The sequence below is a fragment of the Bidens hawaiensis genome, unplaced genomic scaffold (genome assembly GCF_021521415.1).
Source record: "Bidens hawaiensis isolate Kalapana, Puna unplaced genomic scaffold, B.hawaiensis_p1.1 tig00017154_1, whole genome shotgun sequence".
Taxonomy (NCBI): Eukaryota; Viridiplantae; Streptophyta; class Magnoliopsida; order Asterales; family Asteraceae; genus Bidens; species Bidens hawaiensis.
In genome coordinates, this window is record NW_027492593.1 from 224,782 (window position 1) to 296,870 (window position 72,089).

Genomic DNA, 72,089 nt, shown 5'->3' on the forward strand with positions numbered 1-72,089 from the left:
ACTTACTGTTCGAGGTCAATCATGGCTTCAAGTTCTTCAAGCCCCAGGTCCCAAGACGTAAACGTACTGATGAGATTGATCCAAGGACCGGCTGGAAGAAACTTGTTTTGAAAGTGAAGCCACCAAAGACAATGAAAAGAGTTCCTGTGAAGACAATGCCGCAAGATATTTATCTGTCTTTCAACCGTTGGTACTATGACAATCGTACTGGCGAGGCCGTTATTGTTCGTGGTCGAGGACTACAGACTGAGCTCATCAAGATAATCGATCCAATGTGGTTGGTTAATTTATCAGAGACAGACAATGACATGCTACACAGGAAGCATATTTTGTTTGAACGCCAAGAAGATTACGACCTGGCTATGCAATTCCAACGTGTCGTTCGTGTATGCCATGAACATGGGATTCATAGTTGCAGAGATTGGCAGACAAAGCGTTTCAAATAAGTTAAAGACAAAGAGCTTAAGACGAGGGGGTGTCTGTTAGTGCACGGTTTTGCGTCTAGAGTCTTTGTAATTATCATTAATGTTTATTTGATTATTTTAATGTAATATTTAATGTTTATTTATCTAATTCGTTATGTTTAGTCTAGTTCGCTAGGAATGTTAGCGAACTAAGACTAGTTCGTTAAGGTTAAGTCTAGTTCGCTAGGGATGTTAGCGAACTAGGACTTTATAATGTATTCCCTCCTGATTCGTTAGGGGATGTTAACGAATCAGTGGGTGGTTCGTTAAGTTAATTTACTTGACGAAGGGGATGCTGGTTCGCTAGGGGATGTTAGTGAACCAGATCGTCTTCTATAAATAGTGAGCCACTGTTCACTTGTAAAATGTTGAAGTTTTGAGAGAATTAATATTATTCAGAAAGTTTTAAAGTATTCTCTCTCTCTCTCAAGCTTCACATTAATCTTATTGATAATAAATACTATATATTACATAACAATCGAGCTAAAGTATTAAAGAGTTAGATCCGTATAATTAATTTTAACATATAGATCTAGATCAGATCTAAGGTATTGATTAGAACGAGTGATAACACAAGGGATCAAACAAAAATAGTGTGGAGTGGAAAAATTGGTCAAACTGACCGTTGGTGAACGGTTATTATATTAATAAATAAAATTAAAAAGTTTTCCCTGTGTAATCCATTTAATCCCAATCAAAACTCATAAAAGATTTTATCTCAAATTTTACAAACACTATATGGATTCTCCCTATTCTTCATATATATACAACCGGTTTTTCGTGAATAAAAACCACAAAGCCGATGACAATATAGAGGAAGAGGCAGTTATGAGTGTGTGTACATTTGCAGCAAAGTATTTATGTATTATTAGATTTATTTTCATTTTTTTTAAAATAATTTTAATATGGTTTATTAGTTGTAATGTAATTTTTTATTATTTTATAAATTACTATTTCTTTTATTTTTATTAAAATATTAGAAAATAAAACAGAAATATAATAATTGAGTAATGATTAAGTAATGATTGAGCAATGATTGGAGGAGCATTTTACCGATACATCACTTTTGCAAAGTGTGTCATCGCTGATTAAGACGCCACATTTTGTGAAATGCCTCTAGATGAAGTGTTATGACTACACCTGGTCTTAACAAGTCCTATTTGTGTCCTTAAGTGTCACACCCCAAAATCCTTAATCTAAGAGCTAAAGACTTAATCAAACTAATTTGGGCGGTGACGGACACCGTTTATCTATCAGTATTAAAACACAACATATTCATATACAAGTTGGACTTTTATTCTTCATAAAAGGTTACAAATTACATGTGTCAGACTACACATTTTATTTATAAAACAAGTCCAACAATCGGGTATTGTTACAACCCCCGACCTTATACCTCACAAGGGGAGCCGTGAACACGAGCAGTTGTATCGGTGTTTATTATTAAGATATTAGACATCGGAATAATTCATCAGGATCATAGTTAGCAAAAACTACCAGTGTAAAAACAGGGGATAAACCATGATTTATACAAACAAAAGTTTTATAGGGATAAACCCTAATTTACAAAACATATTTCTTTATTCATTGTCTTTAACAAGTCACCTGAAACATGTTTAAAATATGGTCAACAGGAAATACTGAAATACTGGTAAGTACACTCATTTTTAAATGACACATTTTTACAATTACAACATTAAGATATTTCTACACTTTCCTACTTACAAATTACCGAAATGTACTTGTCACTCGATCGTATCTATGATTGTGATCATATTACATATTACTTATGGCTAACACTTGTCCAATAAGTAATGTGTAATAACCAATTAAGGTAAGCCTTGTATACAAAACTCAACAATATCAGTAGTAAACATCATGTAACTATAAAAAGACTTAATCAGTGTAATGTAATGAAAACCTTTTAAAAATCTCAATGATAAGTTTGGAAAACCAATTGTCTCACACAAATTGAGTTGTATTAAAATTGAATGTCTCATCTCATAGGTTTATTGTTTACAATCTTCCTGGTAATTAAGCACCTACATTAATACAATGTAGTATGTCTAGTATAAACCGATAATCATAATGATAATCACAAGATTAGAAACTTTACACGATGGCAAAAATTCTCACCTTGTTCGGGCATAGATTGGTTCATCTACTAAAGCTTCTTTCGATCTAACTAGGGTATTGTTACGGTTATTCGAGGTAATATACCAATACTCTTATATATCAGAAAGTGAGAGAGTGAGGGAATGTGAACAAAGAATGAAGGTTGGATAACTCCTATTTTATAGCAATTAATCTTCGTTTCACATTCTACCGAAATTTAATGCGATTTAATCGAGCCATGCGCTCGATTAGACGTGATCGTTTAAATTAACACACATACGCAAACAATTTTAATTTAATTGACAAGATGTTCATTTATGATAAAATCAAAACAATGTAAACCGGTGTTTTTGACTTAATGAATCGTTGTAAATGTTAGATAATAAACAACAGTTTTTTAAAGCCGGTATAATTATTCAGAAAATATAACGAAAATTTATAATAACCGTTGTGTTTTAGTTAAAATGTTGTTTTTAATATATTTTGTAAAATTGATATTATTCAACTGTGTTGTCAAAATCGGTGTAAATTATTTAATAATAATCGTTGGTTTTAATAATTGTTTTATGTTTTTTTTTTCATTTGTAAAAAAATTGTTACATATAATAATCAATATATAACATAACTTATCAAAAATTAAACCAAACAGTATACAAAATATTACACAAAATTGTATCACAAAAAATCAATCAAGTATTTATTTATTCAATAAAAAATTATGCAAATATTTTTTTTACATTACAAAGATGACATATCAAACTACACAAATTTTATCGATGTGAATCACATGGCTTGTCCTTCTGATACTGCTTAGCATGTCCAAATGCAAACCACACTGAGCAACCTAAGAACAAGATACGGTGGTCACAAAATACAAAGACCTCAATATATGTTCCGAAACAACCAATTCCATCGTGGTAGTACGCTACCACTGCAGCACCGCCTGCTCTTGTGTCGCCGTCTGTGGTTTAAATTTTTTGAGATCACCAATCCCAACATATTTAACTTGTCTTAGACAAGAATATGGTGATTTCGAAATAGTAAGTAGTAACATGTATATCATCATTTCATATAGTATGGAATAATGCAAATGTGTGTTATTTGTTGCGCAAAGTTTCAACTAACTAATTTTATAATTAATTAAATGTAGGGGAGTTGGTATGTGACATAGTTGAGAAAACTCTAAAACTCATTCTCAACCACTTTTTTAATTAAAGATTGAAAATTTGTGATCCACAATTAAAGTTAATATTAAATGCAAAAGTAAATTATGTATGTATGTATGTATGTATGTATTCATGTATGCATGTATGTATGTACGTATGCATGCATGCATGCATGTGTGTGTGTATGTATGTATGTATGTATGTATGCATGTATCTCTTTGTTGTAAGACCCCGGTCCTGGTGCCTTAGATTGGGCGTTGGATTTACTCATAAACACAGTTCTGAATATCAGAGTAAAGTAAAACTTTTAAGGAATATAAAAGCATCATCCATTCATTACAAGACGTTCAAATCTTGCCTTAAACATAACATAAAACATCAAAACTTTCTTCTCGAGATGCCAACCTCTTCAATCTAGTGTCATGCATCTCCCTCAAGCTAGTTGCTTTAACCTATTGGTCTGCGTGCATCCTAAAAGTCAGCTACACTGAGTGAGTCTAAGTTAATCAGGCAACATACATTACATTCTCATACTTTCAAATATGTATTCGAAGATACATAAGACATACTAAACCTGTTTACCTTTCTTTCATACATACATACATATATACATACATACATACATACATACTCTCACAATTTCTTGTTTTAACATACTTAGTACATACATAACTATCTCTACATTTTAAAGAGCATTTCGCCATATAACCTCACATATATTATTAGGGTCTGGTCCATACATTAGCAGATATTATTAGGGTCTGTTCCCTACATTCGAAAATATTATTAGGGTCTGTTCCCTACATTCACATATATTATTAGAGCATGTTCCCTACATTCACATATATTATTAGGGTATGTTCTCTTTTTAACCTTACAACCATACATACACTTCCTTCATATTTAGATATACCAATGTACATACTCATAACTCTTATATATTCACAACAATCCTATAGCATTCATATATCATTCTTATAACATTTATGTAGCACATAGTTACTAATTAAAGTAAGTGTATTAACTTGTCACATAGAAGTATGCACACAGCCACGAAAAACATAACAGAGAAAGGGGCTAGAAACTCACATGGGTGCTTTTCTTTCAGAATTGATGTATGTAAGGCCCCGTTACCGGTGCCTCACTTTGGACGTTGGATTTTCTCATAAACACAGTTCTACAAATCAGAGTTAATTAAAACTTTACACGTAACATAAAACTTTCATTAAACATTCATAACAATTCATAAACTTGTCTTAACCAATCATCCTTTCTTTCAATTATAAACATTAATCATAAAACACATCTTGGGTCTTCAGATGCTAGTATCTTATTCTTCCGCCATGTGTACCGCTCAAGCTAGCTGCCTTATTCTACTCTCCTGCGTGCATACTAAAAGTCAGCTATGGTGAGTGAGTTCTAGTTAATCATATAACATATAATACATCCATACGCATTCTTATATACGCACCCGAAGGTACATATACAAACATAGTTACTTACCTTTCTTCATACATTCATACAATCATACTTTCGTTCTTTCCTTTTATACATACATATATACATATACATTGCCCTATAACATTCGCAGATATTATTAGGGTTTGTTCCCTACATTCGCGGATATTATTAGGGTCTGTTCCCTACATTCACGGATATTATTAGGGTCCGTTCCCTACATTCGCGTATATTATTAGGGTTCGTTCCCTTTCTAACCATACCTTCAATACCTTTCTATACATTCATAATTATAACTTCCATATGTACATACATCATTCATATATCATATATATATCATATCTTTAAACTATCCCTTGACGGTACATGCAATATCCGAAGATCGTTCATGCATCGTCAAGCATTCATTCATACACATAAGACATACACTTACCACTTAAGGTAAGTGTATTAACTAATCACATCGAGTATTCACACAGCCCCGAAAACATAACAAGGAATGGGGAAAGAAAATCACCTGAATTCTGTTACGTTCACCGTTACCTTTCTTTAACTGGGTGCGGCTAATTGTATAACAATTACGTGTATCAATTAACTATTACTACTCATATCGTGTTTCTATCTTATTATAACCCACAACGAACGGGGTCTGGGGGCAGTGCCCCTGGCAGCGGGGTCCAAGGGGCAGAGCCCCTGCCTGGGGTTAAGCTGGCAGGTCAGGTTGGAAAAATTTTATTTTTATTAACTGTCTTAACACATTTTCCATTAGGATTTTGAATTATTATTTTATTCTCTAACTCATTCGTTATAGCGAATTGCCTCATATTCGTTATGTAATATTCCTTAATTCGTTATCTGGTTCGTCATCTTATCATAACCTGATTCGTCATCTGAACACAGCCTAATTCGTTATCTGATCATAACGAATGGGTGAGTAACGAATCGCTTGATTCGTTATCTGAGTATAACGAATGGGTGAGTAACGAATCACTTGGTTCGTTATCTGAACATAAAGAACGGGTGAGTAACGGATCACTTGATTCATTATCTGAGCATAACGAATGGGCGAGTAACGAATCACTTGATTCGTTACCTGAACATAACGAATGGGCATAAGCATCAGTCTTATCCAGATCTTTGACTCAAGGGGTCAAAGTCAAAATCATCAAGAACACAAAGTGGTCAACATATACCAGATCTGCAATAAACCTTCGATTCTTAACGAAACAACACGATTTAGGTATCAATGAACTCGGAATAAGGCATCTACAAACCCTAATCATCAAACCTTCCAAATATTAGGCTTTAAGGGGTGCGATGGTTACATATAAACATACGGTTTCTTCATACACGAATTAACCCATCAAATGTTAATCAATTTCAGTAAGTTTTGTTTCGTTAGATTCGTTTTCACCATACTCAAACATATCTATGATTTCTAAATGATTCCGACCCTAAATGAAGGATTTCTAATTATAAATGTACCTTAAACGAGTCGGTGTACAAATACGGTCTAGTCTTGATGTTGCTTTGATTTGTTACGACATTCTAGCACCAACGGGTTCGGGTTTTCACCTTCCCATATTGGCTCGGGTTATAGGATAGTGCTTGTGTGTTTTATATGGTGTAGGCTATGGTGTAGAAATGGATAAAAATGGAAAGGATTAGGGTTTAAGAGGTATTTATACTCCCTTAAGCCCATGGACCTAAGGCCCATTCCATCTCTTATTCCATATATTAAAGTCAAAGCCCATCTTCTATTAGTTTATTTATTTAAACGGATAAACGACACACTATAAAATAAACGAAATTTATTTTATTAATTCGTAACGAAAGCAGGATGTTACAATGTAACACATTTCTTCAACTGAGCACGGATAGCTGTTTAACAGATATATGTGTTAATCAACTGCTTTCTATCTAAGTCTTATTACTCAGGTCATCAAGCTACTCTGACCTAAGGCCAAACAAATCGAATCGAATAAGCCAAACGAATCGAATCGATTTTAGCAAGCGAATCGAATCGAATCGAACCCGGGTTTGAACCCGGGTCCTTGCGGCCACACACATGTGAGTTAACCACAGACCAGAATGATATTTAATTATTATATGAAAACAGTTATTTATAAACAATATATTAAAGTTCATCATCTTCCTCATAAACCCTAGAAATTCAAGAATATTAATCCGTTCCATGTTTGAACAATTTATGTTAGGGGTTTTAATTAGCGGTTTATGAATTACAATCATATATCAATTACTTGGAAACGTGCTGGAATAATGGTAAACGGAGAGTGGCCGGAATCGGGTTTTTGAAGATCAAAACGGAATTATAGAGTGAATATTTGGCTAATTTGATGATTGGGACGAGTTTAGATGAAGGTTAGTGTCTTGTTTATAGGTTTAATTGGAGCGTATATGATTAATGATCATAATTGCGTTTCGATTTAAATCTGGCGGTTTACCCGGTTAATTCGCGGCTTGATAGGTGTTATTACGAGTTATTAATTGAATATTATCATTTTTCGTTACATTCTAGGGTCGTTACAAACTATTAATTGGGTCAAATCGCGTATTGGAGTGGGTTTTGGAGTTGGTCGGAGCCGAACTCCGGTGGCCGGAAAAACGTGGAAGGGAAGGGAGGGGACAGGTAGGGTTTGTGTAATATTATATTTTAAATAGATTTTTCACTTTTGGCCCCTCATGTTTCAAATAACTTTAAAACATGATCTTAACTATAATTACACTTTAATCCTTACTTTGAAATGTGTTAATAGTTGTAATAAAAGTTAATATACTTGGATTATTTTCGAATCATACCTGTATAGTTTGAAACTTGATTAAATAAAGATTTTAAATAAAAGTAAATCGTCGATGATAATATATTATGTATAAACAGAGAATAAGAATACATTGAAACGACAAAACGCGTCGGTTTAACGAATATAAATACCAAAAGCCTAAAATACATGAAACGAAACTTGATAATTATATAAAAAAATTATATAAAAATAAAAACAAAACTGAAAATTGAAAATTGGTCGGATTTCCGGGATTGAAAATTAACTAATGTTACAGGATTCACAACTTTTAGAAAATTTGTCTTGAAATTAAATAAAAATAAAATTTTAAAAGAAAACAATTAGTACCTGGAGTTGTTAAAAGTTTTAACAATTTTATATATACATAATCAAATAAAAGGGATAACACCGATCTTTGAATGGCCCGAAAGACGCCACAAATGGGAAATATGACTAGGACACTTATATATAGGATGTACCAGCAGCATATCCACCATGCCCTTATCATATTGCATTTGCCCATTTTTTCTAAAATCATTTAAAGTTATGGGTTATTGCACATAACCGTACTTATTATGTTTTCCATGTGAGGACTTTGATAATCACGCGTCGACCCATAATTACATTTATCTTCGGATGGTCCACATAATCTGTCCCATTGTGTGGGTTTTAATAAATAAAATAAAATCTTATATGAAAGGTTGGAAATCGAGTACAATGAACTATAAGGATCAAAACTATCACTAGTATATAAGAGAACCCTTAAGGTCAAGAATAATGCGAAAATATCATGTCAAAATAATAAAATGAAACCATTGAAATTTAAACAAAATAAACGATGTTTACTGAAATTTTAAACGGAAATAACCGAGATTCTATAGTATCTTAAAATAATAATTCATGAACATCGCAATAATAATTGAAATAATGGGGTCGAGAATAAATAAATGTAGCATTGAGCTAACAAAATATAAACACGTAAATCGATAACGCATTGGATTCGAGAAAAATAGGTTAACGAAGCTTTAATATCAAAATATTATAATAGGTTAAGTTCTTGGAGTCAATAATAACACTTTTAACAAATGAAAATTCCAATAAAATGTGAATAAAGACAATCATTGTGATTAAAAATGTAAATAACTGAAACTTCCATATCAAAGTAATACATTGGTCTCAAATAATAACAAAATTATTCGAATAAAACATTGAGCGGAAAGAGAACCAAACAAATATTCAAAACAATTCGTGTAAAAATAATTATCAACTCAACATGTACATATACTTTTTCATAGTCCTAATTTCCACTAAACGAATACATTTATGGAAAGTCGGTCATAGACCGCGAGATTCAAATAACAAAAGTAAACCGATTCAATAATGTAAATTTGAATAACAAACAAAAAACGTTCAACACTCAACAAATAGCCAAAATCATCTATAAACTTTATAAATAACCATCGAAAGAGTTTGGTGCATGAAATTATTTTAATTATGTCCAAATAGAATAATATATATAAAAGTGTATACATGAAGGAAAAAGAAGACGAAACTTGTGATGGCTGTTTTCTCGAAGCTGGGCTTGTGGTATGAAGGCTATGGTGAGGGCGGTGTCATGATTTCTTAACTGAAACTCATTGGCCTTGAAAGAAGGGAAAAAGAATGATTTTTGAGATTCATTTAATTTTGTAAAAATTGATTGCAAAATGTGATGCTTATACAATTAAAATTCTTAGCTAGCGCTAAAGTTTGTGAAACTTTATACAGAAATAGCCTCAAGGGCCAAAGTAAAATGTTTTATTTTATTTTAAATATTTTTTTATTGGAATAATAATAATAATACTGACAGTAATAATAATAATAATAATAATAATAATAATAATATAAACCATATGATTTGACTTAAAATCTTTTTTTTTTTGAAGATAAATTTCTTGATTAAATGCTTGTTAATTAGCTATTTTAAATAATTAAGGATTTAAAATTATAGGTGTAAGGTATTCATAAAAAAATGAATGTGGAAAAACATGCATGGGTTAAAAAATATATGTATGTTTGACTAGTATGAAGGGACTAAGCATTGGTGCAAGGCTATGAGTGGACTTCAAGTGGTTAGAGAATGCGGTTTAAGGTCTTGCATTGCGGAAACAAGTTAGGCCATCCGAAGCATAGTGGGCGTGTTTGGGTCACTATAATGGTAATAGGCTTGAAGTACGGGCATATGGTTGGGTTAGATGGTTGGGTATTGTCAGAATAAATGGATGGGGTTGAGTATGTATAGGTTCTTGACAAGAGGTGGTGGATGAAACAATCACAATTTGGTGCATTTCGACATTGTAGAGTGATTGATTGGTTACGTATACACAAGCTATACATAGGTGAAGTTCATGTGTAGGGATTTTTGGTTGGGTTGGCTTTGGGTATCTTGGGTATGTGTTGGGTTCTGGAGTGGTTAGGGCATAGATTTGGTGTTTGCGCTTGTTGTTGTGGTTGGTGTTGATGAGTTTTGGTGCTTGAATTTACTGTTGATGGATTTTGGGTTGTCATAGTTGGGATCACGGCGGTCAATAGCGTGAAATCATTTTGCGGGTTGAGTTTTGAGGGCGACGTCGAGGAAACAAGAATACATGCTATGAAACTTAAGTGATTCGCGTGACATGGGACGTAAATATGAAATTCGTATTAACAACCAAAAGAAATATCATAATCAATTTTAAAAAAATGAGTAAAGAAATAAATCGCATGAAATAAAATTTGGAATCGAAATTGGAATGCTCATTTCCATAATAATCTCACAAATTTTTGAATAACCATATGGAAAATATATCAAACTTAATATAAGTAGTGAAATCGTACTGAAAATAGAGTGTTCATGTACCACCATGACTCTTCGTATTCCAAATTTAAACCATAAGAATAAATTAATATATACAAATAAAGAAAACACATTGAAAATCGACTATTCATGCATCATCATGACCTTTCGAATTTTCATTTTTAAACCATAAAAATAAATGAATAGTTGAATAAAAAAACGAGTTGAAACTCAACTATTCTCGTATAACAACACAAAAATGAAAATGAGTAATCAAATCGAACTGAAAGCTGGCTATTCGTGTATCACCACGACTTGACAGATTTTCAGTTAAAACACATTGTAAAACATTGAGAGTCGGAATCACACGTTTCATGAACCACCATGATTTGTGTGACATCCTTAGGAGTGTAACCATATTTTTTTCACAAAGAGGACATGGTCACATTGAAAGCTTCAAAGTTGTGATTCCTATGGTGATGGATGTGGTATGTTTTAGCCTAATAAGTTTCATGCCATTTCCGAATTCTCCAATTAAGTAATCGGGTCCCGCATTTAATTGGGATTTATGCGTATCGCTTATCCTTAGGTTTAAATAACCTTTGTGTCAAGAGTTCAGAAAACAAGCACGATCCCCTTCCAGTTACGACATACCCGCCACGTAGAACCATCTTTAAGAAGAAGAAATATTGGAATTCGTAAAGAAATTGATTGTTAAAAATGTTTGAAAATCTTTGTTTTAGGCATAAGCCTTGGACTTTGTGTGTGTGCTTGTGTATATGAGGCGTAAATGAATCGACAATAATAAAATAATATGCATGTGCATTGCCCAATCAAATAGGGCCCACATAATTTCTAATCATGCAACCCTACACAAATAACTAAAATAAGCTATAACCAACTAGAACACTACGTCTATTGTCCTACCTTATAGTCACGACTCTAAAACCAATCTGTAACACCCCGGCTAAAGCGGAAACGCTCGAGTGTAACGTATAGATTGCTCAAAACACATGTGACACTATTATGTGACAATATTATCCTTAATTCATTCAAATCTCAAGTACACAAGTTGTTCAAATAAACAATGACAAAGGAAGGAATACAACGAACATCAACTTTGTTTATTATTTAAATAATCTAATTTCTAGTGTCTTCGTCATTTCATCCTCTAATGAATGTACATGTAGCATACATATAAAATAAAGTCAACTAATTGAATGGTTGGTGAGTTCACACAAGTTTGATATAAATGCATAAAAAAATACAATTTCATGAAACTTAGTGTAGTAATAAAGCAAGTAATTTCTTTTCCAATTGGTAAAAACCAATGTACTCCGACCGGGGGTCCCTTTTCCACTCATAACAACAAGGTCCTGAGTGCAAGGGGGGGGGGGGGCTATTGTAACATCCCCAAAATTTTGGTCCAAATTTGACAACTTAGTAAAGTTGAAGAATCAAAATTATTCTTTAAAATAAGTAATAAGAAAATTTAAATAAAGAAAATAAAATCATTTTTTTAAAATAATAATAATAATAAAATCAATATAAGAAACAGTCGATCTCTATATATAGATAAAATATTTGGTTTATATTACACGAACGTTTAAAAGATAACAAAAAGAAAAGGAACAATCGTTTGAATTGTGGAGTAAATAAATGAGTACTATATTATATGCAAAAGTTGTATAAAATAAAGAATATGAAACTTTTACCAATAAAAATACATATTATTAATATATATGTATGTAAAGTATAAATATATACATATAGGATGATAACAATTATAACATGAGTGTTTGTACATTTAAATTGGGATGCTCAAATCAACATTCACCTAAAAAGTTAAATTATCCATTTCACATTATTTGTTATACATAAACAAACTATTGAGAAAAGAAAAATAAATTTGTAATTAGATAAACAAAGTTTAAATTGAAAGCCCATGTGATCGAGAAGATGGGAATGCCACGAGTTCAATGTTGCCACTCATTTCTTTCATATATCTTGCACCTGTCAATCCATCATTATTATACTAATATATATATATATCTTCAAATGAAAGAAATCTACATTCCATGGTTACCCACAAAATAAGCATGTCACAATTATTATTATATTAAAAACAATTTCAAGTTCAGGTATAAATATGAACCACATCTTCTAGTTCTTATATTAAAACATGACAAATACATGAGTGCACCTTGAGGTAAATTAAGAGAATAGTACGAGCAATACAAGGATATATTGTAAGAGTGGCGAAGGTCTTCTAAGATAGTAATGGTCAGTGGCGGTTACAAAGATGAGAAGTGTAAGTAAAAAAATTGAGTCCAGCATGCCATCACGCTACGCGATGAGCCCAGAACAAAGGTCATCGCGTATCGCGATGGACCTGGATGACTCAGCAGGACACGTGGCAGCTTCCAGTATGGCGGCATATATTTTGCGGCGCCGCGATACGCGACGGGATCACCAAGACCCATCGCGGTACGCGATGGGTTGCAAAATCAGCTATAAACGGGGGGGTTCACGGCACACTTCTCATTCACACCAAAATCCTTCTCTCTCTAAAAACTACTCTCTCACTACCTCGGTTTTCGTGCCGACCCGACAATCGTCACCTCGTAATTCGTGCCACATACCGATGATACCTCGAAGTACGTGCCACCCGAAGATAACCCGACAATCTATCTCGAAGTACGTGCACGACACGACAACCACCGTATGTCACCTCGTTTTGTGTGCCAAGCATCGTAGTGCGTGCCAAGCTATGAGGTTCTGACAGTTTAAGCACTAGAATGCGATAGAGAGTGGAAGTGCTGCTCAATCAATCCTAGTTAGCAAAACTCCGAATAGCCGTGTGAGGTAGGGGTTCTACCTAAGTCGTTATTTTATTATTATATTATATGGCTTAGACCACAGTCAGGGGTATAGCCCAAACCTTGATCATAAATATGTTTACATAAACTTCAAACATACAAGGATTTTGGTAATGTTTCTTTACAATTAAGAAACACCTGTTTTTCATTCATAAGGATATAGTCGAGATATAGTTTCTTAACGATTAAGAAACATAGCATTTTATATACAAGGAATATAGTAAAAATATTGTTTCTTTATGATTAAGAAACATAAGATTTTTCATTCAATATTAGCAGTCAATGAATGTTTCTTCTTGAAGAAGAAACAGATTACAGATGTTTTTTCATGAAGAAGAAACTCAGCATATGATTTGGTAAATAAATACAAAGACTATATGTCTCAATATTTTATTCAAACAAATGATCAGTCAAGGTTTAAAGCTATCAAAACCAGACTAAGGGTCTGTAGCCGGATCAGATGACGATCCGAATATTTATATAAACCTATTTTATAAAGGTCAATCAATCATTCACAATCAAGGTTTCAAACAAGATCACCATATCATTAAGATCAGTCAATCACAGGTGAATACGTTAACCTTTTCAATCAGTCAAAACATACTTATACTCAATGAGACGAACGGGTGTTTGTCTTAACGAGTCAATCAATGTTTATATGAGATAATGAAATCTCTAAAACGTTATAATACAAAGTAGAGAATACTATCAAATCAATACGCATGTGTATGGATCCAAACATAACTGTTAAAGCTCAATCAATCAATCAAAGGCAATGAAGCCGCGAGCTTAAACGGTCATGACCAGTTCTCAGTTTAGGGCCGTTTGGCTCGGGAATACCGTTGTGTGTGTAGGGCAGTGGTAGATATACCGGAAGTAGGAATACTTCCGCTGAGATTGTCAAGAAAACTACATTTGTATTATAATCGTCATTTAAAATGTTTTATTGAGTCATACGTGTTCGCCAGCATATAGCTGACGCATTTTTCCCCACATTTCAGGAAAACATTTTAGTACAGGTAGCAAGGAATATAGTCATTCATGAAGATAGACGCTCACAAGGTGTAGATGGCTCAATTTTAAATTATTAAAAATATTATAAACAAACTTTACAACATGATTTGTAAATCAAACACTTGGGTGTTTATTATCTGAGAAGTTTTCAAATAAATTAATATTATATTCAAACCAAAGTCTTCCTCTAAAATAAACTGCAACTCTGATGTATTTACAAAACATGTACCAACTATTGTTCATACGCTTAGGCCCTAAGCCGGAGTGTGACAGCTATGATCATACTTATTGAGGAAACCATGAGCACGTAATCTTTGAGCAAGTAAACACACAAGTACGAGACAAAGTAAAAGTAAGTATTTTTTAGGATATGTATTCTACCCCATATGTAAAAGCATAAAAAGGGGTGTGAGAAACTCACCTTGAAATTGAAGCTAAACTTGAAATAAAATCGAAAGCGAGTTAACGAAACCGAAGCGATCGAATCTCACGAACTATAATTGAAATTATAAAAATTAAAGACTAACTATCGGGATTATAAAAGTTAGAATAATTTAGTTTTAGGGATTAAGCATCTATTTTATTGTATCTTTTATGCCAATTGGTATTATAATATTATTTAAAGTTGTAACGGTAATTTAACGATTTTATTATTTTAATACAGTTTAGTTAACATGAGAATTATAATATTTGTTTAACACAAATTTTAACGGTTTATTAATATTTTAATGTTTATTAGTAATTTTTTGTTAATATGAGAATTTTAATATCCAAGGATCATGACTTTATCGGTCAAAGTTTATTTTGAAAACAATTATATTAACGTGTTATAAAGTTAACGAAAAAATTATTTTAATAACACAATATTAATCAAGTTCTACGAACTTAATGGAAACAAAAGTTGGTTTTTTGATGAGAAAATAATAAATATAATTTATAAATAATTTTGTGTAACTTAATGTAATTTGTTAAATTTATAATGATTTTTAATATATTTATTGATTTATAAAAGACAAAAAGAAAGGTTTTTCTAAATATAAAAACTAAAGAACAGCCTTACCTAGGTTTGAACCCAGGTCCTTCCGGCCACACATATGTGAGTTAAACACTGGACCAGAATGATATTTGTTTATTGTATGAAAACAATTATTTATAAACATTATGTTAAAATTTTTGAATACTAACGGATGTTACAATTCGTTTATTAAATAAACGAAGATAAACGAACTTCTTCGTTCACCAAATGTTCGATTTGTTTACAGGTCTAGAAACCGGTATGTAACATGTTGTGAGCAATTCAAAATTGGGTTCACCGTGGCAACATCTAATTGGTGCATATAGACACCCTCCCTCTCGGCACCCAATAACACACCGTATTCTTTGTTTAATCAACACAGTGTGTACCACCGCCACCTAACACCTGGACTTATTGGGTATAGGAACAAATTTGAGGAGTTAAACGGTACAACCTAGGGTCTCATGCTCTAGTTCACTAGTTGTAAGTCGGAATACAAAGCTATGGCAAACACTGCAGCAGTGCAGCTGAACGTGCTACCCTACTTTGTTGTGTGACAACGTAAACGTAAGTGCTATTTTCCTTGGTCAAAATATTAATTATCATTTTGGTCATGAACTAGTTACTTCGAGGAAAGTGCACACCAAGTTTGTTCCACCAAGCTTAGGTGGCTGACATTGTCACCAAACAACTACCAAAACAACTTTTTGAAGATTTTCTAGACAAGCTTTAGGTAACATCGCCACCATATGAGTGGGCTGTATATATATACACATCAGTACAACAATAATATTCATTGAGGCAAATTATGTTTCTTTTAGTATCATTCTCATGTTGATCATTTCTGGCGTATCATGACAAAGATCATTACAAACACTAATACGTGCACGATCTTTTTCATATGTATCATTGCAAAGATCAATATGAACCTGATCATTTTTATTATTTCCATCATTTTCTCTTTTAACATTTCATCAAAAACCTTGGGCATAGTTAAATTATGTAAATATTGTTCTCCGATACTCAATCCAATGCATTTCTTCCTTTGTATCACTATGTGTAATAGAACGTATTTACAATCAGGGAAAAAGAAACTGTGCGATACTTTCTATTTAGTTATTCCTTACATAACAGAACAGGCTGACCCTTTTGTTTTTTGTGGTCCTTCATCTTCTTTTCCGTGTTTAACTTCTGTTTCATCTTGTTCTGCTAGACTTTCTGAAGCAGGTTCAACACTTAAGATCTTTGTGTCCACAATCTTATTCGCGTATTTAACCACAGTCTGAGGATTAACATCCCCGATGACAAATAATTTCCCTTCATTTTTGTCAACATCAACAGATTTGACACCTTGAAGCGTCCTTAATGCCTTCATCATCTTGCGCCTTTCAGTATCACTGCTTAACTTCACTGCTAGAACAATTTTCTGAAATGTACAATGTTATTATAATGCATGGAGATGATAAGTTTTCTTATTCTATACGCCTTACGAAAATATCATATTTGATCATTGAAAACTCCTAAGCAAAAGGGGAAGGTCAACTTGTAAACTTTGTTTAAGCAAAAGGAGAGGAAGCATGTGGGGACTGTTTAAGCTCCTTCCTATTACGGTGTATGTTAGATTTTAATCCTAAATCGGTCATAAGAAAGTTAATGGGTCGGTTATTAGTTTGATATTTTAGTATGAGTTTCTTGTTGTTTTTTAATTTATGGCATGGGTGAAAACTGATAAGTTCAATTCCAATAATTATGCAGTCAAAGTTAATTAAAATAGTCAACGTCTAAGCGTAAATCAGCAATGAGCATATGGGTTATGGTTTTTCCTATATAATTAGGAGTTGTTTTTAATATAAATAGATGGCTAGGGTTATTTTATTGAATGCATTGATTCTTTGCAAATTTATTACTCTAACTGAGTAGTGTTGTGGTGTTCTATAAATTCTGTGATTTCTTCTCTGTTTTCTGTTCATAGTTTGTGTATTGAATTGGGGCCAACAATCCAAAATGTTTTTATTAATGTCATTGTGTTGCAGCCTTCGGATGTCTATCTACCAGATTTCTAGAGGATCAGGTCACGTTGGATCACCGAAATTAAAAGGGCATATTGCATCAACAGTAGAAATATTGTTCAGTACTCTTTTTACGAAACACATGCGACAGCCGCTAACAAAACAAATAATTTGGAGGGTCGCAGTCAAACATTTTTTAGCAAAAAAGAAACAAGATTAAACAATAATGATCTTGCAAAACAAATTAAAAATCAGATTCAGCAAAATAAACTAAATTACACAGTAACAATTTTGCAGCTAGCTACTATTAGACAACTAAACAAGTAGGTAAGCAAATACCTGAAGTCCACCACTCTGACATGGGGAATACGGGCGGGAGCTGGATTTAGGGGCGCAGTCGATGCTGCTAATGGAGTAATTATGAAGGCGTCCTTCGTTCAAAACCTGTTGGCAGACTCTTTAGCATATTTTTCATTTTCCTATTATTATATTTCTACTACTATTTCAGTTTGAGTTCAAGTTTATCTATGTTTCGATTTGGCTGTATTTCAGTCGGCATACTTCATCTATTTCAATCTGTTGGTTGTGGAGTGTACATATGGGAAAAGATCAAATAAATCTGTTTCTAATCAGCCAAACAATGAAAATCACAGATTTGTCAGCAAAGTTCCATGGTTTTCTGGTCTATTGTTTTAGAAAGAATAGTAAGATTTGAAGCCTTCTTAGGCCCTTTGACATGAAAAAAAAAGTGGTACTTACAAGTGAGTAACAATCAGATTCCTCCTTCATGATTTGGTTAAAAGTTGATATGAAATTGCCAAGTGTCACATCGCCGGACATGTACTGCTCATCATGAAGTTCTTAAGTTGACATGAGAGACTAAATTACCTACACGCCAAAATATTAAGCTCTTTCATTTATTCACGAATCTTAATGTTAAATTACCTCTATCGCTTCCTCAATTATTTCAGATTTAGTGCCAGGTTTCATTTCCCCCTCAAGCAAGTTTAATGTGAGCCCCGCAGTTTTATCACCAAAAGATGCTTTGGACATCTCTGTGATCTTGTAGATGTCCTCCTATTTGTTAAAATAAATACCCAAGCACGAATCGAAAACATCATGTACCAAAAGGTCCAAGTAGATTGTAATAGTCTAGTTAATGTAAGAAAGAAAGGATCAAAATCCAAGGCTATCAAACGTAGAGAAAATTTGCACACATGGTACGGTACTATGTGTTAATAGAATTATGAAAACCCGTTAAAGTGTAATGTATTATTAATTAACTATATATATATATATAAGAGTAAGATGAGATAAATATAAGAAAATATAATCAAATACAATCTTCTAATTATGGTAACATTATAATACTAAACTCTAATAATGTATTCTATAATATTCTCTAATACTATGACCTATATTCCTCTAATGCAAACTGCATATGCAGGCTAAAATACAGCTATATGGGCTCTTTATCTTATTCATGTAACAAGTTGATGCAAAAAAAAAAAAAGAAAAACAACTATTGCAGAGAAATCTTACCAAATCAGGACCATCGATAATACATCTAACAGTTTTCAACTCTGTATATGATTCATTCACCTGTTTCGGACGACCCGTCTTTCTCCATCCTCTTACCTCTATGGCATAGAAAATAACAGATACAAGAAACTCTCAGTTAACAGCTTATCTTCTAACAGAAACAAAAAAAAAAATAGTTTCATATGATCAAAGGACATACCCGTGCAGTCGATTACACCATCAAATATCCTACTAAAGCAAGCACGAGTCAATCTACCAACCTCTATTAACTCATAAAAATCATGCCTACAAAGATAGTATGCTCCTGTGCTTAGTTGAAATCCAGACAAATCACATCCCAAAATTTCCCCCCGTCCCGTGTTATTTTCCAAGGTTTCCTTATCTGAATACACAAGGCTTACACCACATTCATGTACAAACAATCCGCTCATCACAATAATAGATACATTAACCGTGTCCCCAATGTTCAAGGTGTTTCCAATTGGCCAGTAACTTAACCATAGACCGAATTCACCATACTTAGGTTTGCCAAAAACTTTAGGTCTGTACATCAAATCAACACCATTGTTGGTCGAACTGATTTTACAAAACCATGCCCAATCATAACCTGATACTGCATACCTGAAAGTTACAATAATTCCTTCAAGCCTCTTATTTTTGGGACACAAAGGCACATCAAAGGACAAAGAAGGGAGAACTGATGTATAGTTAGGTGTCATGTTTGGATCCTTTATATCTGGCAGAGATGTGCTCATTATGTTGAATTCGTACAACATCTGGACAACATAAACAAAAGGTTTCAAATTTCAATCAATCTATAATTTTAGTTTGCATACGGAAATTGATGATATATTTCATCGATAAACAACAAACCTGGATATGCCAACTTCTGCCAACTGTGAGCTCATCATCACCAACAAGGCACACCTCGTGATTTTGATATTCTTTTATCCACTTCATGTGTCCCAACTCAGTTTCATCTAGTTTAGTTATTGGTATCAGTTTGATATAGTCTTCAATTTCACACAACTTAACACAGCCTTCATAGCCAAACTCTTGCAAAGGGAATCGATGTGAATGGAAAGTTATTATCTCTAGTGACTCACAGTAATATATATACAATTCTGCCAGCGTACTTGGGAGAGATAGAAGGTGTTTGAGTTTAGAGCAAAAACTCAGGTCAAGAACCCGTAGATTTTCAAGATGGTTATAGCAAGGCAAGGACTCGAATAGACTGTTGCATAAATTCAAGTATTGCAAATATGATTGAACACTGAAACTCAGGGGAAAAGAGTTGGTACATTCAAGATTGCAGTCTTTGAGGAATAACTGATGCAATGAAAATGGAAAGGTAAAAATAGGCTGCTCTGTAACAACTCCACCAGAAGTAGAAGCTCCTAACATATTCATTTTCTCCCTATTGCATAGACTTTTGCAACCCGTCATGTTCAATAACGTAAGACTTGTCAGATCACCAATGGTTCTGCAAACATTAACCAAACTGTAACAGTTCCAAAGAATTAATGTCTCAAGACAAGGGATATTGAAGATGTTCCGAATTTCAGATAGGTTGTGTGAGTCTTTTAGGTTTAAAATTTGCAATGACTGAAGAACCTGTGGCATAAGTTAGAATTTTTATATAAGTACCTATGGTTTTTAGAATACCATTAAATATCTAGAAGCAAAAAGAAAAAGAAAAAAAAAAGAGAAGATTTTGAATTCACTACCATAGGGGGTTCAAAAACTTCCAAGTTGCTGTAGCTCATATCTATTGCCACCAAGTTTCCCATGCACAAGTCGGAGGGTATGGTTTTTAAACGGAATCCATGCTAGCATAGCCATCTTAAATTTTCAGAAACACACTCATAGGAACCCTTTTGCTCCACAAAATTTTGTCGGAGCAGTTTTAGGATTTCCATATTTTTAAGTGTTTTTGTTTTAAGTTCTGATGACTGCAGATTTAGCATGATGGGAGTTAGTAATGGCATGACTGCAAATTTAGCGTGATGGGAGTTAGTAATGGCATGTAACTACACTAGATTTTTCTACTTAGTGGCTCACGCGCATCGGCGCATGCCGTGTGCCACTTATTTAACATATTATAACCAATTCGTAACTTAGGTTAAGAACTTACCAAAAAAAAAGTATATCTTTTTAACATTGGAGTTTTACTTATACTAAAGTACCTTGAATGCAAAATCCTCTTGTTTCAAGATTTTCATGTCAAGTGTTAAACCCTCTATCGTTTTTGAACCCTAAAAGAAACATATATGAAATTGTAGAAAATTAGAGGAAATAGGAGAAAGTAAAAGTGAAAGTATACAATTATGAAGCATCTGACCTTTCCTTTGCTCAATATCTTATAAGAGTCACTACTAAGCCAGACTCTACTGCGCTCTGCAGGGAAATTTCTCGATTCTTGACGGATAATGTTTTTCGCCATCTCTTGAAGCAATCTATGCATCATGAGTTTTTTGTTTGGTGAAACAGAAAGAAGACATCTGTCAATTAGGATTTCGATCCCAGATCGTGCTGCGTAATCAGGCTCCAATATTTTTGACACATAATCCATGTCTATGCCAATAAAGAAACAAGCAATATGCAAAAACAACTCTTTCACATTATGACTGGGCAATAACACGTAGCTTCTTATGAGCACACTTTGAATTCGAAGATCCATCTCTCTTTCCGATAACTTCAACTGACTTCGCATAATCATATTGGCATGGTACTTGGCTGTAGATGAGCTCAACACTTCAAGAGCCAATGGATTTCCTTGACAATATTTTACAACCCAGTCACAATGCCTCATATAGAGATCAGAATCAGATTGGAGTGCATTGCGACAAAGAAGCTCATATGATTCATCATCATTCAACAATCTCATTTCATACTGTTGAGAGCTCCAATATGGTAAGTTAAACCAGTTATGTGTATTTTTTTCCCTGGTTGTAACTATAATCTTGCTTTGTGCATTAATCATTCCTGTTCCAAGTAAAGCAAGTAACTGACTCCGTTCAACAATGTCATCAAGAACAATGAGTGTCCTATTCATTTGCAATACTTTCCCAATCATACACGTGCCTCGAGAAATACCGGGTATTTTTCTCTTTTCCCCCCCTGAAATATCTTTAAGAAGTTTCTTCTGTAATTCAAGTAAATCATTGTATGTTTTACTTCTACTACCGATGTCTTCAAGAAAACTCACATATTCAAAAGTTCTCAGATTTAAATTGTATATATATTTGGCCATAGTTGTCTTTCCACTTCCACCCATACCGTAAATTGCTAAAAACACAAGATTTGGTTGTTCTAACCAGGAACTGATCTCCTTATAGCGAGCCGTCATCCCTGTTAAATGCAGTGGAAGATGGAATTCTTTCTGATCTACAACTTATTGTAAACTGTATCAACTATTTTCTTCAAAAATATTGTTTCAGGCCTGCAAGAACACAAAAAATGAACTAGTTCATGGGATAACATTTAAAATTTTGTAGTGTTTTGAATTTTTAATCATATACTTTTTTACAGTCACATATTTATTGTTGGTTAATCATCGATCTCGTTAAAGTTTCGTTAAATATTTCGTTAGTTTATTATAGAATAGATAAACTCCGTTAGAATGTTCTGTTAGTGTAGTTAGGGTACAAAGTGTAACTAGTAATAGTTAGTGTATTAATTTGTAAATATTGTAACTTATATCGGAACATCGCGTCGTTTATGAAACGTCGCACCGGTGATGTAACCGCCCGCGAGGGTATAAATACCTCCGGCCACCATCATTTGTAATCATCCGTTTTCAATACAAAAGTTCGATACACAAATTCGTTCTTGTTAATTATTGTTATTTACGCATTATCGTGTTTGTTAATAGATCTTGAGGCCTTCATTTATTCTCTTGTAATATATGTGCATGTCAATCACATGATTTTCATTAGTTATTAATCAAACTAGCTTTCTACCATGCCTGTTGTTCTAAAGAGTTATGACTTTTGCATTAGAGACCAAAATGAGTAGAAGAGACAAAGAACCATGCCCAGAAAGAGTGAAACCGGACAAATTTGCAACCTCTGTGAGAGCCTTCTTCCATCTGTCATTTTCTACAGGGAAATTCCCTTTGTGTTTCCTAACATCTGTCGGCTCAACGTGATAGAAAACAGGTAGAACAAAATGACTGCACTCCCTCCTTTGCTGTAGGATGAGCACAAGCTCCTCAAGACACCAATTTGAAGTTGCGTAATTTTCTGATAATAAAACTACTGAAGCCTTAGATGCTTTGATTGCACTCTCAATTTCAGGTTTTAGTTCCTCACCTCTCTTGATATCTTCTCCATCTTTAAAAGCATTAATTCCTACTAGAATTAATTTATGGTATAGATGATCAGTGAAAGAATATCGAGTGTCTTTGCCACAGAAGCTTAGAAAGACGTCATAGCTGCAAGCTTTAGCACCAGAAGAAGCCATAACAGTAGAGGAGGAGCTGGAAGCCATTGAAATTAGTTATTCAGAGAACTGAAGTTAGGAGGTATAGGGACGAATGGACCTTTTGTTCTTATATTGCCAAAAACGGCAAAAACGATAAGCAACCATTAACTTTGTATCTAATGTAAATTTTCAAATACTAAAATAATATCCCAGGTTACCAACCATTAACTTTGTATCTGTCATTCTGTCCTATGGCCGGCATTTTGTAAGTATCATCGACATTTAATTATTTACTTTATGTTTTTTAATTTCTATGTCTTTTAGTTATAACTAGCAAGATAAAACCGTGCATTACGGCTGGTGTAAAAATTTCCCGTTTTATATTAGATCACCAAGGAGAAAACTTAAAAATACAGTCGCAATATAAACCTTTTCGGTTTTAATGAACTCGTTATATACATTAACGAAAGAGAAAACTTAAAAATATAGTATGTAACGTCCAGCAAACTTGTGCTAACAAACCCGCCCATAATTACGAGTTACATCGAGTACTAAACTAAAGATAAAACCCAAAAAATATATAGCATTTGGTTAAGAGGTTAGGTTAATTTGTTAATTAAGAATTGAAAGCATTTATTATTTTTTTTTATATTCAGTAAAAAATAAAAATGATCTAAAAGAAGAAATAATAAAATAATAAAAAGAAATAAACAAATAAATCTAAAAGAAAGAAAAATAATAAAAATACAAAAAGAAAATAAAATGACAATTTTGTATTCACCAACAAAGGAACAGACAATATGAAGAAGAAACTCGGTTACGAGCGTCATTAAATGGTATATGGGAGACTTTAACGAGGTCCGGAGCTCTATGGAAAGAAGAAACTCGGAATTCTCACAGCCTAATGCTAATGTGTTTAATGAGTTCATTGAAAGAGCAGGATTGACAGAGTATCAAATGGGAGGGGGCTTATTCACCTATATTTCCGATAATGGGGTAAAGATGAGTAAGTTGGATCGACTGTTGGTGTGTTCGGAGTTTCATAATCAGTGGCCGTTAGCCTCGGTAACAGTTTTGGCAAAAGGGGACTCGGATCATAGGCCGATTCCATTATCTACGGTAAATAATAATTTCGGACATATACCATTCCGCTTTTATAATTCGTGGCTTGAACTTGAAGGGTTTGAAGAGTTCGTTTCATTCAAATGTAGAGCCTTTAGATTTGATGGGCCGGCGGACTTGGGTTTTACCACAAAGTTGAGATGGTTGAAAGGTCATATAAAAAGGTGGTTGTTGGTAGAAAATAAGAAGAAGGAAGGTCTATACACGGTAAAAAAAAGGAGATTGAAAGGCTAGAGGGAGAGGCGGAGCATAGAAATTTGTCGGATTACGAGTTGGGGCTTAGGTCGGAGTGTGTGGCTTTCGTGAAAGAGTTTGAGAAATTAAAGTGTGCGGACTTAAGACAAAAGGCTCGGGTACGGTGGGCGGTTGAAGGTGATGAGAATTCTAAGTTGTTCCATTGTATTCTCAATGCCAATCTTAGCAGTAATAGATTACATGGCCTGTCAATTAATGGAGCTTGGGAGCTTAATCTAGTACTACTTAAAGAAGCAGCTTTTGGGTTTTTTGAAGAACGGTTTCGGGAACCAGAAACGGATCGGCCTGTGGCAGTTTTGGATGGAATCAAAAAACAAGAGGAAGGCGATGTTAGCATTTTGGACACCCCATTTTCGGTAGTAGAAATCAAAGACGCGGTTTGGGAGTGTGATGGGGAGCAGGCACCGGGCCCGGACGGTTTCAATTTCAAGTTTCTAAAGAGATTTTGGAGTTGTTTTGAAGGTGATTTTATTAAGATATTTGCTGATTTATATGCAAATAAACAGTTTAGCTTTGGATGTTTGTCCTCTTTTATTGCCTTAATTCCTAAGTCGAAAGATCCGGGTGGTTTAAATGATTATAGGCCGATCAGTTTAATTGGTTGTATGAATAAAGTTATCTCTAAAGTGCTAGTCCGAAGGTTAAAATTAGTGATCAGTGGTTTAATATCGGAAGAGCAATAGGCGTTTATCATGAATCGGAGTATTATTGAGGGACCGTTGATTCTCAACGAGACGTTCGCATGGTTAAAAAAGTCGCATGGGAAAGGTATGTTTTATAAAATTGATATCGAAGAGGCCTATGATTCGTTGAGTTGGTTCTACTTGGATTCGGTTATGGGTCAAATGAACTTTCCATCAAAATGGAGAAGATGGGTGGCGGGGATATTGATGGCTAGTTGGGCCTCGGTACTTGTTAACGGGTCTCCGACTCTGGAGTTTTTATGTACCCGGGGGTTAAGACAAGGGGATCCAGTATCCCCGTTCCTTTTTGTCATTGCAATGGAAGGGCTTTCATACTTAATTAAAAAAGTGGTTAGGAGTGGGGCTTTCAAAGGGTTACAGTGTGGGGTAGGAGGACCACTTCTTTCTCATCTTTTATATGCAGACGATGCGATCATTATTGGAGAATGGAACCATGCCAACGCGCAAAACCTCAAGAGAATTTAAGGTTTTTTTCCTTAGTTTCGGGCTTAAAGGTAAATCAAACCAAGTGTCAAATCTTTGGGACTGAGGTGGGCGAGGTTGAATTGGGGGAAGTGACTTCGGATTTGGGTTGCAAAGTTGGGAAGATGCCTTTTATTTACCTCGGTTTGCATGTCGGGGTGAATATGAATAGAATTAATGCATGGGAGCCGATTATTGAGGTGTTTAAAAAAAGGCTATCGTTGTGGAAAGCTAAACAATTATCATATGGTGGTCGGATTACGGTGATCAAATCGGTCTTGAATTCTCTTCCCACTTACTGTTTCTCATTATTCAAAGCCCCAGAAGGGGTTTTGGAGAAACTCGAAAGACTTCGTAGAATTCTCTTTTGGGGAGGGTCGGAGGAGAAGACAAAGATGAATTAGGTTGCTTGGGATGTGGTTGTGGCTCCGGGTGAAGAGGGAGGTCTCGGGTTACGAAGACTTAGAGATGTTAATGTCTCACTCCTTGCTAAGTGGTGGTGGCGGTTAAAAACGAGAAAGGTAGTTTGTGGTGGAAGGTGGTTTGGGCTAATCATAGTTCATCAAGATCATGGTCTGCTATACCGGCAAAGATGTCTGCACCGTGTCCGTGGAACCAAATAGTAAGCCTAAATTCTAATTTACTCTCGTTGATATTGACTTAAATAAGAGTTTTCGGAACATAGTTAAGGACGGGAGAAGTACATGGTTTTGGCTTGATTGGTGGTTGGAGTCGGGTCCGTTATGTGTTCGTTTTTCGAGACTTTTCGCCTTGGAGAAGAACAAAACTTGTGTTGTGGCCAATAGGTTGTTCATGGCTGATGGTTTCATTTGTGGGAATTGGAATTGGTCTAGGTCGCCGACCCGCGAATCAGATGTGTTGGAGCTGAGGTAGTTGCTCCAAATCTGCCTCCAAGTTCATTTGGTTAATGGTGTAGATAGGGTGGTGTGGGTCGGGGGAGATAGTGAGGATTTTTCAGCCCGGTCCATTAAAAATCTAATTTCGGCCCGTTCTACTAATGACCCGGGATTCGTGTTTGAATGGAGTAAATATTTACCAAATAAGGTGGGCATTGTGGCATGGAGAGCGGCTTTAGGTCGTTTACCAACTTTTGATGCTCTAGAAAGAAGGGGAATTTCGGTGAGCACCCGGTTACAATTTGTAATGAGTTGGAGGAGTCCGTGGAACACTTATTTGTTTCCTGTAGTATGGCTCAAGCGATGTGGAGTGAGGTTGCTCAATGGTGTAAGGTTCCTCCTCCACTTTTGTTTTCCTTTCGGGATGTTTTGGATCTACACAAATTTGCACCCATGTCCTCGGAGAAAGCGAAGGCCGTATATGCGGTGTGCTTAGTTGTAACTTGGTGCTTGTGGAAAAGGAGAAATTTATTGGTTCATGATGGGGGTCGGATGGACATAGCCGGACTTGTGAAAGAAATAAAAATAATGTGTTTCTTGTGGGTGAAGAATAAAGGGAGACGAAACAATCTTACGTGGGATAAATGGCGTTGTTTTAGTTTTTAGCGGTGTCGTTTGGCAATTCATTGTTGGTGTGGGTGTTGGATTGTTTCTAGCATGTTGTATGTTTGTAAAATTTTCTAGCTTCTTGCTAGAGTTTTGGAATGAATTTGTTGGTCTTTAAAAAAAAATATGAAGAAGCAACTCTTTGTGACTGTGAAGTGGCAAGGAGTCGAAGCTTTTCTGTAGTACACCTTGGATGTTACTATCAAGATCTTCAATGAATTAAGTGATTTCATTATGTTTCTCCAAATATCTATCATGGTATTTCATCACTAACAAATACTAAAGAACCTAATACCTTAACAGCGACTGGAGATTCCTCCACAATATTATGTTAGTTGTATTGCTAGCTCCTTAAAACCCTCCAGAGTAGTTTTATATAGAAAGGCATGCCAACTTAAAAGTTCTAATGTCTAATGGTCCAAACTTTGGAATTCGCCACAATACTCATTAATCGTACCTTTGTTGCCATATTGAAATTATTTTTCCAAAGCGATTTCCATGATTAAGTGTTGATGATGTCGTGAATCTTGATTGTTGTTGACACAATTCTTGAATTTGACACCCAGGTAGCCTTGAGAAAATAAAATGAAATCAGACAGAAAATTGAATTTGAAACAGCTATTTATTTATTTATTTATTTATTTGTGTGTGTGGGTGGGTGAGGGGGGTGGCTAACAACTAAATTTAATGCATAATTAATTAAAGAGTGATTAATAAAACTAAACACGACTTAGCATAGGACTCGGATTTTAATTCAAATAATGATGAGTAACCACCTAGGCTAGAATCCCTAATGTTTTAGTTATCACTTAGTAAAGTATTTACTTAATGGAAGACCGAACAGGACTCTCGACCTTTCTCAATGAGACATCTATGGAACCCTAATATGTTACTAAAGTTATCAGTTTAGTTAGACTCCCTCACAGTCACTAATTTATTTTTATAACAAATACCTCTATACAAAATCCTACCTCAAATGGCGGAAATCGAAGGTGGTTTAATGCATTACTCAACAAGATAGACAAAGTTGATAAATCAAACCTATACGAACTCCTCACGAACAACTAAATCTAGAAATTTAATTAACCAAGACATATCATACAATCTATCACCTCACAGATATTTAAATTAACAACACAATTAGATCTATGATGTGCTAAAAGAAGTCAAATAAAAACATGTTAATTTAGACACTAAGTAATACTCTAGACTCTTAAACTTAACTTAAACTACTAACTGGCAAGTGTACCGGTCGACTCTAGTACAGCTAAGTAAGTCCGGATATCGAACCCACAAGATTATTTAAATTAGGTAACTAGCTAATTAAACTCACCTAAATGACATAACTATTTAAATATTATTATTAAAGGGGTTTTTTTAACTAGTTATACATATATTAATTAAGGAGGTCGGTGTCACTCACATTTTGTTATTGTTATAGTGCTCCAACATTTTAAACACAAATTACAAGTACTTAAAGCATTATTACTTTACACATGTGCTATCTTATGCTAACTACTGATATTGTTTTTTTATTTTGATAAAACAAAGATTGGTAGTGCACAATTCCTCACTCAAAAACCCTTTGTTTATGTCCATCTTCATCTCTCTTTCTCTCACCACCATAACTTATATCTAAGCTCTCTCTCTAAACATCAAATTAAGTTCTATGTCTTACATTTGAATCTACAGAGGGAAAAGTGTAACATCCCGAATTTTATATTAGTAAATAAAAGAAGTCCATGATTTAAAAACGAGTGTTAATATTTAATTAATATTAAATATAGAAAGAATCATGGAATTGGGTAATTACATGGATTAAGATGGTGGGATGAGCCTTAGGTCCATGGGCTTTAAGGGACATAAATACCCTTAAACCATCCTAAAACCCTAACTTCCCATTCCATCTTTCCATAATCCCTACACACACCCAAAACACACACAGAACCCGAACCAAGATCCAAAGGCGAGGACCCGAGCTTGTTGGTGCTAGATCATCATGATGAACCAAAGTAACATCAAAGACCAGCTCGTCTTCGTAGTTCGACTCGTTTATGGTACGTTTATATCGAGAACTTGTTCGTTTAGGTTTGGATTAGTATAGAAATGATATATCTGTGTTTGTATGGTAAAAACGAATCCTACAAAACTAAACTTACTGAAAATGGTTAAGATTTGATGGGTTAATCGATTGATAAAAGAACCCGTAACCTATATGCCTAAATCGCACCCCTTAAACATCGATGTTAGGCCGATTTGATGGTTGGGGTTTGTAGGCGCTGGTCAGACAATTCCGTTGATACCTAAATCGAGTTATTTAGTTAAGAAACGAAGATGGATTTAAGAACGAACAGTAGCTGCAGCTGGACAACTTCACTACAGCTAAGTTCGCCTGATGACAACTTCGCCATATGCTAAGTTCGCCTGATGACAACTTCGCCATATGCTAAGTTCGCCTGATGACAATTTCGCCTATGCTTAAGTTCGCTTAATGTTAAGTTCGCTTATTGTTAAGTTCGCTTAATGATAAGTTCGTTGGAATTAGCAAATTAGAAAATAAATTAAAAACCTAATGAAAAATGTGTTAAGACAGTTATTGGAAATAAAATTTTTCCAAGCTGACCTGGCAGCTCGACCCCAGCCAGGGGCTCTGCCCCTTGGACCCTGCTAGGGGCTGCCGCCGGACCCCGTTCGTTGTGGGTTATATAAAGATAGAAATACAACATGAGTAGTAGTAGTTAATTGATACATGTAAATATTATACAGTTAGCCGTGCACAGCTCAAGAAGGGAATAACGATTAACGGAGAGCGTAACAAGATTCAAGTGAGTTTCTAGCCCCATTCCTTGTTATGTTTTTCGGGGCTGTGTGCATACTCGATGTGATTAGTTAATACACTTACCTTAAGTGGTAAGTGTATGCCATATATGATATATGTGATAGATATGAATGATTGATTGTCGATACGCAAACGATCTTCGAATATTGCACGTACTGCCAAGTTGTAAATAAAGATATGAATGTTATAAATGGATGATGTATGATCGTTATGAATGAATGCTTGTTGGGGCGTGAACGATCTTCGGATATTGCACGGACCGACAAGAAGTACGATAAATGAATGAGGTGAAGAACGCCTAGAGTATTCTTATGCTAATGTAATTATGGTATATATGAAGTATGTGTATACAGGTACACGAATGGTATGTGAGTTCTACGTTCGACATAGTAAGTTAGGATGGCAAATCCCTCTAGCTTCTGTTGGACATAAACTTGGTAAGTGAGGGCGTAGTTAAGGACTGCGGGCCTTATACGTGATATAGGTGATAAATGTAAACGTAGATAGGGACGGTGGGCCTTATACGTGTTACAGATAATAGACGACAACGTAGTTAAGGATTGCGGACCTTATACGTGCTGTAATTGTAATGTGGTGGCATAGGGGAGGACTGTGGACCTCGTACGTGCTATGAATTAGGTTGCAACATAGGGAAGGAATGTGGACCTTGTACGTGTTGTAGATGTAGGATGGTATAGGGAAGGACTGCGGACCTTGCACGTACCATAAATGGTGAACATAGGTAAGGACTGCGGACCTTTTACGTGTTCACAACCTTGAGTACAGGTATAGACGGCGGACTATGAACGTACTCTCAGTAGACTGAGGTTAGTGATTGTAGATATGTATGTATGTATGGTAGTAAGTATGTATGTAGAACAGAAGGGTAACTAGTTAAGTATGAGTATGTATCTTCGGATACGTAAGTATGTATGATATGTGTATGTAATGTATGATTACCTGATTAACTTAGTATGCACGCAGGTGATCAGACTGAAGAGTTAGCATGAGGATGGCACGTGGCATGGACTGAACGACTAGCATCTGAAGATGAAAGAAATGATGTTTTAAAAGTAATGTTTTAAGTTGTTTTTAAGGAAAAGATTAAATGTTTTGTAATAAACGGTTAAGTTTTATATTCCGCGAAAGTTTTTAATTAACTCTGGTTTGTAAGAACTGTGTTTATGAGTAAATCCGATGCTAAAGTAGGGCTACCGGGTTCGGGGCCTTACAAAAAGATTACTTGGACGGTAATTGTAAAGAAAGAAACAAAGATATGGACAAACGCCTACGGTTGCCGACGGTTCCAGCCGTCTATGCGGTGATGCGTGATGTTGTCTTTTTGTTTCTAGCTTTGGATTACTCATATGGTGATTTTAGAAAGTTTCTAGCTTTGGATTACTCGGATGGCGATTTTAGAAAGAAAAACGAAGAGTTAGGGGTGGGTGGCCTGCTGTTGCTAGCGGTTCCGATCATCTATGGCGGCGGCGGTTATCTGTTGTGGCTCTTAACCTTTTGGTTTGAGTTGATGAAATGAATGTCACTGGGCGTTGTTCTACAGTTGCCAACCGTTTGTGGCGGCAACGGAATTAAAATGTGCGACGCGCTTTGCCAAACCAACAATGGTCAATTTCACGCCTCCCGCCGCGAAGCGCGGGTAAGCCAACTAGTTAATATTAAACTAAAATTTAACTCTAGTTAATTATGTAATAATAAACTATAATGATTACTTATGTAAGGACCCGTTACCGGTGCCCTACATTGGACGTTGGATTTACTCATAAACACAGTTATAAATATCAGAGTTAATTAAATCTTTTGCGGAATAATATAAAAATCAACCATTCGTTACAAACATCCATAACTTGTCTTTTAAAACATAACGTAAATTTATAACATTTAAAACATCATGACAAATCGTCAGATGCCAGCCTCTTCAATCCTGCCATGTGTCCATCTCAAACCAGCTGTCTCAGTCTGTTAACCTGCGTGCATACTAAAAGTCAGCCACGCTGAGTGAGTTCTAGTTAATCACATAACTTACTTTACATACACATACACGTGCCCGAAGGTACGCATTACATACATAACCTGTTCATCATTTATCCATACACATTCATGACTATCCTTACATTATAAAGGGCATTTCACCCTACATACCTCGGATATTATTAGGGTCCGGTACTCTCCATCCTCGGATATTATAAGGGTCCAGTCTCCCTTCATCCTCGGATATTATTAGGGTCTGGTACCCTCCAACCTCGGATATTATTAGGGTCCGGTCACCCTTTCTTCCGTAACTCCATACCATACCTTTCTATATACATAATTGTAAGATTCATACGTACATACATCATTCATTCTTCATATACGACAAATATATCATCAAACCAATACCTGGCAGTACATGCAATATCCGAAGATCGTTCACGTACCGACAAGCAATCATTCATACCTTTCACATAACACATATATGGCATACACTTATCATTTAGGATAAGTGTATTAACTAATCACATCGATCGAGTATACACACAGCCCTGAAAACATAACAAGGAATGGGGCTAGAAACTCACCTGAACTCGGTTACATTCACCGTTTATGGTTATTCCCTTCTAGAGCTGTGCACGACTAACTGTATAACAATTACACGTATCAATTAACTATCACTACCCATGTCGTCTTTCTAGTTTAATTATTACCCTCAAAGAACGGAGGTCCGGGGGCAGCCCCTAGCAGGGTCCAAGGGGCAGAGCCCCTGGCTAGGGTCGAGCTGCCAGGTCAGCTTGGAAAATTTTTATTTTTATTAACTGTCTTAACACATTTTTCATTAGGATTTTAATTATTATTTTATTTTATAACTCTTTCGCTATAACTAATTAAGCCTAGTTCGTTAACTAATTCGTTAACTTACATACATGCCTGATTTGTTATTCTTGTTCGTTATCTTAACGTAGCGAATGGTGAGTAACGAATCACCTAGTTCGTTATCATAACGAATTGGCAAGTAACGAATCACCGGGTTCGTTACGTGGTTCGTTATCCTAGTTCGCTAGCCTAATTCGTTATCTTAACGAATTGGGTGAATAACGAATCACTTGATTCGTTAACTGATCATAACGAACTGGGGAAACTGATTCGTTATCTTGTCATGACGAATTGGTTGACTAATTCGTGATCTCAAAATGGGTGAACTAATTCGTTATCTGGAATAACGAATGGCATCAGTCTTATCCAACTTTGACTCACAGGTCAAAGTCAAAATCGCCAAGAACACCCACAGCTAACCTACTTCAAATCTGCGATTAAACCTCCGATTCTTAACGAAATAACACGATTTAGGTACCATTGAACTCGTAATACCAGCGCCAACAAACCCTAACCCTTCATTCACCCAAACATTCGCATTTATGGGGTGCGATTTATACATGTACACCTACGTCTCTTTTATCAATCAATTAACCCACCAAATATTAATCAATTTCAGTAAGGTTTGTTGTGCTAGGTTCGTTTTTATCATCCTCATACAAATCTAAGATTTCCCAAACAAATCCGAACCTTAACGAGCGATTTACCGTTATAAACGTACCTTAAACAAGTCGAACTACGAACACGGTCAAGTCTTGATGTTGGTTTGGCTTGTCACGACGTTCCAGCACCAACAAGCTCGGGTTTTCGCCTCCGGATCTTGCTTCAGGTTGTGTGTGTTTTCCAAGGTGTAGGCTATGGTGTAGAGATGGATAAAAATGGAGAGGTTTAGGGTTTAAGGGGTATTTATACTGCCTTAAGCCCATGGACCTAAGGCCCATTCCAACTCTCATTCCATTTTCTAAAGTCCAAGCCCGCCCTCTATTAGTTTATTTATATAAACCGATAAACGACACACTATAAAATAAAAGAAACTTATTTTATTAATTCTTTTCAAAAGTAGGATGTCACATCTTAAACCCTAAACAATTATTTAATTAATAAACTAATAAAAACCTAATTAATTAAAAGATTAATAAACTAGTAAATTACTTAGATTAATTCAGATTATGAAAGTAACTACCTAGGCTAGAATCCCCTAAGTTATGGCTATTAATTGACTAGGGAAATTAAGTTATGGAACTGGGATCGTAAGATAAACCCTGAAAGAAAACCTGAACATGACCCTTGACCCTTCAAGAAGAAACCTATGAGTTTCTAACAAGTGTTAAGACACACCAGTTTTATGTATTAAACTTCCTTACAGTTATTTAATTGTTTTATGTTTAAGTATCTTTATAGTGAAATCTTACCTTACAACGCGTAAATCAGAGATAGCTAAGCAAACTCAGTTTACTTAATAGATTAAATTGACAATCAAACCTAGACGGACTCCTTACGAAGAACTAAATCTATTAATCCTGATCAACAAAGAACTATCAATAACCTATCACCTTACAGCTTTCTAGGCTAGCAGTTCACTTTTATTTATTTGATTAGTTTTATTGTTTCTGTGATTTTAATGCATATCAATCACAAACTAGTCAAGAACAAACAATAAATGAACTAACAAAACCATATCATATGAAACAATCAACAAGGGTAATGTGAAATAATAAACCTAAGCAAATAAAATCAAGTAATCATACGCGTCAATTAAATCAAACTCAGCAATTTACTTAAAACATAAAATCCATAACTAGCATAATCCCAATCAAAATCCAACCAAAAAAAGGTTCATCACGACCTATGTAGTTTAATAAGTTTAGCCTAACATCATGTATTCAAAATCAAACAAAGTAATAAAGTAAGAAAACATGGTGAAATAATAAAGAACGAAAAATCAGAGGTGATAAAACCCGTAATCTTCACTCTCGAATGTCTAACTCTTCACCGGATGCTCTCTTGCCTTCAAAACAGCCAAGAATCTTGAATTATAGCTCAAGTAATCTTCAAATTCGGACTGGTGGCTTTAGGGTATTGTTCAGGTTAAGGTTAAGGATGTCTATATACTGATAGTAGCCCCAACACTAACAAAAAACGAAAACTCGCTTGAATTTCTGAGTGTAGGCGCCACGCGGCGCATAATATAGGGGGCGGTCTGACCAGCCTGGTCTGACCGGTTCCTTCCTGACGCGTTCCGGCTTCTCGTATTTCACCCATTTCGATCACGATCAACTCCCGGAACCTACAAAACACAATAACGTTAGTAGTATACAAATCTTGACTAAAAACGAACGAAAACTAATTTAATATTGAATAAAATATACAATGGAAACATATATATTTAGCATTATATCAATCTACTTGATTAATTATTATTGTTTCTCTGGCTTTATTACAAATCAACCACAAACTAGTCAGCAACACAGAGTAAATAACTTAACAAAATCCTATTATATAAAAGACATTCACCAAATACTAAGTGAAACAATAAAACTCATCAAACAACTATAAGTACATACACATATCAAATGAATAAAATTAAACATTTTACTTAGTCATCACGCCATAATCAAAAGCATAATCCAAAATAAAATCAAACTTCAACAATAATTTATCATAAGCCTAGGCGGTTTATAAAGTTTAGCCTAGCATTATTGAATCAAATAAAGCAAAACAAGAATTCATGGTGAACATCTAGATAAAAAAATAAAACGAAAGAGTTAGGGTGATAAAACCTGTGAGTCTTCGATCCCGATTGATTAGCACTTCACCGGATGATTTCTAGCATTCAAAGCCCTCAAAATCTTCAATCCTAAGCTCCAAAACTTCTCCATAACAGTCAGAGTTCGTGTGTTATCATTAGGGTTAAGTATGGTCTTATAGTTGTTTTGGCTCAAAACCCCTAGTAGAACACGAAAGTTTCTTGAAAAAAGATCTCCTCGCGTCACGCGGAGAGCAAAGGATGAGAGGCCACGTGACATGGCGTACTAGATCACAAAACCAAGCCCCACTACACACGCCACGTCGTGCGGTGTGGTCTTTACCATGGCCGCGTGACGTGCCTAGCCATATCAGGGCCGGCTCCGAGAAGACGAAATTTTTTTTGGGCTAAAGGCGAAATATTTTTTGGGCCTTAAGTAAAAGGAACATTTTGTTGGGATTAAAATTTTTTTTTACATGGACTTACTTGGTTATGATTTGAGTTGTGTGAAAAAATTTTGTATAAAAATAAACTTAAAAATGTCTCAAATAAGACTACAACCCACAACCTCTTGGTTATATGTCATACCTCTTTGTCACTAGACTAAGCTAGTGTTTATGTAAATGTGTTGAAACATTGATTATACATATTTTTTTCATAAAAATACATATAATTTTTTAAAAAAAAAAAATTCAGGCATAGCGGGAGGTCGGGGCTGTGGCCGTCGACTACCCTGTCACACCCTTGGGCCGGGCCTGAGCCATATGGTCTCATTTCGCGTGCCAATTCAATTGATTCCTCTTCTGGTTTGTCCCGGTGGTGTTAGCTCGTTTAGCCTTGTTTCTTGCTCTTTTAAACACCTTTTATGACTCAAGACCTACAAAACACAACTATGTTAGTAGTATACAAATTCTAAGTAAAACTTAACAAAACTAATACAAATCTACAGGAGAAAAACATGTGTATTTAGCAATATATCAATGTACTTTTGCAATGTTTTTAAAATTATTTTGATTTTATTTTGTAACACAAACTGACCCGAACCGAAAAACTATATATGCATATAGTAATATTTTCGACCTCCGAAAATTTCCGACCCCATAGAATAAATTCTTGGGGTCCACCACTAATTGCAATAAAAAACAACTCAGTTTCAATTAATGTGGCCTCGCAATTCCATGTAGTGAACACGTACTCACAGATCTTGCTTCTCGATTGGGACGAGCCTTTTGACTTCTGCACTTTTGTGTATCACAGTTTGTAAAAAAACTAACCAACAAGAACTTTTATTGGTGTAGCTAGAGTTGTTCCGGTTAAATGAGATGTAATTTGGATGTTATTTTGAGTTCAAAGTTGGCATGTTAGGGATTGCTTCTTTAAAATGCATTTTTGCTTTTTTGAAAGGCAAAATGTCCAAAATGCCCCTCTAAAAGCATCTAAAAGCATCAATTGGATGCTTTTAGGTGCTTTTGAAGGGACATTTTGGACATTATGCTTTTAGGTGCTTTTGAAGGGACATTTTGGACATTTTCTCTCTTCAAAAAGCATTTTAAAGAAGCAATCCCAAACACATAGCTGACTTTATTTTAAAACAAAGCTTATGAGGCTATGTGTAGTGGAGAGGCTACAAAATAAGGAGATTTTTAACATGTGGCAAAAAGGGACGATATGTAGCCCAAGGGGGTGGTGTTGTAGCCCACAAATCATCTCACCCTCCAATCATTGATCGCCACATCATCATCATAATTACACAACCTGGCGACAAATTCTCGACCCCCACCCACCCACAAACTTATCACCCCTTTGTCGCCAAGGGGGCGGTGTTCTCGCCCTCATCGCCACTTGTCGCCTACATTTATAGCACCACTACGCATGGCCTGAGTAGCTAGTTACAAAATGATATGGATGAGCAAATGATACTGGGTAATTTACCAATACCACCTATTATGTGTCATCATTAAAATATTAGGCACAAATGTTTCAGAACTTTTTGCAGTTTCCAATTTAAATTGATTGTATATTGAACACACTCATATATAGAGGCCATGCATGATCAAACTCAAGTAGATAACGTCAAAATAATACATTACGAGTTACTGAAGGATTAATCTTGAATTATTAGTAAAGTTAAAGGTTTATTTTGTTAAGTTATAATTTAGTTATTTGAATTGTAGTAGGTTTAGGAAATGTATGTCTTTGAGAGCAAGTTTAGTGAGTCTATAAATAGGGTTTAGTTTATTAGTTTTATTGGTGAGAGTCAAGAGAGAAGTTTAGAGAGAGTTAAGAGAGAGTCAAGGAGTCTCATCTCCACGTACGTTTGATAAGTTCGTGAAGTTCGTTTGGTATGTTTGTTTGATATATGAAAAGAGTCGAGGGTTGTCACCTCAATATCTCGTGTTCGTTTGTTTGATAAGTTCGTTTGATCTGATTGTTTGATCCGCCTGGCCAACAATTGGTATCAGAGCTACGGCTCATTACACACGTGAAACTTCCACCGCCGTCTAGTAGATCGCTCGGAGAAAAGGTTTGTGTCGTAGACCTTTAGTTTGATCGGAAATTCGTTAGCTAGGGTATTATTATTTTTCCCTCTATCGAGTGTGATAAAGAATTGGAAAGAAAAAGTTTTTTTTGTCTTTAGCAAACATATACGACGTCACTGTTCTTCACCATTAGTTTTTTTGCAATTGATATTGTGTGAATTAAAACAATTGTGTTCTTGTCTTATTCGACACCTAAATAACTTTATTAGCCCCCTCGAGAAGATAAATAAGTAGAAGTGAATTATATGAAAGTGGAATTAATTTCAAACTAAAAATTGGTGAATGAGTTTGGCAAGGAATAAGCCAATAAAAGAAAATTGAAATCCAGATTGTTTGGAAGGAAAAAGGGACGTGAAGTTGTAGTAGTCCACTTTGTGATTGCAATGTGCATTAAGAAAAGATAAGTTTGAACTGTTTGGTTATTTACTGAAGATTGATTTTGGATCGAGAATCAATTCTAATTGAAAGAGCGTTCTATTAATAAAGTAAAGATAGGAAAGACGCGATGACGATTGGGGGACTTCCAATATTGACAAAATCGAACTACGAAGTATGGTCGATCAAGATGGAGGGATTTTTGAAAAACTATGGCTTTTGGGAAGTTATTGAACCTACAGTCGGTGTAGTTGTAGATGAAAGGAAGATGTACACAGGGTTGGGGTTCATATGTCAAACCCTACCGGAAGACATCTTAGTACAAGTCGGCATGCTCATGAATGCTAAGGAAGCATGGCGTGTTTTGAAGATTCAATTTCTTGGAATTAATTATGTACAAAAAGTAGATGAAAAAGCAGATCAAGAAGCCGCTGAGAAAGAAAGATTGGATAAGATCGTTGAGAAGGAAAGACTGGATGCTATTGTTCAAGAAGAACAAGCATGTAAGAAAGATGCTCTGGAAGCTGCAGAGATAGAAGAAGCTTTGCAAGTTGTTTTGAGAAGTGAAGGTAAAGAAAGGTTGAATGAAAAAAAAGAAAGAATTTCTTCAGAAGAAGAAGAAGAGAAGACGGAGAATCTTAAGGTATGTTTTTATGACTCAAACAGCCTTGAAGATGAGAAAATTGATAAGATAAGTGAGCAGAAAGGAAGCAAAAAATCTGCTACTGATGATGATAAGAGGAAGGATATTGTAATGAATGAAAGGAATGGTGCAGCTAACAGGTCTGTAGATTTAGAAGCGTGTGTGAAAGTCAACAATCGAGCATTTGTTGATGAAAATTCAGAACCGAATGAAAGGTTGAGAAGAATTGCCAGAATGGAAGGTCCAACAGGGTCTCATAAAGAAGGAATGAATAGCCCATCTGCAAGTTTTGATGAGCAAAGAAAGAAAAGAAAAGTGAGAAAGAAGAACGTGGAGAATGAAGTGGTATGTGAGATCAATGTGGATGGTATGAATGATGAATGTGAAGAACTTGTTAAATAGGTTTGTTACAAACAACTGAAAAGAAAGGGTAAAGATGAACCAATGATTAAAATTGAAGAGCTGAGAGTGATACGGGGAATTCAAGACCTTGGTGGTACAAATTCAAGATTAAGGGGGTGAATGAAGGATTAATCTTGAATTATTAGTAAAGTTAAAGGTTTATTTTGTTAAGTTATAATTTAGTTATTTGAATTGTAGTAGGTTTAGGAAAGGTATGTGTTGGAGAGCAAGTTTAGTGAGTCTATAAATAGGGTTTAGTTTATTAGTTTTATTGGTGAGAGTCAAGAGAGAAGTTGAGAGAGAGTTAAGAGAGAGTCAAGGAGTCTCATCTCCATGTACGTTTGTGAAGTTCGTTTGGTAAGTTCGTTTGATATATGAAAAGAGTCGAGGGTTGTCACCTCAATATCTCGTGTTCGTTTGTTTGATAAGTTCGTTTGATCTGATTGTTTGATCTACGGTATATATAAGGCATGCGTGTACGTTAACAAACCTCAATGAATGATATTATTTGTATTAGTTTTTGCTATTTTAATTTTATAAAAAATATTTATTCATGTTTCCAAACAAACAAAATTTGGGTGGTAAAATCCACTAACCATCATATTTCATTTACAATCTTACATGTATCCTTGCCGTATCACCATCTCTAAGGCACGTGTAACTAAACTAACATGTTTTCATATGGGAACATGGCTAAGTGGCTAACCACATTTAGCCATGTGAAAGATATTGGATAGACTCATAGAAGACAATACATGTTGTACAATATTAGCAAGACGTGTGGTCAGGACTGGATAACATGTTCGACTTAAATTGGGAAAGCGGGTTTTAAACAAAATGGTTACATAAAAATGGGCTATTTTTGAAGATGAAATGGAATACATTGTGACCGAAATGAGTTTGGGTTAAATTAATCATTAAAAAACACATCAAAATGCATTAAAAAGTAATGTTTACATTAATATAAGGTAAATAAATATAACTATATGTTTATGGGCCGGTCTGGGCCAACCAATAAACGCCTTTTATACATCGTTTTTGTTTTTCAAAATGTTAACTATATTGTTAGTAATAATATTCTTGTATGTATCTAAATATACTTAGCCAACTATGGGTCCCATTTATACTAGAAGAAAAAAGTTAGGTCGGTTCGGTAACATGTAAAAACGGGTCCGCGCAAAATTTGCATGTGTTAGAACGGGGCATTTTAGAATGTATCAATTTGGTTCAGGTTAAAACTAAGGGCGAAGTTTGTATTGTGGCCAGAAAATTTATGCTCAGTATTGTAAATTTATATATTTTTTGTCCGAAAAATTTTATACGTAGTGTAAATTTACCAGTTTTAGTTCAAAAAAATTGAGACCGGCCACCCCAACGTTTCCGTCCAAGCTTCGCCACTGGAGTCAAGACGGGTTGACAATGTGCTCCGATCGACTGAGTTGTTTTAGGAAAGAAATTAATATATATCATGTGGACATAATATGTGGTGGAAACAAACAATGATCGATGTTAACTCATTTGGACCTGCTTTTTGTTAATAAGATAGTAGATTCAAATTGATCTGTTGTTTGACTTGAGATGATCCATTGACCGTTAATAGTTACTCGAAACGACTCATTCATAGGCAAATTGGTCAAAATGGTAACCTCTACAACAACATTAACCAGCAAAGAATGTTATGTACCACTCTCGTACAACTCCCATGTCACAAAACGTGGGTTCTAGTGTATCAAATTATATGCACTTTTAGTTAATTAAATTAGTTGTTAGTTTATTAAGTAGTGGGTCGGTTATGTATCTTGGCTATATAAGCCACTAGTTCTTATGTGTTAGGGATATGAATGAAAATGTTAAATTGATCTATGTTCTCTCTATTTTCTAATCTGGATTCTCTCTAATTTTCTTTGGTCAATCGATTATCGGTAGGAACCACATCAAAGAACTTCATGTATAGGTGTAATAAGTTACTAACTAACCATTCTTTCCTTCAAACTCTATAAATTTAACAATTTTCTATCAAATAACATTATAAACAAAATATGTCCTTCAAATAACTTCTTGTTTCTCATGATCCTATGATATAATCTTCTTCCAAAACCAATGCCTTTGCCACATCAGCATCATCTCTTCAATAGGAACTCCTTTCGTTTCGGGTAGGAACACGTAAACAAAAACAGTCATTATGGTAATCCAACCCGCAAAGAACAAAAACAGCCCGAATTTCAACCCGCAAAGGAGAGAAAGGAAAGACTGTGCTATGATGAATGTGAAGAATAAGTTGACCGCAACTGTGATGCTTTGACCTGCTGACCGTGTCTCTAAGGGGAATATCTCACTTGGCACTGTCCAACCGAGTGGGCCCCACGACCACCCGAATGCCACCACAAAGAGACAAATAACAACTACCACGGCGATTGAATAACCCCGCAAGAGTTCTTGATTGTCTCCAAATTTAAGGCCTAATATTATGCCCACAATCACCTGTTTCAAAGCACAAGATTGTAGTAGAATATTGAGTGGTGTGTGTATAAAGTCAAAACAGGTCAACATGGCCTATGGGTGCGGGTTTGGGGTCGGTTTTGGGCTCAAACTTAACCAAAAATAAGTATTCGGTTTTTGAAAACTGTTCGGTTTCTGCTTTTCTGTATTTGAAAACATTTTGATTTCTATTTTTTTCAGTTTTTAGTTTTCAAAATGGGTTTGGTTCGGTTTTGCAGCTTGGACTCAAATTTTGGGCCCAAAATATTGATCTCGCACTTGAAACTTTGAGCCTAAATCCATTTTTGTTAATGATTAAATTATTATTACACACTAATATTAGGCTACACCATTTATTATTTTTTTATGAATTAGTTAACATTCAAAAACATAATTATAATACACAAATTATAATATGTTAATTTAGACTCAACTTACCTGACAAATAATCATCTGAATGCCTCCACCAATCAACAAAAACCTTCTTCCTAATTTATCAACCGTCGCGATAGACACCAAAGTCGAAAGAGCAAGAACTGCACCCGTCAAAGCCGACGAATAAAGCGACGCATTCCCCTTAAACCCCATACTTTGAAACAACACCGGCGCATAAAACAATATCGAATTAATCCCAGTCAAAATCTGAAACATCGGCATACAAACCGCCATAACTAACTGCGGTCTGTTCCTCTTTTCCAAAATGTTCCTAAACGGATGTTTCACCGAGTTAGCCAACTCACTTGCATCAACCATGTCTTCAAACTCGGCATCCACATTGTGGGTCCCACGTATTCGTTCCAAAACTTTTCTACCTTTGTCCTTTGACCCTTGTTCTATTAAGCTGTTTGGTGTTTCTGGTAAAAGTAACCCGCCTATTGTCATTAAAAGTGCGGGGGGCGGCGGCTAGTCCCAATGATAGCCGCCACCCCCAATGGTCAAGCTTGCTCGTCCCGTAGTTGATCATGTTGGCTGAGAAGATTCCTAGAGTTGTTGCTAGTTGGAACATCATGTTTAAGCCTCCTCTGAGATGGGTTGGTGCCATTTCGGATAAGTAGAGTGGTATTGCCTTCAAATAGTTCAAACGGGCCGGGTCAGATTGGGTTGACTCGACAACACCTTTTTATCGTTTTTTATTACATTAATAATTAATATTTGCGATACGGGTACCAAAACTATTATTGAAATAGTGATCCATTTTTTCAAAGAAAGAGCAAGTTAGCATAAGGGTGTGAACAAGCCGAGCTGAGTTCTTTTACTTACGCATAATATATTAATTTTTACGCATTTATGATTATATTTTTTACACATAACATAATATATATATTTTTTAGTTATTTTTATTATAATTTTACATATAGTATTACTTACATCATTCATATATGTTTTTATTAATTAGTTAATTTTACTTATAGTATTACTTAAATTTCGGTTAAGTTTGGATAAAATGATCAAAATATCTTTGTAGATATCTTTATTAATTAGTTAACTGGGCTTCAGCTCCTTTAAGCTTCATTTGATTCAACATTTTAATGAGCCAATCTCGAGTATCTAACAAGCTTACTCGGCTTGTTTACACCGCTACTTAGCATATTGTATATGCTTTATTCAACCCAATGTGTAGAATTTTTCATCCTCACATTATGGCTAATACCATAAGTCAAAATTTCATTATCCTTTAATTAGTATTTCCCTATTTATAGTCAACATTGTGAAAAATTCAACTTAAAATTAAATTGTGTGAGTGTGACACATTTGATGATATCTAATTCAAAATTCACTCACAGTAGTGAGCACTTAGAAGTTACTACTAAGAAGAGTAAACATGACAAAATATGCTTGTCAAGACGGGTTAAGTAACAGGTCAAAATAATTACCTGATTACCAAAGCCAATGCCAACACCAAGCATGATTCGGCCCAAAAGAAGCATTACAAAGTTAGCCGCTGCGGCATTAAGTGCTGCACCCACAAGAAAACTGAGTCCGCCACAAATTATGCTTACCCGACGTCCATATGTTTGCGTCACGGGTGATGCAAACAAGGTTGCAACTAAGCCAGCAAGGTATAATGATGAAGTGAATGCTGCTAAGCCTTGGTCATTGAACTTGCAATAGTTGTTTTCGTGTGAATGCATCTTCTTTAAATACACCTTTGGGAAGAACTTTTTAAGGAATGCATCCATGGATGTCACACCTCCTGGTTAAATCATGTTTGGTTAGTAGGATATTAGTGGTTAGAGGTCTTTTTTAGGACCAGGTTATGTCAAAAATGACACATTTTGCTCAAAGTTTTTATACTTTTGAAGAATAATTGGTAACATGTAATATGATTACAAAAGTCATATTGTTTTGTTATTAATCTAAAATGATTTAGGAGATTTTTTGTAGAGGTGTTCACGGTCTTGTTCAGTTGGTTTTGATGAAAATTCTAGGTTGAATCGTTATCTATGGTTCTGGTGAACGAAAAACCAACCAACTTGGTGGGTGCTGTTCGGGTTGGGTTTGGTAAAAATGAACACTTTTTGCATTTTTTTGGGAAATACATTTTTTTAACAGCCAAATATATATTATTTACAAATATATATTATTTACAAACCTCTAACAAACATTTTGAAAGTTTTGAAAGTAAATTACATTTTTTTGTTGAAATAATTGATACGTGAAATACGATTACAAACGTTATAGTATTGCATTGTGATCTAAAGATGATTCATGAGATCTTATCACTTATATACATTAAAGTAAGACTTTTAATGACTTTTAAGTTTTGTAAATTCAACTTTCTCTTTCTCTTACCAAACAAAAAAAAAAGTAGAAACTAGGATCAATCAATCACCCTTTATATTTTAAAAATTAATTTGATTTTAGACAAAATTCATAATTAAGAGTAGGTGGTGTTTATCCAGTCGGTTTTCAGGTTCTTCTGTTTAATCAAATATGAAAATTTTAATACTAAAGTCAAATTCAAATACGATTCGAATATGCTTATTCGAATTCAGGTCTATTTGATTATACTGAATTACCAAAACATATACAAAAGTTGAGAAAAAAAAACTTAGAGAAAAACAAAATACTAAAATTCGGTTCCTGAATCACAATTTAATTTCGGTTGGTTTCGGATTTCGAGTTTCTCAAGCCCAATTCGAACAACCACCCATAAAATTTGGGTGTTAAAAAACTTTGAAAGAAAAAAGATAAAATCACCTGAAATTCCAATATCATAACCAAAAATTGATCCACCAACAGCAGCAACAATGCATGCAATGATGACGTAAGCAGTAACTCTTCCTTGATATTGTTCTGCTCTGTCCTTTGCCATTCCTGCCGGTGCAAAAGATCCTCCTGCCATCTAATTCACACACACACAAACACAGAGAAAAAGGTGTTTGAAAGAGAGACTCAAGTTTCTATATGCAAATAATAATATTAATATTAATTGAATTTGTTATGAAGTTTGATGACTTTGAGGGTCCCAGAAATTAATAAATGCTTGTTGAGATGACTTCATCTTTGTCGTTGCCAAAACAAATATCTAACTCCTGATTTAATATATGCATGTATTTTGGAGTATTATTTGATCAAGTGTATACATATGAATACAAATATATATGAATACAAATTTATAATAATCTATATTTTCAAAAAATAACAAAAATTGACAACTGTTTAGCATATTTTAATTCTTGAATTTAATTTATAAAAATTCTTTTATATAAATTTGATAGTATAATTCAAAGATAAGTTTTCAACTACTAGTTTCCTAATCAATATCTAACTCATATGTTAAGAGTAACATCTAACTTCTAATAATAGATATTTTATATTTATTTGAGGTATAAAGTTGTTTCGTTTGGATTAGTGAGTTGCATAATTTCAGCTATGATTCAATAAAGAGAAATTCATTCAGTTATAACTTCTTTTACCATTTATGACAATGTGTTTGGATACAAAAAATGAACTTCCAAATATTCCAGTTGATCGGGTAACTTGTTATCTGATTTATAGAAAATAGAAACGATATATCGGCCGATTTTTTATAATCTCGATCGTAATACTGTTACACATGATAAAAGCAAAAAGATAATAATAATAATAATAATAATAATAATAATAATAATATTATTATTATTATTATTATTATTATTATTATACACCAAACAAGGGCAAATTAAAACACTCATTTTTAAGTAATTTACAACATTTAAAGCATGAGGTACATGTGTTAGTAAGGGTAAACATGTCTTTTAAACACAATCCATTCAACTTACAAGTTTGGTCCCTCATCTTTAACCATATTATGTTTTTAATTTAACTTGTAAACTAACTTCCAACCCATGATTTTTAAACGACTATGGCGTTTCCATACGTTAATATTTTTATCAACAAATTGCACCATAAAAACGAGCTTTTCGTTCTCTTTAATTTGGATAGGATATTGTTGTAATTTTTTTTTCATTTTAAATAAATTAATATGTTACTTAGGGGTGTTCAATGTCGGTTTTGATGGTTTTTAAGTTAAACTTGTGAGTCCAACCGTTAATACTGATTTTTGTCGTCCAAAACCAAACTCAACCATTGAAAGTTGAAACCGAATCGTTACTAACGGTCTGGTTCCAGTTTGATTTCACAGTGTAAACTTTAATAATAAATTTAGTTTAAAATAATTAATAATTTAAATGTACCATCAATTTTAACTAAAAACCAACATAATATGATACTTGAGATGATCATAAATAAAAAATGATAATTTTAGCCACAAAAATGGTAAATATTAATGGAAGATCTAGGACGTGAAATAACAACAACAAAGATTACAAAGGGAATCATATTGCAATTAGGTTAATTTACAGTCTTTTCTGGTTTCATATGGCCGGTTGCCGATACAAACCGCGAACTAACCGTTCACTACGTTTTGAAAATTTGGAAACCGACCAACAAACCGAAAGTAAAAAAGAAAAAGAAAAAAGAAGTCAAACCAATGACCGATTTAATCGATTTCAAGGTTTTAACCAAACCATAAACACTTATATTCGTATGTGATTAACATGTTTAAACACCCGCTGCATCGCGCGGGCACGCGTCTAGTTATTATAAAAGAAAAGACAAATTATAAAAACACATGGCATCGTCTTCTTGCTACTAGCCTGATTTAGAATAAGAAAACAAAATGATATAACTTGCTCATTAAAATATGATATGGTTCATGTACAAAGTAATTTGCGGTTAAAAAGCCTAATAAGCAATAGAAAGACATCACGTGTGCGCATGTGAGTTTATAAATAAGAGCTTGCGTTTGTTTATGAGCGTAGGTTTTTGGCAGCATATCAAAGTCATGTTAAATGATATAATAGCACGTTACTCTTTTGTATTCAAAATACCATTCCAAGCATAGACACATAACAATGTTATGTAGTTCATTACCCACATACCCATGCTTTTTTAAAACGGGATAATGGTGTCATGTTTAATCAGTTTAATGCATAAGAACATGTTTATATTGCACAACGTGTTACAATTTATTTTAAAAATAGTGTATATTTAAAATAGAGCAATGTTGTTATAAGTGGTATTTGATTACCAGATTAATATTTCATTTATAGAATCCAGTTCAATTTTATGAAATAATCTTTACAAAAAAATTTGTTAATCTATATGAAAGTTTTTTTGAGTTTTAAAAAATGATGGAACTTCCATTTAATGGTAAAAAGGCAACACAAGAGTGAATTTCTCTTTAACCTCTTTTAGTTTATTAATTTCCAATTAATTACCAAACTACAACTATGCTAATTCTAAGTTTCTAACCATTAAGTTTGTTTTAACAAAGCCTTAGATTGCTTTTTACGGGCTTTAACGTCTAAAAAGTGCAGAAATAATTTTAAATCATTGACCAAAGGGTAATCAATCATAAATTAAAGTCACTGTAATTTTGGCACGGAACACAAAAGGATAATAGATACTCATAGTTGATTACTTTCTTATATCATTATAGGGGGGCGGGGCACTGCGTGATGAGCTCCCTATCACGCGTGATGGGTCACCGCACACCGCCGCCGGTCATCGCTCACGCGTGACGGGGGTTGGTTGCGTGATAGCCATCACGCAAGTGATGGGTGTTTATCGAGAAAATTGGACCGTTGGGGAGGGAGCCGTTGGGAAAGAGGAGGGTTAAATAAAAAAAAAACCAATATAAATCCAAAACCAAAACATAAACCAAATCCAACTCAAAACCAAATCCAACTCAAAACACTCTCAATATTCTCCTTCATTCACAACAAAAAAATATAGCATTTCTGAATTACTTGGCTCCCTTAGACACTGATAGCTCTTCGTCTTCGGACGAGACATTCTCGAATGGTTCCCGTTGTTATATAACGAACTTGAAGGCCCGAGCCGTCCAAAGAAAAAAGTGGTGGAGTGTGATCGTATGCCCACGAAGTGCTAATGAACGACTATTTTGTGGAGGAGCCGAAATACAATGACGAGACGTTTAGGGAACGCTTTCGTTTGCTGAAATCTTTATTTTTAAAGATTGTAGCCGACGTCGAAGCAAACGAAGAATGGTTTCAAGAATCTTACGACGCGAGGGGCAAACGAAGTTTTACGGCGCTTCAAAAATGCACATTCGCTATTCGTCAACTAGCGATAGGTAACCCACCCGACCAATTCGATGAATACTTACAAATGTCTGAGAGAACTTCACGTGAATGTCTACAATTCTTTTGTAACTCGATTATAAAATTGTATGGCAAAGAGTTTCTACGAAAACCAACAAGACACGACATTACACATCTTTACGCCGCGCACGAGGCTAGATGGCATTTTTCAGGGATGCTCGGTAGCATCGATTGTACACATATCGAATGGAGGAATTGTCCACGGGAGTTGCGCGTATGTTAGGGGTGATATCAAACGACCGACCATCTCACTAGAAGCGGTTGCGTCAAGTGATTTATGGCTTTGGCATTCTTATTTTGGTGTTCCCGGCTCAAACAACGACATCACTGTTCTGTACACATCACCGTTGTTTCAGAGCGTAACAAATGGTACCGCACCTTTTTGTCCGTATTTTGTCAACGATGATATTACAGACGTGGCTACTATCTTGTCGATGGTATCTACCCGCAATGGTCTTTTTTTGTGAAAGCCTTTTCGTTTCCTGTCGAGACCAATGAAAAGGCGTTCAAGAAGTTGCAAGAATCGGCAAAAAATGATGTCGAGAGAGCTTTCGGTGTTTTAAAGGGTAGATGGTGCATACTTAGTCGACCGGTTCGTGCAATGAAAAAACCCATGATCTCTAGCTACGTATATGCATGCATCATATTACACAATATGTTAATAAAAGAAGATGGAAATGCAATTTCTCCAGATTAGGTACCAGATCCTCCTACTCAAGTTCCCGTTCCCGATGATGTCCAATTAGACTTGCGGGATGAAGATATTCATCATCGGTTGAGATGAGATCTAGTTGAGCTTATAGGTTCTTTAGGTTTGGAATTTCCGGATTCAGACGAGGAGTAGACGTTTATTGTAACTTTTATTTTTTAATTCTAATTTTTAAGTTGAATTATGTTCTAGTAAACTATTGTTTTTATTTTTTAAGTTCTAGTAAAATATTGTTTTAACTTTTTAAGTTGCAAAAAAAAACAAAAAAAAAACAAAAACAAAAATATTCCTATCACACCACACCACCACTCCTACCAAATTCTATCAAAATGTGATGGATTTAGAGTTTGTGATATGACACCATTTGATTGGGTGGGGTGTGTGAGGAGAAATTGCATCACCACCACCACCCTTCCCCCCTTGACATTTATTAAGTGTAAATAAGTTTTAAATTAGTCATTATATTAGAAAAAAGATCACTCATAAAAGCACACATTTTTTTTTATTTCTAGTAAGTAATTATAAGTATAAATACAGCTAGTATGGTATATAAAATAAAGACTTTTTATAAACTGGGTGGGTGTAACGGAATGTTAAGATTTTTTGTGTGCTAGAATTTTACGATGGTGCTTCTATATTTTACTACTTTGAACGCTTTTAACCACCATCCCCTTGTGACATTTGATGAAATATAGTGGCTCCACTAGAATGTTATATTTCGCATAAGACTAAAGGGCATTGTATGGGTGGCATGTTATTGTTCACTTTAAAGTATTATGTTAGCGTCATATAATACATTATTTAGGGGTTGTTTGGTATTTTTAATGGTCATTAAGAGCGTTCTCACCCTTTCCATTATCCTTAAATCTTAAATTACATTGAAAGACATTACATTTTCTCTTTAATTCTCAAATAAATAATAATTTTTATGTCTTTATTACAGTATTACATTTTCTCTCTCATTCACTCACAACCACTTTCAAAATATATTAAAAAAATTATAGGGTCATACAGAATTTTTCAAATATAAAGAAAAATCACTGAATTTTCTCTCTTAACCACTTATAACACCATAAACCATTCCCTATATTATAAAAACTTCACTCACCAAATTTGATGGACGGATTACGAATGCTCAAAGAGGCTACATTTAAAGGGTTTATAACTAACTCCTTAAGGGAAACTTCCCAGAATAGGTTAAAATAGTAGAGAAATCTATTTTAATTCAAATTTATAAAACTTTCTATTAGTGATCCATCCAAATCTTACACCACTCTCATTGACAGCTTAATGATGGTTTAGGTTGTCACGTGACATTAAATAAAATAAAAAATTAATTTTTATAGTTGATTTATCACAAACTAGTTCACAAAAACAAACTAGTTTGCAAACCATTATATGCAATATTTTATGCAATACTAGTTTTCATCCTTTTGTTTTTTTGTTAACAATTAATATAATATACAAGTTAGTTTTTGCTTAATAATTTAAATTGTTAGCTTAAAAAAATCTAAAAACACAACCATGTTTATTTTTTTTCCTAAAAACTTCGATATGAATTCTATTAAAAACGAAGTTATTTGAAAATTGTATATTTTTTTATTATTAGCTTTCCAATATAATAATATTGTTTCATAAACTTATTATTTAAAGTTTTATTATTTATATTTTTAATAATTATAAATTATATTTATATAACAAAATGTTGGTTGAGGTTGGGTTGTGAATGAGACTGAAAATTTAGATTAGGTTGGGTTGTGTTTGTTGATGAGAGGGAAATTAACACTACTACAAAAAACACCATTAATGACACACAATGTGTGTCATAAAAGGGTACTCATGACACACAAATGCATGTAGTGGAAGCCCATGTCATAAACTGAAGATGACATGCACTCGCGTGTCATGTTTAATGACACACATTTGTGACACGCTTTTATGACATGCATTTACGACAACTACATGACGTACACTAATGCGTGTCATTGTATATATATATTTTTAAATATATATTTTTATTTTTCTTTGCATAACTACTAATCTGTATATTAATGAGATAATTATATAGCAAAACTATTCCTTTCATTACTTAATTAAACATCATATGTCAAGTAATTACAAATATTCCCAAGTTACAAATATTGTCTAATAGTCATACAATACATATCACTACTGGAAAACAAATTGTGTTGCATAACTCGAGCATTCTTCTCAAAATGCATCAAAATCCGCCTCCATGTATTTCTCTTTGCCTCCCCCAACCTAAGAAGAAAAAAAAGAAAACGTTACAACATTTGATCAGGTCAAAACGAACCAATATAAACATAAGCAAACATGTAAATTACACTTACATTGTTATTGACGAGAATTTCAGTCCCTCATGAATGATCTTCTTCATGAAGTTTAAGATATAATAACCACACTCGGTACCTTCCGGTTGAGTTGGACACTGCAAATTTACAAACAGTAACGTAATTAAGACATAATTAAGTTTCTAGTGATTCATTGTAGCCTTAATTAAGAAAGCATAGTTAACTTTTGAGTCTTTAGTGGACATTTATTTTGGGACGAAATTATTACTTTTCCCGATACTCTACTAATTTCTAAAACTTTCATCTAGGTGGATATTCCACATGCATTTGTTTGTGCTGAAAGCAGAATTTTTGATGTTTTAGAATAGGCCATTTGTCAGGTCCGCACTTTCAAATTCTTAAAAATATTAGTTCTCTTAAAACTATAAAGATTTATAGTTTTCGCTAAATAATCATATTCAGAATCAAAATTGTAACTTGAAAATTGAATAACCTAAACTAATTATTTTACTCCTAAATGATCATTATCAGTTTTGCTATGCCCAAAAACACAAATGCCAAACAACCCCCTAAACGTTTGTGGGTACAGGGTATGGCTTGTAGGACAAACACACATACACCAAGTTTTCATGTAAACATGGTGGGATGGAAAGAAAACACAGTCAACACGGGCAACAGATATTGGTAATAATATTAAAGCAAGTTACATTTGTAATTAAATATTAAAGCCAATTCATAATTCTGTGCATTTTAATGAACTGTTTATTTTAACTTTTGAGTAAAACCAAGTTCATATTAGTTCTTGTTTCTCATGTAACAGCCACATAAGCCATTAAATTAAAAAACATATAAGTTTTTGGAAATTATAAAAATTACCTAGAAAGCATAATAGCAGATACTATGTTGAATGTATGACCTTCAAAACGACCTGAAAATCAAAGAAGGATATGGCTGGATGAAATCTTTTTTCTTTATTCCTTTGTCGGTGTTGGTGGTAGCCATTTGTTATGTGGCTCAATTCTCAGGGTAATGGTTGGTACTTCCGAAACTTGGGTAATGACAACAGTGTTTGGCCTCTTGTTGATGTCTCTATGTTACTGGAGGCGAAATAGTTTGTGGAGTCTGTTGATTTTTTCAAAGAGAACTTGATAGATAGTTGTATTGACATAGCCATACTTCTTTAAGACTTCCTCACAGATTTCACATAATGAATTCTTCTAACACACTTACTTTTAACTGCAAAGCCTGAAATTATTACCAAAGATAGTATGCAGTTAAATCCACAAAAGGTAACAAAAAAAATACAAACATCAACACTCATTAATAGTCATTAGAACATATCAAACACCGGTTGCTTTTCTTAAAAAAATTATAATGATTCTTCACAAACCTGAGAAGAGGACAACCAATACATGTATTTCATGCTTTCAAGATACATGTATAACAGTTCATGAATGAAATAAAAATGACTCATAAAATAGGAAGAAATTAACAACTAAAAGAGCTTAAATTATCAAATATAATTCAAATACTCACTTACTTCATCTAACCTTGGTAACAAATTTCAACATGAACAAAACACAACCTCCACTAATCTATCGGGTATCAAGAAATATATATGAATGCAAATCTGTTTCATACACTAAATTCTGCATACATAAAAAGGTAACAAACATTTACATAAATATTAATCAAAGATGACAACACCATACGTGCAACTAATCAAAGTTGAAATGAAAATAATGTTGTTTAAAATCTTTAGACACTACAGAAAAACAATTCATTATTCAAAAAAATAATCAATCAAATACATGTAACAATAAATATCAAAACCCTAATCATCCTTTAGTAGTAAAAACTGAAATCATATGCGATTTAACTGATTTAAAATGCAGTTAATAAGGTTTAGCTGAAGATTAGTGTCTAGAGGTTAGGATTTACACAAAACCCCCAATTTTAAACAAAAAACATGACTCAAGAAAACATATATGACAACATATTAGAAAAAAAAAAACAGTGAAATTGGCATACCATTCGGATGAGAAAATTGGAAAACATAGTATGGCTGAGCAATTTAGGGATTCCATCAGGTTAGGGTCTCACCAACAAAAATTAGGGTTTGATCGGTTGGGAGAGAAAGGCGCGACTGAATTACTGACGATTGGAATACATGATGTTGAGGCAAATCAAATCGCCGTTTATGTATTTGTTGAAGAATTGCAGAACGATTAAACCCTAGATGAAAAAATGGTGGTCTAGAAGGAGGAGGAGGAGGAGGAGGAGGACGTAACTAAGAAGAAGGGTGTGATTTTAAAAGTAATTGGGCGGGTCGTAATTTATTATTATTTGGGAGGCAAGATGACACGCATTTTTTTAAGTTTTATGTTTTTTTTTCTATTTTTTATTTATGACACTGATTCATGACACACAAAAATACGTGTCATAAATCTTTAAATTTTAAAAAAAATGACAATTTTTTAATGACACCCTCATTTGCATGTCATAAAACACCGCGTGTCATAGTTTATGTGTCATTAAAGCCCTTTTTTCTACTAGTGTAGCTTTTTTTTCCGCCACATTCGGATTCCTGTCGATGGATTTTGGCTACCACTAAAATTATGGCACGTGTAAAGGATCTGACCCCACACGATATTTTTGTATTCAAATCCATATGTCATGTTATTATTGGTAGGGAAAACGTCTTCATGAAAACCATCTCCTCTTCTTCACGCGAGTTTGGTCTTCGGAGATGAATTTCAATCAAAGATGCAAAAAACACCATTATTTCACATGAGTTAATTTATCATTATGCAAGTTATAACTGGTCGGGTGGCACGTCGGTTGTAATATCCCGAAATTTTCAAGAATAATATTTAATATATTATTTATTTATGGCGTAATAGTTTACTCAGATTAATAGAGAAATAATAAAGAATTAATAAATAATAAAGATGGAAGGTTAAGTAGGCTATTATGTGGAATTAATTATGGACCAAAAAGAAAAGATGAGCCTTAGGTCCATGGGCTTAAGAGAGTATAAATACCTTTTAAAACCCTAATTCTTTCAATTTCTATCAAACTAGACACCATAGCCACCCTACACACTCTAATACACACACAACCCTACTCCCTCTTACGGCGCGGTAAAGAAGAGGTCCAAGACCAAGAACAAGCATCGATTATTGATAGATCTTGGATATACACGTTAGATACAAGATTTAAAGTTCATAGCCAAGCTAACCCGTAACCTAAAAACTAGTAAAGGTACGTTCTTGATCTTTAAAGGTTATGTTTTTATAAACGGTTTGCCATGAAACTTAACCCTAGAGCCGATCGGGTCTAGATAAGTCATAAAGTTGCAAACTTGATGATTAAAATGGACTTAACGAATTTATAGTTATGAAAGGTTCAAAAAAGAAACCCTAAATCTAGCCTTGAACGTTTTTAGCCATAAAGGTCCAAGCTTTATGGTCACTCGGGTCAAGTTTTGGCCGAAAACGGTTAAGGAAATGTTTATGGGTTAATACCAAACCTTAATAAAGTATTAAAGTCAAGAAATGTAGTAATAAAGGTGATAAACGGACCAAGTGGCTACAGCTCGTTCGATTACATTTGGATGGTTCGATTACATTATCCATACTCGATTACAAAGGGGTAATTCGATTACAAAGGGTAAACTCGCTTATGGTTTGATTACATTGAGATAATTGATCATATTATGGAAGTCGATTACACGTTAATTTCGAATACATGTTAAGTTCGCTTACAATGATACAATCGCATACAAGTGAGCTAGTCGATTACAATCAGAGAGTCGATTACAATCTTATAATCGATTACATTGTCTAAATTCGCTTATGAATGGACCATTCGATTACAAGGTTATGTTCGCTTACAAGGCTCTATAATCGATTACATGCGTATGATCGATTACATCCAAGTACTCGGTTACAAATGCTAAATTCGATTACACCATGTAGTTCGTGCCACACCCCAACCTACGGCGGAAATGCCGGGGCAGACTGATTGCTCACAGCTTTTCAAAGGTTACTATCATGCAATATTTAAATGACAATATCTATTAATTGAATTCAATTATCAATAAATCAAAATACGAACAAGTACATAATTCATACAACAATACAAATTTTATACTTCTTGATTTATATTTTCTTCTAACTAAAGTCTTCACTAAGTCTTACCAACCTGCATATGCGTATAAAATAGAATTTTGTCAACAACACATGTTGAGTGAGCAACACACCAGTTTAAGTGTACATATAGTATAGTATAAAAATAAGTATTTGCAACAAGTCATATGAGAATAACAAATTAACCAAATGAGAAAGTATAACTGAGATGTCGAGAAGCACAAAGGCTAACGACTGGCGTATGATCATACTAGACTGAGATTATGTAGGACCTCTCCGAATGCGAAAGTATACAAAGCAAATAAGCACATAAACAAGTAAGGTATAAGTTGTTAACACATAAGACAAAGTTGCAGTTTTAAGTATAAGTATATAATGAGAAATATATTTACGCATATGTCCCCAAAATGTGGAAAACAAGTAAAATAGGGGAATGTGGTACTCACCTCGATAGACGAACAATAGTGAAAAGAGGAATATTAGGATGATGATTCGCGAAAATCACGCGTTGACGATAAGGCCTCAATTAACGAGCTGTGATGGGTTGATTATGAACACATGAGCCGGCTGTACATGATGAAGAATGGACACGCAAACGGCAATAAGAATTTAATTAACTATGGGGCTATAGTCGGCTAGGGTTTAGCGATCATGGCTGCAAATTTAATTGGATTTATATGAAGGTTTGCTTGTAAAACAATCTAGGGTTAGGGTCGGTTAACAATAACATGAAGTGCAGATTTGTTTGGATTCGTTTAACATATTGGTGATGTCGGTTAGGCCGAGAATACTATACACAAGATCAATTACAACTAATAAACGAAAATTATGGTCCAAGTAAACAATTATTGGATTCGGGTTCAAGAAAACTAATATGGATATCGGTTTAGGGTATGGATATCCAAGTAAATAAAGTGGGTTAAAAATTTTCTTTTAGTCCCTAATGTTTAAGGGTGGATACAATGGGTTTAAAACTATATATATTTTGGGATGAAAGTGTAAAATCAATAAAGATTAATTATATACAATAGTCAAACTAATTCGATAAACGCAATATTTTTAATAACAATAACCCGAACGTTCAACCGAGTCGGGTGAAAGTATAAGTTCGAAAAACCCGTGTTGTTACAGTTCGAATACATCCATGCAACTCGATTACATATATATAACTCGCATACAATATCTCATTTCGAATACAAAGTGATCAGTTGCATGCATGGCCTAATTCGAATACATAGATGTATTCGCATACAATCATAGAATTCGCATACACTATACTTAATCAATTCATCAAAGACTCGAATAACCCGGACAAAACAAACGTTGTAATTATCTTGCAATTTAGTAGATACAAGTTTTGGGGAAGTGGGTTTTAAAATGTTTACTAACTAGCATTAACACCCGCGTCGCGGCGTGTTGCGTAAAATCGTTTACTTGATTCAATTATTAACACATTTGCCAGTAACTTTTGTGAACTATTAAGAAAATTGAACAAAAAGTAGACGTAAAAACGTTGAAATCATGCACGCCTGTTGCCGCATGTTAACACGCAAAAAATAGTCTGAAACGTAAACCATAGAAAAAGAATAACTAAGTCGACTTTGGATCAACGTGTTACAACGGGGCTATTAAAAGGGAAAAAGGTAAGTGTAAAAACGTTGAATCACAAACATGCGTTGTAGGGTGTTAACTCGGAAAGAAAGTTTAGACCGACATGTTAAATTAAAAATTGTAAAAGATGAAAAGTCTAAGGGATCAAATTTGAAAGTGGAAAAAATGTTGGGGTTTAAAATGAAAAATGGTTTATGACAAATTTATGAAATAAAGAGTGTAGGTGGTAAAATTGAAAATAACAATAGTGACAATGATGGTGCATATTAGGATGCATAATGTACAAACAATAATGCATACAAACTTCATAAATGAAATATGGATAAATATATAAGCTTTGTTTTGGACAATTCAACCCGACAATCTAAAAGCCGACATACCTATGTGCATTAAACCGTAAAAAAAATAGAAAAGTCTTACCAAATAGGAAATTTAGTAAAAAAAATAAAACTAATATAATAATTTAAGGTATATTTTACTATGTTGTATTTTTGCTATTAGGATTTAGTATAATAGTCATGTACTACAGACTACAGACAAAGTCAAATAATTTAAACTACATTCCATTTGATTGCCAAGTGATGAGCTCAAAACAGTCAATTAAATATTAACTAAATTAAACAAGTAATAAAAACTATACCTAAGACTCAACTAAATAAAACACCGGCAAGTGAACCGATCAATTGTATTAAAGCTAAGTAAGTCAGGAATATCGAACCCACAGGACTCTATAAATTACGTAAATTAACTAATTAGACTCGACTTACGACACGACTATTTATTATTAATGTTTTAAGGGGGTTTTTTAAACTAATATTAAACTAAGAAAACAAATAAGCAAGTAAACGAGAAACAAGCAACCAATCACGAGATCGAAACCAATCAGAGAAGGAATCTACCTAGGTAAGAATCCCATGCATCAACAATCATCAAACAATGGACAAATAACATGATTATGGAAACTGATTTCTAAACGTATTCATCTAACAAACCCTAAGGACCTTTGACTGAATCAAATGAAATCCCAAAGAAGAATAATTAGATTATTAAGCAATCAGTTGAATTGATTTCCGCAAAGTTATCAAATAGGGTTAATTAATAGTATCTAAAGCAAGCAATCTTACGAAACACTAAACTCTAGATAACTTGATAAGCTAACATGACATCATGAACATGGATCAACACAATAAGCAAGAATATTGTCACTATATATCCTAGCATGCAATTGACCAAGACACATGAACAACTCCTCAACTTACAGCTATTGGAATTTAGCAAAGCATTCAAAACCCTAACCAACAATCAACAAACTTCTATGATCTAATGGGCCCATTTAATCACAAAAATCAAAACACCAAGTAATGATTAAACATAAACCCTAAATCTAAAGAACACAATCAAAAGATTAAAGATCTATGTGAAGCTATAATTAACAATCTATCAAGATAATAAACACTCATATGCATCATGAAAGAAAAATCAAGTCTTTACTATTAATTTAACGAAACCATAATCAAAACATTATCCAAAGCAAGAATCAAGTCTCAAATATGTTCATCAAACCTAGGGAGACATGAAGTCTAGCCTAGCATAATCATAATCAAATAACTAAACCAAAGAACAAAGATAGACATCATAAAGATTTATGAACAAAGGCAATGAAAAAGAACGAAAGAACCCGTCTTAATCGACCCTCGAACACGTGTATGAAAGCTTGATGATCTTCCTTTATTACTAGCTCCAAGACTCCTTCAAACCCTTAGTTTTTCTCTCAAAAATGGCTGGAAATAAGCTTAGGATCGGCTAGGGAATGAAGATGTTTATATAAGCGAGAATGGGCTTGGGCTTGCAATTTTTGGCTTACCGGAAGGCCTAGGCACCCGGCCTAGGCATCCTGGGCATTTGCCTAGGCGCGGAGCGGCGCCCCTTTTTGGGGAATTTTCGTTTTTTGCAATTATTTCTTATTTATTCATGTTAGGCCCCTTTCTTAAACTCCAAGTAACGATGAGAAACTTCTAGAACTTCTTTTCCTTGACTCCAAAGCCACCATCTACATGAAAACAAATCGAAACTCTAGGTGTACTAATCATGTAGTCATTGATGAGTAAAACGAACATAAACTTCGCATGAAATGATAGAAAGAATTAAGTTTAACATGCAAGACATCAAAAGAGTTAAAACACGATAAATATATAAAACTTGACTCAAAACCTTAAATAATAAAAGATAAACCAAAACATGAACTAAAACGAACTCGAAACATTAAATAAACACAACTTTACAAGGGATCCGAGATGTATAGATACATGTATATCACCAAGTTAGAGTGTGGAGACACATGTCTTGACTCGCTTCAACTTTGTATAAGGCATGGGACAGATAAGACATAAACTTATTACAAATCATAATTTATAATATTGTACAAACTCAATGCATAGAAAGACATGATACAAAATGTACCACAGAAAGTACAACTAAATATGCATGAGGAAGTTGCAATTTGTATATATACTAGTTTGTTCACCCGCCGCGTTGCGGCGTAGTTGGACGGTAAGCAAGTGTTGAGGTGCAAACATCGTACGTTTAGTTGATATTATTGTTGCTAGTATATTTGTTGCATAGGTAAGTCTTACATGATGATATGGAGTGTTAGTTACATAAGATTGCTTGTGGCAGCCATAATTGTTAGTTTCAAAAGATGCGGATCCTATATGCCTATCAATTGCCAAAACACTACTGTTGCAAAGATGAGATTACAATCATTGGCATCCTCTATTAAAGTATGGCATTAAGGATTGTTATTTCCATATTAAACAAAACCTCTATTGGATTAACACCGTCTTAATAGCTGATCAAAGATACACCTTTACATGCCATCTTGTTTTTCCTGTAACATAAAGTACTGTATCAATAAACATATGATGTAAAGCTGGTTATTTATACTACATGTAATAGTAATGTAATTGGATTATACAATTACAACAGTTACCAACTTTTAAACATGATCAAGTTTAGAAACATGTTAGTTTCAAAGCTGGTTATTTATACTACATGTAATAGTAATGTAATTGGAGTGTTAGTTACATAAGATTGCTTGTGGCAGCCATAATTGTTAGTTTCAAAAGATGCGGATCCTATATGCCTATCAATTGCCAAAACACTACTGTTGCAAAGATGAGATTACAATCATTGGCATCCTCTATTAAAGTATGGCATTAAGGATTGTTATTTCCATATTAAACAAAACCTCTATTGGATTAACACCGTCTTAATAGCTGATCAAAGATACACCTTTACATGCCATCTTGTTTTTCCTGTAACATAAAGTACTGTATCAATAAACATATGATGTAAAGCTGGTTATTTATACTACATGTAATAGTAATGTAATTGGATTATTCAATTACAACAGTTACCAACTTTTAAACATGATCAAGTTTAGAAATATTGATAGAAAAACTTGGATTATTCTTTTTGATCATCTGATTATTTAGGTTAAATAATCATTTACAATCTTAGAATTTGAGAATATGATGGTTGTAAACATGTATTTAGTTAGTTGGTTGGTTGCTTTGTATATTAGTATTATTAGAGAAAGGTCAAGTTCACACAGAATTACCATTTTTAATTCCTTCAATAAGGTCCTCACCACCCACCAAATCAGCTCCCGTAGCTATAGCGCCTGATCAACAGTCGCTCCTTCAGCAAATACAGCAACCTGAAGAGTCTACAAAACACATATTATTATGAGGTAATCTAGTTGAAGTACAAAAACAATCAAATATGTACCATTACTATACCATAATCAAGTATGAATAGTACCTTTCCACTGCCTTGTTGAAGAGATAATGAGCATTCTGCACATTTAAAGAAAAGTAACAACATAATATAATTCAAGTCTGAATAACAATATTGATTATAGCAATAAGAAATTAAAAGAAAATAATATACCAACCTGAAATCCTCAATGGCAAAGTAAATAACTATAGCTAGACAACTCTCTCAATCCAACATCAATGATTGGCCTTAACAACAGTCAGGTAGGCGATGACCGGTCTACACAGTAAGCATTAAAGGCAGTGCATGAACTATACCTTAAATTTAAGGTATTGTGCATAGAATAGGTAAACTAAAGCCCAGACACAAACATGAAGCCAAAAAAAAAACAAAGTTGATGACAAAAAGGAAAACTTAAACATCCAAGCTAACACAATTTTTACGCTAGTATCAAAAACCCCACACGTCGCGGGGGTGGTTCAACCATCGAAGACCATGATGCCCATAGTGAGTAAAATAGCTCAAATCATAGGGAATAAAAACGTTGTTCAGATGAGCTGAGGCATGCCATCATAACCCAAACCATAGTGTAGTAAATTGCGGCACATATGAGCCGAAGCCCTCCATCATAGCCGAAACCATAGAGAACTAAATCATGACTCAAATGAGTCGAGGCCCGTCATCATAGGGCAAACCATAGTGTATATAATATCAGCTCACTAATCATAGACTTGTGCTCATCTAAAAATACCTACTAAAAGCCCATGGAGTCTATATTTGAAGAAATCTCATATGATCTTACGTTCAACATCATTGACATAAATTTGAGCATCCACGCCACCGCGAAGCTGCAAAATACAATTTCAAAAAACAAATTAAGCATTCACTCCCAAAAAATGAGTAGCGCCTAGAGCGGAAACCAATTAAATGAAACGCAATAAACACACCGACAGTAGAGAAACACCAAAGTGAGATCACTGAAAACAATTTCACCATACCTCTAGCATGTAGATCTCTTAACCATCATCATCGCTTCTAGGGTTTCGGTCTACAGAGATAAAGAAAGAGGGAGGTGTTACGGCGTAGACAGGTGGCCGATAACGATGATTAGGTGGCAAACAACCTGAGAAACCTTCAAACTTTAACATCACGGATCCCAACCACACCAACGTGTTACCGTCATACTTTCCCACTGTGATGATCGCCGTCGCCTAGGGTTTAGGAACCCGGAAACAACATCACCCTACCAGACCACCGACATAACCGGCGTACAACATCACCGCCACCGCCACATACGGCAACAGCTGTTAGCAGGGCAACAATGGTTACCAGCGGCCTACGGCTGTTTGGTTGAAAGTAACCGTCGGAGAGAAAGCAGAGCACCATAGGAACATGAATCCCAAAGAAGATTAAACTGAGAGTATGAAAACCATTTTGTTTTGTCTTGTGGTGGAAGGTTGGTGTTAGTGGACATTGTGGTCCAATGAGTAGACAATACAATTCTCACTACATGACGTACAACTTTAAAGCACCACTGACCTTCAAAATTGTATATATATAAATATAATTTCATTTATTTTAAATTTTTTTAATCATTTTTTAAAATAATTTTCTAGCAAAAACATGTTAAAACACTTTTCTAGAAAAAAAAACATGGGCTTCAAACAACTTCGGTTATTCAAAGCTTTTCATCGATGAAGACATTAAAGACATAATATCATTAAAGCAAAGGTTTGTTATAACTTTATATTTTGTTAATGCATATTGAATCTCTTGGATTTTCTTATCTTTTCTTTTTATATTGATCTTTCAAGTATATTATTGCAACTAACTATTATACGATGATCATTTATATATGTTATACCACTTGTTTATTACGATGTTGTATGATCCATATCTTATGTTATGTTGGTTTTTTTTCTTTTATATTATAATTTTGGATGACAGATCCTTGCTTAAAACATATGACATGAATTTGAGACTTTCTTTTTAGCACCTTTCATTAGCAAATGATAAAAACAACTTCAAGGTGAAACATAAACTATAAATTATGTTTTCAATTAAGTTTAACTAGAACTATTAGACGAATAATAAAGTCAACGTAACTACTACTTTTTAATGACACCTCTACAAATATTAACAATTATGTTTAAAATTAATGTTTTCAATACATGTTATAACTTTATATTTTGTACTATAATACTATAACTTTTGTATATTATATATTTAGGCTAATTGAGCAAACAAGTGGACAAACTGGTTCAAGTCAAAGGTCTATTGCCACATCTATCAATTGCTCTGTTGAAGATGATTTCCTTATCAAGACTGAATTCAATAACATTGCAGAAGTCCATTTTAAAACGTTTGTTGTTATTAGTTTTATATATGTTTAGTTTTATTTAAAAAGCTAATAGTATATATCACAATATCATTTTTCTATTATTACAGGTTAGATGAGTCGTCATTCTTGGCACCATTAAGTATGTACCGCCAACTCAACAGTGGTACTACTTATCTTGCAACACATGTCCAAAGGGGGTTAGAAAGATCGATACAAAATGTAACATCCTACTTTCAATGATAATAAATAAAAGGAATTTCGTTTACTTACGGGTGTTTTATATCTAGTCAAGATTAAATAAAATACTAGAGTGTTGGCTTGGACATTAAAAGATGGAATAAGAGATGGTGATAAGCCTTAGGTCCATGAGCTTAAGGGTATACAAACCCCTTAAACATCCCTAAAACCCTAAACTCTCATTCTTATCATCTAGCCTCCATAACACACTAAAAAACACGCATAAACACCCTCCTTAATCTCGGACCAAGATCCGGAGAAAAAGACCCCGAGCTCGTGGGTGTTAGAGCATCTGGGAAAGAAAGACATACATCAAGACTAGATCGTGTTCGTGAAACCTATTCGTTTGAGGTACGTTTTATAACGAAAACTTATGCACGGCTCGTTTAGTGTTCGCATATCTATACAAATGGTAAAGACAAATTAAACGTGACGATTCTCGTTGAAATTCGTTAACGTTTGATAGGTTAATTGTTAGCTTAAAGAGCCCATTATATATATATATATCGATTAAACGCACCCTTAAAACACGATGTTTAAGTGTTTAGTTGATTGGGGTTTGTAGGCGCTGAGTATTCAAGTCAAATGGTACCAAATTTGTGTTGTTTCATCGTGATTTGAAGATTAATTGCAAATCTGGTGTCTGTTGACTATTCTTATAGATTTTGACTTTGACACTGGAGTCAAAGTTAGATAATTCCTGGTATTCATTCGTTATGATAAGCGAATGGCTAGCCATTCGTTAAATAGTCATAATGAATAAGATGCATTTGTGTGCTATTGTAACAAATGAACCTCCCATTCGTCTTACAGAAGTCACGAATGGTGTTCATCTTTCGCTATCCATTCATTCGCCATGTGGAGATAACGAATCAAACCATTCGTTATGAGACACACTCGTATGCTCGTGTAACGAATGAACCTCTCATTCGTCTCAAGGACCTCACGAATGGACCTCTTCATTCGTTATTCATCCATTTGCCTTGATGAGACATCGAACAAACCCATTCGTCATAACGAATGAGATAGCGAATGAAGATTAACCAGAATAAAATTATTACTTAAGTATTTATGAAAATTGGGTTTTTCGACCCCAGCCAGGGGCTCTGCCTCTTGGACCCTGCTAGAGGCTGCTGCCCCTAGACCCCACTTCCATGGGCACTGCCCCCGAACCCCCGTAGCTAAAGGTTACAATAACATAGAAGTATGATAGTTAGAAGTAGTTAATTGATACTATAATTGTTACACAGTTAGCCGTGCGTAACTAAAGAGGGGTATCACTGTAAAATCAGAAACTAACAGAACCCAGGTGAGTTTCTAGCCCCATTTCCTTGTTATGTTTTCGGGACTGTGTGCATACTCGATGTGATTAGTTAATACACTTACCTTAAGTGGTAAGTATGATATGTGATTGTTTTATAAATGATGTATGAATGATATTTGAATGCTATAGAAAAGATTAAGAGTATGTATGAAAGTATATATATATATATATATATATATATATATATAAAGAAAAGTATGTATGGTTGCATGGTACGAGGATGGCAGACCCTAATAATATCTGTGAAGGAGGGTGACAGACCCTAATAATATCTGTGAAGGAGGGTGCCAGACCCTAATAATATCTGTGAGGTTATAGGGTGAAAGGCTCTTTAAAACGTATAAGTATGTATGTTATCCAAGATAAAATATGAAGTATGAAAGAAACAAAGAATGAAAGTAAGAATGAAGGTATATACTTATGCATGTACAAAAGAAAATAAAGCATGATAAGTATGTGATAAATGAACGTATTGTATGATGCTTGATTAACTAGAACTCACTCAGCGTAACTAACTTTAGTATGCACGCAGGTGAATAGGCTAAGGCAGCTCGCTTGAATGAAGACACATGACATTGGTCTGAAGATAGTGGCATCTTGAGAAAAATGTTGTGATGTTTCAAAAATGACTTTTTATATTGTGTTTAAAGATAAAAGTTTGTTTATTTGGAAGGATTTGAATTATTATGTAATTTATGTTTGAAGTTTAAATTCCACGAAAAGTTTAAATTAACTATGATATTTAGAACTGTATTTATGAGTAAATCCAACGTCCAAGTAGGGCACCGGGATCGGGGCCTTCACAAAATACAGCAATGATAAATGTAAAGATAAAGAGTTCTCTCCAATCAATAGGTATACAAATAATATATATTATACAAACTTTTTAAACCGATTTTAGTAAATACTATATGTTAAGATTCACCTAAATACCGGGAATGCACTTTTGTTCGACGTCCTTCAAAAACATTCAGTAACTTCGACATTGTTCACATCTTGGATGGAGTGTGATAAATTTTATGATGAGGCAAAAGATCTTAATTATGTTGAATTTTCCTCTAAATTTGTTTGGAAAAATTAGGGCAAATGTTATGAACGAAGAAAAGTTGGGTTCTCCATTGGTAGAATCCATTCAGTGTCTCCAGCACTTGGTGAAGCGTAGTTTCTAAGAATTACACTAAACAAAGTAAAAGGTCCAACCTCATTTGAGGACATCCGCACTGTAAATGGTGTAGTATTCCCTATGTTTAGAGATGTATGTTATGAGTGTGGCCTATTAGACGATGATATGGAGTATATTGAAGCAATTAAAGAAGCAAGTAATTCTGGTTCCAGTGGTTATCTAAAAAATTTATTTGCCATGATGTTAACGTCTAACTGTTTATCTAAACCCGATTTTGTTTGGGAAAAAAGTTGGGAAATTTTGTCAGATGGTATTCTTTACAATTAGCAACGTGCTTTAAAGTGTACAGGTCAGTTAAGTTTATTAAAAAATATTTTTTTTATAATTTTATATAACAAGATATATAGATAGATGTACTAAAGTAGGAATTTTTTGTTTTTCTTCTACAAATTTATCACTTACCGAAGACCAAATAAAGAACTTGACATTGTATGAGATTGAAAAGCTATTACTTAGGAATGGTTCAACACTAAAAAACTTTGAAAGCATGCCTTCCCTGATGAGCATTCTGTATCTACCTCTAACAATCTTTTGATCAATGAAGAGCTTAATTATGAACCGCAAAATCTTGAAAATGAGTATGATAATCTTTTTGTTTCATTAACTGAAGAACAAAGATGCATTTTCCTTGAAATCACAAAAGCAGTTGAAATAAATAAAGGAGGTGTTTTCGCTATGGTGGAACTGGTAAAACGTTTCTATGGAAGACATTATATGCAAGCATAAGATCCAAAGGTCTATTTTGTGTTAAATGTTGCTTATAGCGGAATTGCATCTTGTTATTGACATGAGGTAGTGCGGCACACTCTAGATTTCATATTCCGATAAACCTAAATGAAGACTCTACATGTACTATAAAGCCAGACTCTGATGATACCCAACTTGTAAGTGAAACCAGATTAATAATATGGGATGAGGCACCAATGGCTCATAAACATGCATTTTAAGTACTAGATAGGACTTTGAAAGACATACTGAAATGTATACATTGTCGTTTGGTGGCAAAGTTATTGTTTTTAGAGGTGATTTCAGGCAAGTTTTACTAGTTGTTCAAAACCATAGCGGACAAGACATGATTAGGGAGTGTTTGGTCTTTAACAAAGTTTATAACCTTTTTAGCTTTTCTTTACAAACTAAGATTAACTTAGTGTTTGGTTTAGCATTTTAAGCTTATGCTTATTAGCTTATATAGGCTAATTTGAAGAAGCTTATTTGAAGATTGTTTTTTAGCTTATTTTAATAAACTTATTTGTGTAAGGGTATAAACTTAAGCCAAAATATAAAAGCTACGCCAAACACCCCTTTAATTCTTCTTTAAGTTCGTCCTACTTACGGTCAGAATGCAAAGTCCTAAGACTAACTAAAAACATGAGGTTAAATGTAGTAAGTGATTCCTCTAATTTGGAACAAACTAAGTTCTTTGCTCAATGGTTGCTGGATTTAGGTGAAGAAAAAGTTGGTGGAAACAATGATGGGGAACCAAGTATTGAAATTTCTGATGATCTTCTAATTAAAGTTTCGTTGGATCCCGTTTATGATCTTATAACTTTGTCTACCCTCATATTCTATCAAATTACAGGGAACCAAATTTCTTTGAAGACAGAGCACTACTTGCACCTACTAATGAAGTTGTTCAAGAGATCAATAATCAGTTGCTATCGATTTTTCCAGGTAATGAAAAGGAATATCTAAGTTTAGAGAGTAAAGGAGTATCTTAATGGAAATTTTGATGATCATTGTACTCGCCTGATACTCTGAACGAGCTAAAATTATATGGTTTGCCGAATGATAAGCCGGTGCTAAAGGTTGGGGCTTCGGTTATGCTATTAAGAAATCTTGATAAAAAAAGGTGGGTTATATAATGGATAATGGAACTAGACTTCAAGTAACGTCACTTGGAAATCATGTTGTAAAAGCTAAAATTCTATCTGGAACTAACATTAGGGAGCCGGTTTATATACATAGGAGTTAGGACGTCACTCACACCTATCGACAAAAAAATTCCTTTTAAGTTTAAACAAAGACAATTTCCGCTGGTCGTATGTTTCGCAATGGCAATACATAAAGTCAAGGACGGTCGCTATCCAGAGTGGGTTTGTTTCTGAAGGAGCCAGTGTTTTCACATGGTCAACAATACATAGCATTATCTCGGGTAAAAAGTAGAGACGGACTTTAACTGTTAATCTTTGACAAGAACGGTAATGTTACCATTACAACTACAAATGTGGCATATAAGGAGGTATTTAGAGAGTTGTGAAATCTATATTAAAATTGAAGTTACATTTGTTTGTTGTAATTTAACTTATGTATTGACTTTCGTTTGCATTTTGTTTTATGGAACATTGTAGTTCATATGTTGGTATCATATTTAAACTTACATAGTTACATATTTTGTTTACACTTAATTCATTACATAATCTGTCAAATTATATAAATGACAAAGGTCTTTATAAAATTAATAATTCAATTTATAAAACATAATAAAACTGGTAACATAATGGTAAGTAAAAACGAAATAATGTCAGCCTAGGTTTGTAGGTAACAAAACAATATTTCGTTTAGATGTCAATTCCAATACATTCAATGATTTGGGCTTTCCAGATTCGTTGAGTATAATGAGGCTAATTTGTTTGGCCAACCCAATTTCAATAAGTAGTGTTTATATGTTTTGTGGAGGTTTGATAGTAACAATTGGATGAAGGTTTTGGTTTTTCCGACTACTATGTTGTTTTGGTGTGTGCATGAGGATCTATACACACGTTATGAATAATGGTAAATGACTAATCACAACCACATATTAGCGTTTTCAGTACGGGTACAGGTAGGATTTGGTACAATTGGAACATAATCGGTACCAGTTTTGAGGTTTTGGTGCCGGAATTTCCGATAAACATTTACGAATTTCTTTTGGGATCGGTAGCGGTACTATCCCGACCTCATCCCTATTCACGACTGACTGGGGAGAGGTTTATGAATTGGATATTCAAGCCAACTAAGTGAGTATATTCTATCCATTTGATTACTTTAAGGCGTTAAAGGGTGTTGTCTACACTAATTTACTTTGTCAACAACAAATAGAGATATATCACATCGTAGTATCATGTTTTTTAATATTTTTACTTTCCATTAGTAATATAGACGTATTCATTTGTATGTAAAATGTACTTTTTTAATGTTTATATGTTTTATTTTTATTTACACTGTGAATGAACGTATGGTTATGCTTTTTATCGGCGTTGTTTACGTTGTATAAAAATTTTTAATTTATTTTATTAAATTTAAAACTATATTTTTTTTATATCAACACTCTCACCTATAATAAATTTATAGGATTGATGTAATATTTTTATTATTTCATATAATTTTTTTTATACTTCAAATTCAAATTTATTTTTTTCGAACAGTGTAACACATGGGTCACTAACCTTGTATACATTAATCAAAAGCACTATGTATTGAAATAAGTGAGTGAAGCTAGGACCCGATGTCACAACCCGACTTAGGGCCTAGGCGTGTGACCACAAGTTGGTACCTGTTTTGTAAATATATCAGAGTTTATTGGTTAATTTTAGCGGAAGACTTTAGATTGAATATAATATATATTTACATTGAAAATTTACTCGTGAATTAAATACCCGAGTGTTAGTTTACAAAAGATATGTTTTTATATTACAAGGATTATATATCAAAAACGCAGCCATCTTGTACGCGCTTATATCTTCATTACGACTCCAATCCTTGTTAATGCTACTAACACTTAGTTACCTACAAAGGGTGGAAAAATACGTCAGCTATATTCTGGTGAACAAGTATGACTCGATAAATCATTTTGAATGACGATTACAATACAAATGTAGTTTTCTTGACAATCTCAGCGAAAGCATTTCTACTTCCGGTATATGTACCACTGCCCTACACACACAACGGTATTCCCCGAGCCAAACGGCCCTGAACTGAGAACTGGTCATGACCGTTTAAGCTCGCGGCTTCATTGCCTTTGATTGATTGATTGAGCTTTAACAGTTATGTTTGGATCCATACACATGCGTATTCGGTCTGAGTTGATTTTATTCTCTACTTTGTATTATAACGTTTTAGAGATTTCATTATCTCATGTAGACATTGATTGACTCGTAAAGACAAACACCCGTTCGTCCTATTGCGTATAAACGTGTTTTAACTGATTGAAAAGGTTAACGTATTCACCTGTACTGTTGGTGTTGGAAAACCTTGACAGATTGATTGATTGTGAATGATACTTAACCTATACACAATAGGTTCGTATGAATGTTTTGAACGATGATTAAGCTATGATTGTAAGTTTAACCTTGAAATCGTTTATCTTTGATTGTGATTGAAAACACTTGGTTTTATGTGACGTTTGATATAGCATCCTTGGCCTAATAGGTTCTAACACGTTGGTAAGTTTCTCCAGGTAAGTAAACGGGTCCCTCGGTTGATTGGGATTTATGCGAATTACTTTTCCTTAGGCAAAAAACTTACTACTAGTGATATCCCCCTTTCAGTTACTATATGCCTGTCAAAATATATCCTTTGTTTGACATTACTTCTTCATGAAGTAAAGTTTATGAAAACATGATTGTGAATGAATGTCTGTAAAATACGATCAAGGTTAAAGGCCATAGCCTCAATTGATAGTCTAAGCTATAATTCAAATAACTTAAACGTAACTCCTACCTTAAATTGAATGCTTAGATTGATAATAAGAAAAAGGCAGGATATTGATCTACTCGCTTATATGATTGCTACTTGATTATGACTTCGTTTCTTGCACGAACTTCGAGAAAAACGGCGCTTCGGCTTGTCACGGCTATTAGGCGCGCTTCCCTATGCATAACTATGTGAAAGTCAAGGTGTGATGGGATGAATTGAGCTCATGCCCGTCACCCCCCTTTTATAGCCGAATTTTGATCCCATTGCGGTACGCGATGGGTTACTTGGGACCTGTCGCGTACCGCGGCGCCGCCTTTTTACGCCGTCTTATGCGGTGGTGACACGTGGCCTGTCACAACGCGCCACATGTTGACACGTTGTTGTACACATGTCCGGTGATTCACCATGCCCATCGCGCTATATGATGGGTTGATTATTA

The 72,089-nt window shown here is 34.3% G+C and overlaps 1 long non-coding RNA gene and 3 pseudogenes across 3 annotated transcripts; all 4 read right to left on the reverse strand.

The window, feature by feature from the left end:
• Positions 1-18,307: 18,307 nt before the first annotated feature.
• On the reverse strand, positions 18,308-22,627 carry LOC143553150 (disease resistance-like protein DSC1; annotated as a pseudogene). The gene is made up of 9 exons (XR_013138784.1): positions 21,620-22,627; positions 21,465-21,533; positions 21,006-21,230; positions 20,152-20,892; positions 19,478-20,054; positions 19,279-19,376; positions 18,682-18,813; positions 18,496-18,579; positions 18,308-18,361 (listed from the first exon to the last, which is right to left on the reverse strand). The product of XR_013138784.1 is annotated as a disease resistance-like protein DSC1 (transcript).
• Positions 22,628-23,253: 626 nt separating this feature from the next.
• On the reverse strand, positions 23,254-23,769 carry LOC143553151 (toll/interleukin-1 receptor-like protein pseudogene; annotated as a pseudogene).
• Positions 23,770-42,134: 18,365 nt separating this feature from the next.
• On the reverse strand, positions 42,135-46,023 carry LOC143553147 (sugar carrier protein A-like; annotated as a pseudogene). Its single transcript, XR_013138782.1, has 4 exons — positions 45,862-46,023; positions 44,535-44,854; positions 43,099-43,726; positions 42,135-42,663 (listed from the first exon to the last, which is right to left on the reverse strand). The product of XR_013138782.1 is annotated as a sugar carrier protein A-like (transcript).
• Positions 46,024-61,200: 15,177 nt separating this feature from the next.
• On the reverse strand, positions 61,201-62,988 carry LOC143553144 (uncharacterized). Its single transcript, XR_013138781.1, has 3 exons — positions 62,890-62,988; positions 62,694-62,739; positions 61,201-61,428 (listed from the first exon to the last, which is right to left on the reverse strand). It is a non-coding gene; the product is annotated as an uncharacterized LOC143553144 (long non-coding RNA).
• Between the last annotated feature and the right edge of the window lie 9,101 nt (positions 62,989-72,089).